Source organism: Pezoporus wallicus, unplaced genomic scaffold (genome assembly GCF_028554395.1).
Source record: "Pezoporus wallicus isolate ANWC-B61680 ecotype Strahan unplaced genomic scaffold, APGP_CSIRO_Pwel_v1 contig_7853, whole genome shotgun sequence".
Lineage (NCBI taxonomy): Eukaryota > Metazoa > Chordata > Aves > Psittaciformes > Psittacidae > Pezoporus > Pezoporus wallicus.
This window is the reverse complement of record NW_026641765.1, coordinates 743,066-814,508: the sequence shown is the minus strand read 5'-3', so window position 1 is coordinate 814,508 and position 71,443 is coordinate 743,066. Positions and strand designations below refer to the sequence as shown.

Below are 71,443 nucleotides of genomic sequence, written 5' to 3'. Positions count from 1 at the left end.
TGCTAGAAATGCCATATGCAGTATGGAGCTCCTGTTCAAACACCTGTCACCATTTTAATTTCTGCTTATTTTCCTGCAGCCTTTTCTGGGTCATCTTCAGAGCTCACAGGCATTCCCATCTTAATTCAGCACCTTACTTCCACCAGTAACCACCACTGAGTCTGAAACATGAAGCCAAGCACAGCACCCCACTGTGCCATCTCCTCTGGCCTGAGGACAGCCTGCCCAGCTGGAGGGCAGCACTGGCCAAGTCTTGCTTCCTGATCACAGCAGTTTCTCCCAAACCCAGCTTCCAGGCTGGACAAAATGCCTGCCTGCTCACCACAGAAGCCAGTCAGCTGGGGTCTTTCACTGCCTGATTCCAGGTCCAGAAGAAACAACCATTCTTTCTCACCCAACCAAGTTACACGAGTTGGCAGCAAAGAAAACACAAGAAACTCACAAAAGTTGCAGTCTGATGACATGGGAAACAGCGACTCCTGAAGAATCCTGCTGTCCAGAGAAATCAATTTTCTTCATCTCTTCCTCTGCAAAACAGGCTGAGGAATGCCCTGTCCTGGAGGGGCATCATGAGGACTGGCTGTTGAATGTTTTGAACAGCATGACACAGTCACTCAGAGTCATTGGTAGCAGGCTAAACAGCTTGTGCTCTCTCATGCTGCCATGGAGAAGGGTCCACTCCTCTTCCAGCAGACAGCTGTGTGGCTCCTAACACAACAGCCACCTTCAGAGGCCTTTGGCAATACAATCATGATTGCACACGAAAATAAACTCATCAAAGAAGTGTAAATGAGGTCATGTTTAACCCATGAGACCACACCTACCCCACTCCCCCCATCAGAGCACCAGCTACACCTGATCCGTCTGGTACTCAGAGGCTTCTGACAGGCTTTCAGAGAAGCTCAGAAAGTTCTCCTGATACTCAGAGCAAACGATTTCAAATCTGTAGTGCCTGAACTCTGCTGCGAAGGTACCAAAGAAGCACACAAGGCACATCACCAGGCCCCACTGGATCCTGGAGGCATGCATGTGAATGCCCTGTGCCATGAGGATAAAATCTGGAAGAGGAAAGTCAAGGAGAACTAATGGGAGCAGAGACACCAACTGGCATGAGAGAAAGCCAACAGGGAAGACAATCAAATCTTAACAAAGTCCCCTGGATGACAGTCAACCCATCCAGCAATCAGGAAAGCATGAACATGGAGGGCAAAGATGGAAGGGATGTCAGGTATCCAACAACACCCATGGAGAGCAGCAGCTCTCCTATACATACCAGGGCTTCCTGATCCCAATTCAGGCTGATAAACATTTACCCACTGGCTTGCTTGCACATCCAACTATCCAGTGACAGAGCCAGCAAGCTGGGGATCTGGCTGTGGACCCCTACCTGCCAGGAGCCTCCCAGCAGGAACTGGAACAGACCTCTGCACTAGAGGCAATGGGAGCACCTTTCAACCTGTGCAATCCTTCTTTCTCTTCACAGCACCTGCAAAATCATCCCTTTCTGTGAAATCTGGAAGCATCAGTCTACATTGTATGGCATGTTATGCTGACAGGAAAACCAACACTTGTCAGAGCCAGAAACTGTCCTCCAGGCTCATGTATACTTCTTGGATTGCATACTGGCTGGCATCAGGGTCTCGCTGCTTGCTGTGTCTTGGGTTGTGCTGGAGTACTCCATAAAAGCAAATCTCAGCTCCCCTGAAGCAGAGGACACCTTCCTGAGCTGGGGACCTGCTCTAGCCCAATGCTCATCTCTAAACCTACTGGCTTTCTTGTGTCAGGAGGTCCTCCACATTCCAAGAATGCAGGATCACACATCTTCACAGGTACAACAAACAAGTAAGTAAGCAGCCTCTCCCATGCTTTAACTGCACAATGCAGGTAATCGGGGACTTTTCTTCTTGGGCTTAGTGTAAGTGATGAAAGCTTTATTTCAGCAAACAGCATTCTGTGTCTGGCTTTAAGGATCTTCTGCCTTTGCTGTAGTGTAAGAGTTATGCACAAGCTGCATGGGATAGGGAGCCAGCTCCAAGCCCTTGCAAAGCCAGGGTTGGGAGGCAAGAATGGGAGCCAAGAAGGCCCAAGGCCTTCAGCACCAAGCAGGTGGCTGGGCAGGGCTGAGTGCACCCAGCATGTCAGTACAGGAGTAGCAACACCCTGGCTTACCTGGCTACTCCTGGCACAGACCTCAGAAAACGGCAGCACAGCAGAAGCCCATCTCCTAGCATGCAGCCCTGCCTACCCCAACACATGTTGGGGGAGCTATGGGCTTGGGGCAAATGAGGAGGGGAGCACCACAAGAGTCAGGCGAAGTCCCACATTATGAATACCAAAGCATGATGCTCAGATACAAATTTTTCCAAGGAAGCTTAAGAGGCGATTGATGATACATCTTCATACCCATCTGCTATTCCTATGGACACTGGCTGAAATGTTCCAAACCAACTGAGTGACTAAGGAATTGTTTTATGAATAGGCTGTTACATGAAGAGGGGGATTAGCTTATTCCTCACCATTTATTCCTGTTTTCTTGTTTAATCCCAGAGCTAACGTTGATGCAACTATGCAGTGAATGGATCCACCTTAAACAAATACCCAGAGCACATGCTGCTGGTGTGAACTGAAGGGCTGGAGTGGGGCTGACAGGCACAAGGTGGAGAGGAAGCCACGTGTACATCCAGTCTGAGTGACCCTAGACCCCACAGCCCATAATTCATAAAGCACCTAGGCTTAACCCAAGGTCCACATGACTCAGCAGCTCTAAACTGTGATAACAGTCTTAAAAAGCAGCAGAGCTGGATGCAGTACCAGGGAGCATTTCAACAAGCACATCAAAATCTTTTTGTCTTCAGAAACCTGACTTCTTCCTTCATTCCTTTGTTCTCCTGAGCATGTTTATCTCGGTATTTTGCATGATCTTAAATGCTACTGTGTAGGTAAGCAGCAGTGTTATTACATCACACAGATACTATTCAATATTGTAACCCCTTTGGATATTACTAAGAAGTTTTAGAGATCTTTATGAAGTAAGAAAGCCCACCTATGAAGCAGTGTGTCCTGGAAAAACACAAGTACCAAAATGAGCCAATCATAGGATTATGCCATAAACACAAGCTGAGCAGCATTCCTTAATTCTTTGAGATCCTAGGAAGAGATGTGAGAAGAGCCAGCACTCCCTGCTGCAGCATGTGTCAGACATGTATGACACCCAGCTTCCCAGGGAGCGGGACAAAAGGATACAGAGCACCATGCAGAGGGTGATGCTGGCTGACAGGGCGACTCGTGGAATCCCGACTTTCCGCCCCTCATTCTTCAGGTTGATCTTGAGGGTGAGGGCAGACTGGATCCAGCATGCCAAGGTCCCAAAACCAAAGGTCAGTGATGTGCCCACAAGGTGGATCTCCTCATCACTGGAAAGCTAGGAACAAATAAAACAGTGACTGTTTGGATGCAACAGGGATTATTTGCTATCTACCTTGGATTGCTGCTGGGGTGGGATAAAGGAGAGTGGGAATCACTGGGGTTTGAGACAGAGATGCTGTACCATTTCTTCTGGCAGATGTGCAAGGTGTAACATAATCAAGATGAGCTGACAGCTGTTACAGTCAAGCAGATCTTCTGCCCAAGGCCCAAGCACAGTGGAAAACACAGTTGCTTGGTGACTGTCTCCACAGCTCCCTGACAAGATTCACCAATGCAGAGCTCAGAAATAAATCCTTCCCTGGCTTGATGCAATAGCCAGGATAGGCAAGAACAACCTGCTGTGGCCTTGTACAGGTCTATGCAATGGATGCAAACTGTGAATCCAGCCTCATGGAGCAGTGCTGCCTGGAGCAAAGGGCTCCCGTGTCTCACGGGGGTCAATGACTGTGCAATACTGCAAGGCAAAGGGACAGATAGGTTCAACAAGCAAGAATCTCCAAAGAGAACCCTTGAGGCTGTAATTCCATTCAGAAAGTCCAGCATGGACAAGACTTAAGCCAAACAATTTCCTTCTTCCCTCTGCCTCAGACGCTTTTCTAGAAAGTCTGTAACTCCTCCCTGCAGCCTTGATTCCTGTTTGGTGATTCAACAAATTCCCATCAAACAAGACACAATATGCAAGGTAACAGCCCAGTTACTAAGCCTTCGCTGATCCCTTTCCTTCCTACCTCGAGTTTTTTTTTTTTTCAAAGGTATGTCCAAATCATAGCACAGGCAAAAATGGGATTGAGCTGCCCTTCCCAAGGTAGCCCACTACAAGGGACTCAGCCAACAATGTCCCTCTAACACATACAACCTGTAATTTTCTGGAAATATTATTTCATCAGAAATATGCCACATTCAGCTCAGCAGTCAGGCAGGAAAAAAACATGGACTAAGGTCTCATTACCATACACTTTCATGGCTTGGCAAAAAATATAAGCAGAGATACAGGTAACTAACAAGTAATTAGTTCAGAATTTATAACCAGATATGATTCAAAGTACCCACTTCTAAATCACAATTATTTGCTCTGAGGAATGAAAAAGGAAGGAGAGGTTGAAACTGCTTTCTAGTGCCTGCTTTGTACTAGAAATACTCTTCCCACATCTGGACAAAGCTGTTACAAAAGCCTCATAGCTCCTAGCTGGGAAGCTCTTGTTAAAAAACGACTTGTGCTGTGGAGTTAGGAAAATCAGGTCCAAAACAGTCAAATTACCTCACACCTCACTCAAAAAAAAGAAGCAACCAAACAAAAAGATGATGGCTGTAAAGGACAAAAAGTTCCTGCAATTGCTCCACGACCCAAACAGGTACTCACCCCCCACAAAACGAGTACTTTTTCTGTACTAGCAAGAGAAACAACTCCCTGCCTGCAAACCCAGGAAAGACGACAGCCTACACTGACCTATCTCTGTTCCTGCCATTTCTGGGGGTCATTACTTGCACATAATGAAAGAGACAGAGCATCAAAACAGCAAAGGGATGGGGAAATCCAAGTGACACTGCCTTGATTTTCACTGCAGAACTAACAGACACCCATGATCACAGTGGACACCCAACCCTACAGAGCAACACTGTGGCACTGGCAGCTTGTCTGTGTAACACTGCAGAACAGATCGAGAATCAGAGATACTGCATTGAGGCGCCTCTCACATTAGTAAAAGTCCCTCTCGTGGCCAGTCTGAGGACAAGCAAGAGATAGATTTAAACGTATTTCAGAGGAAGGACACACAACTATTTCCCCTGTACGGGCACCTGTGCGTCTGTTGGCACAGATGCATACATAAACTCAGTCTTTTTACCTAGGACCATCTGTGCCAACACCCAGGGCTCAAGAGTTTGAATAGGTTCTCTGTCCGGCTTTTGGCAGGTCAAGTGCAAGCATGCTGATGCAAATCCTGCCGGGAACACATGAAAAATGACTGTGGCCCTTCATCTCAGCATGCTAGTGGAGCCACAGAGGTGGCAGAGCAGCTACGAGAAGGGCTGCAGCACAGCCAGACACATGATCTTCTGAGCTCACATCACAGGTAGTTCAAAGGCCTAAGCAGATCACCTAGAAAGGCAGATCCTCACAGCAAAAGGAACCTCAGAGTACGGACACAGCAGCCCAAGCCTGGAGTGGAGTACCTGGAAGTTGCCGAGTAGGGTCATCCCAAAAGAGGCCGAGCATAATGCCACCAGGCCGCTGACATTCAGCCAAGGGTTTAGCACCTTCGGCTTCAGCTGAATGAAGCGCAGGATAGCCAAAACAAGTACTGAGAAGGAAACAGAATGCAAGGCGTGTCATTAGGTAGAACATGCAGCAATAACCCACCTGGCTGGGAACTCAAAAACCCCTCACCCTCTTCCCACCCAGGGGCAGAGCTCAGTGCACGCTAGCTAACCGAGTGCTTCTGCATGGCCCTCTCCTGCGTAGTCATGGATGAGACTAAGCACAGGAAGCATTGCTCTTGTAATCCAGTTACACCAAGCTCCCATGTTTCCTTTTCCCATGATGTTTTTTGTCTAGGATATGGGTTGCAAATTTTCTGGGGGAAAGAACACCACCTTCCTATTTGCCTGTGGAGTTCCCAGCACATAGGCTATCACATATATACCATGCAGCCACATCACAGCAGCTCGGCTTGAATCAAGTTTCACTCCACTCATGAGCTCTCTTGTGGTAGGTACATCAAACTCCACTTGCATTAGAAAATGTATGGATAACACACACATATTTCTGCAGGTTTTGCCAAAATGCCCACTGCCTCTTCTCTTCTGGACTGCGTCCCTGGTGCCATGAACATAAGCCAAAATATGGCACTAATGTTCTGGGAAAACTGGAAGAGCAGTCCTTCCAAGCTTATAATTAGCCCAAGCACTCTGATAAGTTATATGATACATGATATGACATGATATGATATAACCCCAGGAGATATTCACATCGTATATTCTTGCCCTCCCTAAGGAATGCTGCATGGAACAACACAGAAAGCCAGGCAATCATTTGGCCTTCAGATGGGATTCAAACCAGACCACTAAAAAGCAATATAGATGAACAGGGAAATTTACTGGTTGCTGCCAAACACCTTCTTATGCTTATGCTCAAACACACAGCATGCAGGTCATATTGTAAATTGCCTGTGTGAATCCCATCAGGCCCCATGGACTTGTAAACATTCAGCCGATACAGCTAGTCCATTACAATTCTAGCATCCACAAATGGAGAGTCACCATTCCTGTACTGACTCAGGGGACCATACAGCCCAAGGTCCATCAGTATTATTAAAGACTGAGGCAAAAAAAAACCAGTGAATGTCTCTGCTTTATCTTAATCTATTAGTCAGGTGACCATCTTCAACAAGTATCAGTCCCATGTTTTCTTTAGACCTCTTGCTATTAACATACTTTAAAAAGCCCCTCTTGTCATCTAACACATCATTAGCCAGTTTCAACTCTGAGTTTTCGCCTTCCGTGTCTTCCCCCTCCATATATGAACTACAGCTCTGTAATCTTCCTGCAAAGCCTGACCTTGCCTCCAGAGACCATACAATTTCTTCTTCCTCTTATGCACCACGAGGAGTTCCCTGTTCAGTAAAGCTGGTCTTCTGCTCCACTTGCTTCACTTATGACACATTGGGATTGCATGCTCCTGTGCTTCTAAAGGGTGATTCTTAAAAACTGACCAGCACTGATGGACTCCTAAACCCTCAAAAGCAGATTCCCAGGGTACTCTTCTAAACAACTCCCTGAACAGTTTAAAGTTTGCTTTCTTGAAATCCGGTGCTGCAATTCTGCTGTCCTTTTTCTCATTACAACACACTTTGAACTCAACCATTTCATGATCACTATGGCCAAGGCAGCCACCTACCAGCAAGTCTCCCACAATACATTTGCAGTCTGGAGGTTCCCTGGTTATATTTCTTCTTGTCATGGGAAGAAGCAGCAACAAAACTGTACAGTACAGCTTAGCTTCATAAAGCTTCTGTTTACCTGCCTTCTTCACACCAGCTGCTCTCCTCACACTCGTGACTGCTACCCTCATGTCCACACAATGCACATGTTGAATGATCATCAAGCCAACTCCTGACTTTTCATAACACGCTTGGACTTGCTGGGATTTGGTGCAGGTCCACAAAGGCTGCATGAACAGAGTGATCTGCAGAAATGGGGCCTTACCTGGAAGCAGCTGCAAAGGCAGGCATGTACTTACTGCTGTCAAACAGCTACATTAATGTAAGAAGCAGCATGCTATGCACATGTTGTTTTAAGTGGTTTGGGGGGCAGAAGTTTAAATCATATCATGGTAATTACATTGCACTGGGTGTCAGGCACACAAATAAGATGTGTGCAAGACCTGGCCTTAGCACAAACTGAAGCCAGAATTATTTCTACTAATTGAGACCCTGGCTCAATATGTACATCAGGATCTAAGTTTGAAATAAAGCCATACACAGAAACAAGGTGTAAGGATGCCTGAAGTCCACTCTCAAGTGATACTTGAAACAAGGAAATTCATGTAAAAGTTCATGACTAAACATTTTACCAGGTTTTACATCTGAAGCCTCATTTTCATTATGTCAGATTAAGACTGGTAAAGTATCTTACTAGTGCACATACAGGTCTGGATTAATTTCAAACTCAACTGAATTGAATTTCCCAGGTTTCTGAGAAGAAACACTGTGCCTTTCACAGGCAGCAAGGGTGGAATCCATACTTTGACAGAATAGCTCAGAGCAAACTGTAAATCACCTCATACAGGAAAAGACAAATGCAAGTATTACTAAAGAAGAGCAAATCATGGAATGAGTTATTTGCCTTTTAAGTTTGGGATAATTTGCTCAAAATACATACAGGTGAAGGTAACAAACAGTTTTAAGAACCAAAAACAGACAACTTTTTTCAAGTACTAGTCAGATATTTCTTGTCTTTATGGTGTTTCCCCTCTCACTTCCACTGCTGGAAAACGTCAGTGAACTTTCACAGATTAAGTAACAGAATTTAGGAAGGGGTGAGAGAGGACTTCAGTATGGATGCTGTTTTGCATAATCAGTTGCCTCATTTGTTGATATTCCCATGCAATTATCTCACATTTACAGATTACAACAAAGCCCCAACGTACAATGAAAAACACAGATTCAAGACCAAGGATAAATCAGAATAAATCAGAAACCAATAAAGCACAAATGCATCCAGCTTCATTCTGCCTTTCTACAAAAGAAGACAAAAATGATACCATCTTAATCAGTGGTAATTGCAGTTTAAATTATTTCACAACATCAAGAACATGTATGGGATATCACTTATGTTTCAGTGACTTCTTAAAACAAATGATGAGAGAGAAAGAGACATTTCCCTGGTGGTTCCTACCTAGAAATGCCGCCATGTTCATGACTTGGCTAAACACGCAGCTTGCAGGAGGTGCGTCACCTGCAATACTTGGGAAATACAAAGTGTGTCATGGTAACTCTAGATGGCAAAGACATAAATAACAGCCATTAGTCAGAACAGTAATTGGAAGAAAAATCATCCGCTTACCTTATATAAGGTGGTCTTTTGGAACCGGGTGTCCTAAGAGAGATAGATGCATAGGAACAAAGAGTCAAGATTTTCTTTGCTATTTAGCTTTCACTGGTTTATTATTCTAAAGAAACAAGTGACTGACCGTAAAGCCCACAACCAGTTCTTACCTATCCAGTACATTTAGTGGGATAATTTTGTTATCCTCCACTGCTATAAAGTACCTGAAAAGAAAAAAAAAAAACAAAACACAAAACAACAAAAGATGAAAACAGTGCAAGACCTCATCCTGGCTTCAATTCCAAATATCCCTCAAACAATACATTAAGTGTCTCAAAGCCCACTGGCAGGACCAGGTGGAGGCAGCCTGTGTTCCTCTGTTCAAGCAGGCAGTTTTGCTCACTTCCCAGCCTAACTATGCACCTTTCTTTGTCTTGCATGTTTTGCATGGTCAGGTAGACAAACAGGGTCATTGAATTGAGCTGCCTTAAAAATAACCAACCAGGTGAATGTTTTCATTTTTAATCTGAAGAATTTGATCCACCTGGTTTACCTTGGTGCCTCAGGAAAAAGCTGTTTTAATGCAGACAGCATGGGACAAGAAGAAGAACAAGCAACAGATCAAATAAATGGCTTAAGTTGCCCCCACTGCTGAAAAGTAACATCCACAGGACAGTCAAAGTCATATCCTACAATATAACTGCTTCTCAAGCTGAGCACAGCTGCTGATTGCACATTTATCACTCCCAAATTCATGCTGCAGTGGTCTGCCTTCATGCTTGGAGAGACCCCACCTCAGGAAAATGCATGTCTCATGGGCATTTTTGTACAAAGCCTTAAGTGAGAAAGTGAGGTGTCAGCATTAAGATGCTGGCAGGTTGCCACTGCAGTGCTGGATGCTGTAGATTTTGAGTCTGCACCCCAAAGCAGGGCCTAAGTGTTTCTCCATGAGCTTTGCCCAGTCATTTAAAGACAGCATGACGAAAGGGGATTTTTGCATTTTTGTCTGTCTCTTTTCAAGCAGCTCCCACCAGTAACATGGGCCAGGAAGAAGGCAAGGTCAGAATCTTGGCCTGGGGAGCACAGTAACTCAGCAACAAAAATATGATCCTCCAGGCCATGAACTGGTACAGACTGGTCCCTGCCCCTGTCATTTGCCTTCCCAACCCACAATAACTCAAGGACAGAGCATCCCCAAAAAACTCTCCATATGCAGCCCACACCACAGCAGTACTTCCAACTGCCCCAGCTTCATTTGCTCTCTCAAATTACCAGCAGAAGATAACTTACACTATCCATAATCCAGCTGATGTAAACACAGTAAACACAAGAGGTAAAAACATCCACACGCTGTATTTCTTGCCATCCATACCTGCTAGAAACAAAGAACAAAGTAAAAACAAAAGAAAGAGGGCAGAGTTACCCACCCATCTCACACACACACCACTTTGAAAGCAGGAAGAGCATCCACACATCCACAGGTGCTGAAGCATTCCAAGATCAAGCTCCTAACAGGCAGCAGGCGCTGCAAACATTTCATACTGTTATTACTGCCATAAGGGGTTAAGCTGCTGCACACTGGCAGCATCATCTGTGCTGTGCATAAAAACCAAGGCATAGAGCCTAGAGTTGTGGAGGGGGAGACTTTTCAGACATACCTACAGAATTTGAGTGGCTTTCTAAGTATTTTTCTCCAGCATTTTCCACAAGGTGACACTGCAAGACCCGCAGCACTAAGTCCCTGCTACTTTCCATAGGCATAAGGCAAAGCAGCCTCCTTCCCAGGATCATTACCGATTCCACACATGCTGCCTCAGCAAAGCCTGCAGCATGAAGAGAGAAGGATGCACGTGCCGTTTCCTCATGTCCACAAAGCACATGATCTGCTCCCATCCTGGTTGCAGCAGTCAGCTAAAAATAGCCTTCAGCCACATCCAGAGCAGAGCCAAGCTCAAGTGCCAGCACCCAAAGAACTGTCAGGACAAGGCGTTGCAAACAGGATCAGCTCTTGACATGTAGGCACTGTGAAATCCTGCAAGGGGCTAGGGATGCTGCATACACCACCTCCTGAGGAAGCATTTGTCCTCCAGGCAAGACTACTCAGTGAGCACCTGAGACGCAGGGGCTGTTCCTGTGACATGTGCAATTCAGAAATGCTGCTGTGTTGCTGTGCTGTGGTCAGAGTCCTGTGCCTCCCTGACAGTTCTCTGACAACAGATCAAATATTTCCTCATGCTCTGTCCTCCTCCATAAGTGTTCTTCCAGGCACTGGCATAGCCAAGAGACATAGAGAGCAAACAACGCGAGGCTCAAGGCTCCAGCACCTGCTTTAGTTTCACCACAGCAGCAGCACCTGCACCCCTGCATTCTGCAGCCTTCTCTCTCCTGCAGCCTGCTGTAGGGCAGGCATTCCCTGGGGTCACTGTGGTCCACACAGGACAGTGAGGCACCCTGGGGTGTTAAGGCAGCTCAGGCATGGTGGCCTTTCACTACAGCCTGCTTGTATTTGCAGCTCAGTTGTCTCATCCAGGTCCTTAAAGCAATGACTCTTCCATTTGCTCCAGAGAAGAAAAGAAGTTGTCCTCCTCTCAGTTCTCCAGGCCTTCCTATATCTGCTGCACGGGAACCATGGTCTCTCTGGGCTGTTACTCTGCTCTCTCCCCTCTGTGATTACCCACAGAAAAGAGTGAGCATCCTCACTGTGTCACAGCCAGCTCCCTAGCTCACCACTCCCACAAGACAGCCATGGGCTGCAAAGGCAACACTGGCCTAACACTGCTTGGGTCCCACAGAGGCAGAGACTGAAGGAACCGAGGTCAGGCTCCTCAGACCCTTCAGAAAGCAGGGCAACATCAGATTTGCCCCTACAGGTCTTCCCTGTACATCACCTGGCAGGCACACAGAAGAACACCCTTGCAGTACCCTGAGCCACACTACACTTGCAAAAAACCATGAGGCCACGGTTTGGTACTATCTGTACAGATAGCCTCAAGTGAGGCTGAACTGCAAATATTAAAAGACAGAAAAGCAATCAGATAATGTTTCCTCCCTGGCTTGGGAGCACAGAGAACTGCAGACAGGGAGCATGAAATGCTGTAAGTATTAAGTACCTCAATTTAAAAGGCAGTCAGCTCCGACATGAATCCAGATTTTTAGCACAGTGTAACAGGTCAGAGGAAATTATCAATGAGGGTGGACTCATCTCTATTTGTTTTCTCCTGCACAGGAGACACAAAGCATTTCATAGCTCTGTTCCCCATATAGCCCCTGCTGTAGCAGTTGCAATTACTCTGCAAAGTGCTGCCCCTGCACTTATGCAGCCCATCAACATGCAGCAGCATCCCTTATCCCATGGTGTTACTGTTGTTCTGGTACTGGGAGACCTGGACCAGAAATGTCCTGGACCAGGTGCTGTGTCCCTGGCAGTACAGTCCCCAAATGCCAGTACACACGGCAGCCGCAGCCATAGCCAAGTTCCCCATTCCTGTCTTGGCTGAAAGGAAGTGGACAGGTCACCTTCTGTTACAGCCCACGTTTCCTCTGCAACGTAATTGCTGCTAACCAGTGCTCAACACTCCTTTCTCTGGTGGTGGATGGACTAAGCCAAGGTAACACAATTCTTTCAGGTCAGGGGATGGCAGATCTTATGATTTATCCTTCCTCTTTGGAAAGGTATAAAGGATTCATTTACGCAATAAAAGCAAATACTAGCCGTTACACTTGTCATCATTAACCGAATGCCACAGCTCCTCCATGTTCCAGCATGCCTCCCAGACAAGAAACAGCAGCCTCTGCAAGATATTTCATCGTTGTCTGTCATGAAGAGAGGAAGGTGGCACAGGACTTTTATGGGGCTTTTCCCCCAGGCGAAGCAGCAAGTCAGCACACAGAGAGGGAGATTCCAGACCAGGATGAGGCAGAGAAATGTAAAAACGCTGTCCATTTAACCATTACTCTCTGCTGAGCTCTGCAATGGAGCAGGGGTAGGTCTGGAGCTCAGCCTCATCAAAGTCAGTGCGACATAGCCACAGACTCCCTTGGAAAACAGCCCTGTGTTCAATATTCACTATGCCATACAGAGTCCCCTTCTATTGACCACTAACAGAAAATGACATCCAAAATCACTGCATATTAATCGTCTAGCCTTGTATGGTCTTCCATCAAAGAGAAGGACACTCTTACAAAGCCTACTACCTGTGGACCTTGCCGTCACCATCCTAGCTAGCTAGGCCATGGCATTTAAACTTCAGGTGTAAAGGGTGGAGCCAGTTCTGCGCAAGCTGCGCCTCACCTAAAACATCCACTGCACAGGCCGGAAGAGCTTACTCTCACTTGTCTGCATGGGCGGGCAAGGGTCTAAACGGTAGGTGACAAAGTGCATGGGAAGCTGCAGATCCAACCTTGCATGTGGGCGGACCAGAGCATGGGTAGCTTGAGTTAGCTCAGGAGTTGACAGTTGTGGTCAGACACTTCCTGATTGCCTAAGCAGCCTTTTTCCAATCAGATTTGGATATCCCACTTGCCCTTGGTCATCGTGCTTGTAGTAAGCGTGGTTAAAGCCCTTCCCAAATCTTCACTCGCGAAGCCAAGCCATCGAATGACTATGGCAGAGCTCAGCACCCCAATAGGAAGCCAGGTCCATAGTTTGGAGCAACACATTCATTTCAACTGGTTAAAAAGAAACACCTAGAGAACACATTCCCTGCGCACCTCTCAGCATGGCTGGGCTCACACCAAAGAGGAAGGACAGCACTCCCAGGGAGTACAACAGTGACCTCTGTGGAGCCAGGTTTTCACCAGAGCTCAGCGCAGCCAGGGCTGGGATGTTTTGGAAAACAGGCACTCCACATCAGGCCAGCCAGCCATACAGGTTGCCGAGCTCTATGTAAACCTGCCTCTCACAGCAGCAACAAGAACTGACCAGGAAAGTATGCTGCCACTATGCACCCTCCTCCCACAGGCTCCACATAGAATGGGTGCAGGACAGCATGAGCAAGGACTCTCTGGCATACCCTTGGAGGAGAGCAGGCGAGCAATGACTGGACCAACAGTGTTGCTGGCCCCTGGCAGCCCACATGGGAGTGAACTGCCTGCATCTAGTGGATGAAATACCAAGAGAAGGAGAGAAGGGTCCCTTTCCCCCATGTCCCCAAATAGCAACACCTTCCAATGCTGTCTATTGACATATCCCACATGTGCTTGAAGATGTTTCAACATACCCACGTGGGCAGAGGAAGGTTTAAACCCAGGACTCAGCTCCTGCACATTTCTCATTTACTCCTTCCTGTGTTACTGGAGTGCCAAGAGCAAAGTTACATGTAACCTCACTTCCTTTCAAAGAAGCAGCCCCAAGCACATGCAAACCTGCCTACTTTTGCACTAGTGCTCAGCAGACATCATTCTCAGCAGTTCCCTTCAGATTAACCTCTCCTCTTCAGGGGTGACTCTGATGTTCTTGTCTTCAAGCTGGGAAACCTCCGTGCATGCTAAGACCAGCACCTCTAACAGCAGACAGAAATAAGAGCACAAGGAACCCAAATGACAGCCTTGCCTGCAGCACCAGGGCAGTTTAGCCAAAATAAAATGCTGAGAGCTATAGGAAAAATAACCTAAATTCTCTGTGGGAAACACAGAAACAATTTCTTTGACAGCTAATTGCTCCACAGGGATGACATAAAGCCAGCCTTGCTCTCCACAGCTCTGCTCTGCATTGCTGTCATGACCAGTGATGCCAATCTGAGCAGTCAACTCCAGCTGGCGACAACAGCCATTTTTCCTGGCCCATGTTTTCCCAAATAAACGCACTGTGCCCAGAAGGCAGTTGGTAATTGCACACACCCATTTGTCTTCCATTTTTAAGGCTTGCTCAGTAAGCTTTCAGTGACAGAAAGCCTTCGTGGTGCAATGGATCCCCAAGGCTAATAAAAATACATTTTCAGATTCATAGAACACCCCAGCTAGAGACAGCCCACCTTCCCAAAATCTACCACTGGTTTTCCAGTCTCTCTTAACTCATGGTCTCACCCCAGAATTGCAAAAAAAACAACGAGGTTCACTCCTGCTGCCAGTTATAATGGGTCAGGGTGCAGAACTGCAAAGGGTTTCACATCAGCACTGCCACAGGGTGTGTCTTGAGAATTTCTTTTAATACAGGCTTATTCCCTTATCTCTAGTCCCATTTTTATCTCTACATCTGTTCAGATTGTGTCTACTGTTTGCTCTGCTTTTATTACCATTGCCCCACTACACCCCTTCGACCAATTAAGCTCCCATTCCTCTAATGTACGCACTTCAATTACAGCAGGCAGCTCACCAAACATGTACTGCCGCTTGCTCAAGGTTCATTTAATGTTGGCATCTTAATTTCATCTGCCAAGCAAAGGTACAGGTTCTTCCTGAAGTTGCTTTCATGAAAGAACATAAATGTAGAGGACATTAACAGCATCATATGTCTTTTTTAAGACTACAGCATGCATTTCAAGGGCCCATACACTAGCTGCATAATAAGCCAGAGCAATACTCTTGCATTCCAGAGTGTGAGGCCATTGCCCCATTTCAGAGAATAGGTACAGAGACAGAAGCACTGGGAGAAGGAGGACATTGTCCAAAACTAATGGCAAGTCATTAAGGATCACTGACAGCAACAATGAAGGGGAACAAACACAATTTGTCTTTTGGAGGAGCCCACTCTAGCTCTCTGTTGCATTTAAAAGCAAAACTAACCATAGTCAAGTGATACCTAACCACTGTAACTGAGCAGATACAAACCAGCACATTACACAACCTGCCACCTACAAGTCACAAATGCCAACATAACAAAGCAGTTATTTTCAGGTATCTCATTATCTCAATGTTCCCAGCCTGAGTGCACAATGAGAGAGACAAGGCATACCAAAGACTTGTAAGTAGTAACAGGAAAATAAAACAATGGGGTAACAGGAAAAGAAGCGATCCTGTCCCTCAGCAGGGTATGATGCTCTGCTTGTTCCAGGTACCCACTTACCATCTCAAGGGTGCACAGAAAAGCCATTTTCATTCATTTACATAACAGAGGAATGGGAAAAGGTAAACACATCTCTGGGTTGTGCAGAGATGAGGAAGCAGGAAATGCTTCAGTAATTCTGCAACAATTTTGAGAGGCAATGCTTCCACCTACAAAAAGGTCCATACGTGTTTCTTGTCTCATTTCACACACCGTAAATACATTCAGCATATTAAGGAGAAAGTTGGGCCAACACAAACCTAATGGAGACAGGGGAAGTGTACCAAAAAATGGAGCCTTCTAGTCACCAAAACATGGGGACAGATTAGGCTGTATTAGCATCTGCTTGCCCATACTATCACCTGATGAAGGTGGCAAAACACTGGCAGAGGTTGCCCAGAGAGGTGTTGGATGTGCCGTCCCTGGAGACATCCAAGGCCAGGCTGGATGTGGTTCTGGACAACCTGATCTAGCTGCAAATGTCCCTGCTCATTGCAGAGGGTTTCGATTAGATGACCTTTGAAGGTACCTTCCAACCCAAACCATTCTATGATTCTACATATTCAGCCTGAAGACTTGGTAAGAAGACCATGAGACCAACAGCATGGCCTACCCAGAGATAATCCAGCATCACCCCTCTGCACTCTGTCATTCAAAGAGTGCCCTTAGTATGCTGCTTCCTTCTCCATATTGTACTTAAAGGCCACTTAGGAAACAGTGTTGAGTCTGCCCTTTCACATTTGGTGTTGTATAGACCAGGCACATCCTGCTCTAGGCTCCTGGATATTATAAAAGAAACATTAATTTGCCATAAAAAGATTATTTTGTTATAAAAGAAAATAATTTGCCACTTTAGGATGAAAGGGATGTTTTGCAAGCTTTGACAGTGATGCAGTCTGACCTGTGCAACTACATTGGCCCATGCTGACTTCCACGAGATCCCACTCATATCACGATCAGGGCTTGGGCAGTCATGGCCCTCAGCCTGCAATAGGCAAAGAAGGCAGAGGCAGGAGACAGGTAAGGCAGAATTACATACCCAGCCTAGACAGAAGGAGCTGGGTCAGTGGGCGGTGAACAGACACAGGTGCATGTGGGAACAGACACAGCTTAAAGCGAGACTTACAGTGAGCTGAGGAGCATTTGCAGGTGCTGTGTGTTTGTTTGCCCCAAGGACTCCATTCTGTTGGGAGCGCCCACTGCAAGATTCAGCCCTCAATGACCTCAGGAGCTGCAAGAGACGGGTGGCATCAGTCCCTAGCAAATCCTCATAGTGTGAGTGTGTTGCACAGCCCTTGTTCCCAGGCAGATGCCTTACTCCCTCTCCAAGAGGGGAGGTACTCAAGACTGGGGCCACTTTAGCCAGAGCTCTCCTGAGATGCAAGGGAAGCCTCTAGCAGAACCTCAATGCAGACTCAACCTCACAATCCCACACCATCACCACAAGGGTGTATTTTTAACTTGCATTATTAGCCAGCCCTTTAGTCTGGGATGCTTATGAGAATGGCACTTTGCCCAAAGTCTCATCTGAACCCCACAGTGAAGAGTTGCTAGAAAATAATGAGGGTTATTTATTTCATTGTAAACCAAAAGACAGCAAAGCTCTCCCTGCTTCAGCTATGTTGTGAGGAAAGAGTCTCTTGAAAACATCTCCTTGCCCTGCAAGTAATACACAAATGCGGGCTGATGTTGTGGCAAAGCCAACAAAATCTGAGGCACCATGCAGACAGGCTGTCCAGTAATCATCCTCCACATTAACCACCCCAATCTAATAACTGCTGCCTGAACCAGCAGCAAGCAGAACGGGTGTTTCCTCCTCCCATAAGGTACAGTGATAACAACAGTGTATTAACAGATTGATAGGGTCTGCGGAGGTGTTTTATTTCCAAAAAACATGAATGCCTTCAAGCATTTCTAATGTGCATGAGCAAGCAAAACAAAGACACGCATTACAACGGAAGGGAATAGGAAGCCTGCTGAAAGGTTTGTCCCATTATCAGGAAAACAATGTAAGTGTAGGGAGTGGTGAACACCACAGGGAAGTGAAACCTGGTGAAGAAAGAGACAGGTATGTCATGCTGACTTACAGACAGCTTTGAAGGTAAAGAAAGACAGACTAAGCTCAGAAGAGCAGACTGGACAGAGCAGTTACTCCTGGTTATATTGTCTCCTTCTCCTGTATTTTTTGGATGAGAGCGCATGCCCTAGAATGCAAGAACAGTTCCAGGTCTCACTCCCTTTGCTACCTTGCCTTGTTTCGTCCCCAGCAAACACAAAACATACACTCAAGCTACAGAGCTTCCCATGCCTAATAAGCAGGGCTCTTCTGTTCATCTCATCTTTCACTTCTCCTGCCTCTTCCACCCCTTTTTTATCTACCACTTGGAAACACAAGCTCCTTTCTTCACTGCACTTTGCAGCTCTACATTTTTGAAGATATGTGCACTGTCCTCAAAGCAGCATTTCCTTCAGCTACACAAGTCAACACCACTGGCATTTACACCAGCAGAAGTGTAAATACCAAGCAGTCTGCACTTATCAGTCATGGGGAAAACACAAGGCCTGTGAGCTTTAAGAAACAATGGCACAGCACACGGAGCAATTTTCCCTCACCAGCCTCTTCAGCCACTACTCACATGGCAAACCGAGGTCCCCTTTCTTTAGGGGGGGAGCCCAGCATAGAGGGTGTCAAGGGTATAAACTACCATGTCAGTCTTTTGGCTCCGCTGAGACCTGTGGGAGTCATTCGCCCTGAGACAAGCACAAGGTAAGCAACCATACAGAGGCGTTTCTGTGGTGTTCCTCACTGCCATGCCAGCATCTCTCATTTTCAGGAATTAGTTACATTTATTTACTGGTATTCCAGGCTGCTGCAACCATAAATTGCTGTTTGCAGGGTACCCAGGTGAGTTACAGGAGGAAGGTGACAAACAACATTTCACTTCATGCAAACCTGTTGCAAACACAATTGACAGAGGGGACCAGAGAACAGCTTCCACTCATTAATCAGGGGTCAAGCCTGCAAGCCTGCTCTGACCAGAATCTCCATCATCCAGAGCGCTTAAAACTTCTGCTGTCTTTTGAAATGTTTTCAGAGACAGACTTTTCTGTGCCGCAAGAGACAGCATTAAACCACTTCTAAGAATATTCATCTGGGCCAAGATCACACTGGGGAGACTCTCCCTGACATCAAGTCCATCACTAAGCCCTGTCACTAAAGGCCTTGGCTACACACTTTACAAACACTTCCAGGGACACTGACACCACCACTACCCTGGGCAGCCTGTTCCAATGCCTCACCACCCTTCTGGTGAAGAAATTGTTCCTAAGATCCAGGCTAAATCTCCCCTGGTGCAGCTTGAGGCTGTTACCTCTTGTCCTGTCACTTGTTACGTGGGAGGAGAGACCGACCCCATCTCACTACATACTCCTTTCAGGTAGTTGGCGATAGCGATCAGGTCCCCTCTTGAGCCTTCTCCAGACTAAAGCCCCCAGTTCCCTTAGCCGTTCCTCATCAAACTTGTGCTCCAGACCCCTCACCAGCTTCATAATCCTTCTCTGGACCTGCTCCAGCACCTCAATTTCTCTTTTGCAGTGAGAGGCCCAGAACCTAACACAGGATTTGAGGTGCGGCGTCACCAGTGCTGAGTACAGGGCCATGATCACTACACTGCTCCACTCCTCCTGACCACACTGCTTTTGTACAGGCCAGGATGCTGTTGACCTTCTTGGCTGCCTGGGTATAAGCTGCCTCATGTTCAGCTCTATCAGCACCCCCAGGTGCTTTTCCTTTGGGCAGCTTTCCAGCCACTCTTTCCCAAGCCTGCAGAGTTCCATGGGCTTGTTGTGGCCCAAGTGCAGGACCTAGTAACAGCCCTGCGGTAACAAAAATGTCTTCTTGCTCAGGCAGCCACCACTACTAATCCCAGCAGTTTGGCACAGGGAGCAGGAAATAAGACTGGGAGGGCAGAATTTCTTTTCCCAACTACCTGGATCTGCCCCACTCTGGAAATCAAAAAGAGGAATCCAGGTGCTCCCTCCACCGTTGCAGCAGACTGGCAGCAGACAGTCCCTTCCCAGGGCTCCTCATGGGAGAGGCAGTCAGACCTCTCCTACTGGCACCAGGGAGCACTTCTGCCTCCCGTCCCACCAGACCTGCCAAACGTACCCTGCTCCACACAGGAGCACAGCTCAGCAAGTGCTGGGTGCTAGGGAGGAGGCCTCTGATTGTGGCGCTGGCAAGGTGGAGGGCGGGCTTCCCTCCGGTCCTGCACACAGAAGCAGCCCTCCGTGAGGGAGGCAGGGCTGCATGCCTGCCAAAAGCAAACACTCCTCGACTAAGCGAGCAGCACTCTCACAGAGGATGCTGCTCTAGTAGGCATTTCTCCCTTGCAGGCATGACCATGCAGAAGCAACCTCAACATTAAAAATCTGCATTAAACCCCATGCAAGGTAATCTGTAGCTACTTTAACAGTTCCTTTAGCGGCTTCTGAGGCTTCATCAGTCTTCTATACCTCTCCTCCCTCTCCCCTCATTCACTGCACCCTTCTCCCTCCAATTGTTCCCAATGTGCTTTGCTTCCCTTTCACCCCTCTCATCCTGCCTTCATCACTGCACTTCAGGTGCAACCTCTGCCACCTGTAGGGATGCAAGGCCAGGGACCCAGGCACCTAGAGACCTTTACAGGTCTTCTTGAGACAGCAAAAAATACCATTATTTGTATTTTAGAAAACTGGGGTAGTGACCATGAGGTCACACAGGCAATTGGTGGCACAGAGAAGCATCCACTGAATCCTGGTCTAAGCCCTCTACTGCAACAGCAACCTCCTTATCTGCCAGCCACCCCCACCCCACCCCACCCCCCGGCCTTCACAGTTTATACTTCTCATACTCTTGCCTAGGACCATATCTCCTATTTCCCACAGACCCTCCTCTGCTTCTTTGCTCCCACTTATCCTCACAATCTCAGGCTGCCCAGAAACAGCTAGGGGAGAAGAGAAAACCATGCTAAAGAGATTTCTTCCAAGAAAAAGCAATTCGAAATGCTGGTGTTCATAGTCACACATCCCTGCTCTGCATCTGAAAAAGCAAAAACTGCAGCACAGAGAATCTTAGGCAGGGAAATGAAACAACAGCACTGACTTCCACCACCCGGGCTCAGAAAATGCCAACAGCTGGGCACAAGGAAAATAATTTGACTTTGAACAGTGAAAACAGGAGCCAGATGTTTATCAAGCAAGTATGAGTACCTGTTCTTTTTTTACCCTGTTATGCAAAGGCAGAAAGCCAGCAGGAAGAAGCCCCCTTCTTTTAGGCAGTTTTATCCATTTGAGCAAGACATAACAGGCAGTCAGTGTGCTAGGATATACCTTTCGCACCCTTCCCCCCTTCCATATTGAGTTGCTATTCATAATTAACCATGCAAGTGTACTGTTGGTTGGCGTAAGGACTGTGTGAATATCGATTAAACAGTCCTTAAGGTCACTTTCCTGAAAAGCTTTGTTAAAACAAATAATAAATAAATAAGAAGCAGAAGGGAGGGTTAGTTCAGTGTTTCTCCAACCTTTACAACCTGAAGGCTCTGACTCAAAGGTCTGGCACAAGCATGCCAGAGAAAAAGCTGACTGAGACCACAAGTGACCCCCTCAGCACCCTGGGACATTAGCACCCAGCATCGGCTTTTCCCTTTCTACCATTCATGGGCAGGATCCCACACTTCCTTCCCTAACAGACAGCACTAGGCATGAACAGCCTTGCTTGAAACCTCTTCACTCCTGCACCCCAGGCATCCCGACAGGATTTGGAGAAGGCAGGACCTTCCCACTCCACAGCCTAAACCCAGGAAATTTTCTATACAGACCCATGCGAAGAGGCCCTGGCAGATGGCCCCACCGAGCTCACCTCTCCCAACCCCGAAAGGATGCCACAGGGGCGCTCCAGGGGAAGAGGGACGCCGACACCATAATCTAGGAGCTCTCTCCCACAGCAGGCTCCTTCAGGCCCGGGGTTAAGCGGCTCTAGCCGTGTTCACCACCCTGCGCCTACACCAGCAAGCTCCGGGGCGGATAACCAGGACCGGGACTCCAGCTACTGACCGGCGCTGCGGCACCTGCCGCCGGCCCCTCAGGGAGGTGAGCGCTCGCCACCCGCAGCCCGCCTGCTCCTTCTCACCCAGACACAGCACGGCCACCGGGGAGGAGAGAAACATGCTTGCGCCAGGCAGGCCCAGGAGGGGCCGGGCTCCCAACGGCCGCTCCCAGCCGCTGCCGGACGGCTCCTACCTGCGGGCGGCTCCGCTGCCTCTGACGGCACCTCCAGCCCCGGCGGCAGCGAGCGGGGGGGAGGGGGACCCGGTAAAAGCCGCACCGCCCCGCCCCGGATAGGCGGGGACTGCAGCCAGCTCCGCGGCGGCCCTGGGGAGCCACGGGGAGGTGTGGAGGAAAATCGCGCCGCGCCCACTGTAGGGGCCCGCTGGCCTAGATCCGTGCCCGTACTGACCCACACACCCTGCCTCTCATGACTGTCCAGCCTCGGGGAAAATCTTTCGGTCCTTCTGTATCATCATCCCACCCTAGGCAAGGCCAAAACCTAACTCTGCTTAACTTTAGAGAACAGACGAAATGGTCACGCGTTAAAACACGCTCTGTATGTGTGCCAACACGGTGATCCCCATCACAATCAGCAGGCAGGTCTCAAGGGTACCTAAAGGCCATCCAAAACCTTCAGAACTCTCAAATGATGCTGTAGTCTGGTGGGGGAGCTGGGAAAATAAGGGAATGACTCCTTCATAGGTTGGTCACCTGAGGAGCTAAAAAATAAAGGTGTGTAATTGCTAAACACTCCTATTACATACCTCCCGAAGTATAGAGGTGATGACCACACTGGGAACACAAGCCAGATCAGTTCCATGATCAATGAGTCTATTGTATTACAAGTCATTACCATAAAGTACAGCGAAACAAGAACCTTAGCACAAGCCCCCCAGCCAATAAACACTAAGACAGCAAACACCAGCTGTAAGTAAGGTATGACATGCTGAAACTGTGAGATCAAGAGCAACAACTCTGAGAGCCAATAAATCAGCACTGTGACAAGTGACTATTAATCCAAAACAATGACTACTTATCATAAATATGATTAGACACACTCTGGTCAGATCTGTCGTTATCTCGACCCTTCGTGCCCCACACTGGGCACCAGAAGGAACTGTCATGGTTTAAGCCCAGCCGGTAACTAAGAACCATGCAGCTGCTCGCTCACTCCCCCCTCCCCCTGCTCCCGGAGGGATGGGGAGGAGAATCGAAATAATGTAACTCCCACGGGTTGAGATAAGAACAGTGCAGTAACTAAGGTATAACACAAATCACTACTGCTACCACCAATAATAATAATGATAAGGGAAGTAAAAAGGGAAGAGAATACAACCACTCACCACTCACTGACCAATACCCAGCCTGACCCAAGCAGCGATCTAACCCCTCTGGGCAACTGCCCCCAGTTTATATAGTGGGCATGATGTGCTGTGGTATGGAATACCTCTTTGGTTAGTTTGGGTCAGGTGTCCTGTCTCTGCTTCTTCCTGGCTTCCCCTCCTCCCTGGCAGAGCATGAGGCTCAGAAAGTCCTTGGTCAGAGTAAACATTGCTGAGCAACAACTAAAATCGGTGTTATCAGCATTGTTCCCAGGCTGAAAGTCAAAACCACAGTACTGCACCAGCTACTAAGAAGAAGAAAAATGACTGCTACTGCTGAACCCAGGACAATGCTGTTTTGAACCTCTCTGACTACCTGAGATGTCAACAAGGTAGGCTTTTCCCTCCCTAACCCTGCCAGTATAAGACTGCAGCAGCAACAGCAGCTCCAGTGGGATTTAGGGAGCTGAGATTTTGAGCTCGTTAGCAAGTTAGTTATAGGTTTGAAAACCTGAAAGCAAGTAAACATCATTCAGAAAAGGGAAAGCTCCTCCATCAGATGTCCTGTCTTGGAGCTTATGCTACCAGAATTCCTGTTTCTTTAGATGAACTTCTCCCTGTGGTGGAGTTGATCAAAAAATATCAGTTAGCTTTTACAGGAGAACTAGGTTTTTATTTCAAAGAGAATGCCTTGAATTTTGCTAAAACAAGGAACATTTTCATGCATTTCCTTTCTTGCTTAGTAGTTATGATTTTTTTGGGGGGGAGGGGCTTGGTTTGAACTTTCTGTTTGTTTTGGAAGTCATTTTGGCCATGTTCTCTAGTGTCAACTCCCCTTCCTCAAGATGTACGATCTCTGGGAGGCAGGAAGAGGGGGATCCATCTGCAGCTGCATGCAGGGACAAGGGTAAGTCATTAATCCTTGGTAAGGTGGGTATCAAAGCACGAGCTGCACTTGTTTCTGAGGGCTTTGGCACCACTCCTGTTCTTCTGGTAGTCAAGGTCCCCAGAAGGACCTCACTTTCTGAGCAGTGCAAAAGCATGGGTGGCTGGCTGTAGACTAGGCTAAGCCAAGGATATATAGAGACTGCCAAACTTTTCTATGACCTGATGGTCTGACAGTGCTTGGTCTTCCGTTTTATCTAACTCTGGTTTTGGTATGTTAAACTATCTGAAACAACTCCATGTAGGACTGCGAACGAGAGGGTTTTGTCTGTTGGTTTCCAGGCTCTCAGTTTTGGCACACAGCAGGGACTTGATCTTTTTTGCCTTTTATCCCAGAACTGGTGTGGGGCCCTTGGGAAGTGCAGTGATAGCTCAGGAGCCAGGTGCTCCTTCCACAGTAGAAACCTTGCTCAAGTTGCTTTCTACGATGAGGTGGCTCAAGAAAATGCTATGCACATTCTCTAAGGAAGGATTTCAGCTGCAGCTCACAGCATGTACTTGGCTGTGCAAACATTGATAAAATCCCATCAGGGCTGTGCACAAACACAGCCTGCAGGGTGTGGGTGTGAGGCTGAGGTTGTGATAGCTGATTATGGAGGAGCTTTCAGGCTCCGTCTATAACCCCAGCTCAGCTGCAGTTGGGTACACAGGCTGGGCTGTGTTCAGGTAATCCCCTTGAGCAAAACCTGCTGGTACTAGAGTTGGAAAAGGGGCTCTGGTGAGAGAGAGGGTGCTGGCACTGAAGTGAGAGATTGCTTGGAGGGGTGCAGGGATGCAGAGAAAGCTGCTTGAGGCATCGGGGGCAGATTCTGACTGCTGTTCCCTTGTAACCCGGGGTGGTGTCTGCAACCTTATCTCCCTCTGTGGCTTGCAAGTGCAAGGCATCTGCTGTCCTCTGGCTGGCACAGATTAATTTTCACACCCAGAAATCAGTAGCCAGTACATGGCTTTCTGGGAATAAGCCCTGCAGATGGGAAATGACTTTAGGTATCACATTGAGGAGCTGGAGTGGGAGGCTCCCAGGAAGAAAGCAAGAAGTCTTGTGAAAGGAATCATGTCCATGCAAGCCTGGGAGTCCACGCCAGGCTGGAAACATGGTGACAGAGCTATGGGCTTCGGTCAGCTGATTGTTTGGGGTATTTGCAGCTGGGAGGGCTCCCAGAAGGGGGGGGAGTTGTAGTAGCTGAGGGTTGTATCAGCTACCAGACTGTGGCCCCAAAGGCATGGCCAGGCTGGACTTGGTCTAACTTGATATTTTTGCTTCTGGACTTCTTTGTAGCTGTACCTTTATATGGAAAGGGTCTCACAGGGAGTTATGTGGCTCTTTTGACCACCTTTTGGGAATCAAGGTACAATTTCCCTTAAGATCTTTTAAAGAAGAAGAATAAAAAGAAGAACCAAAAGCAGAGCCCAGTGTGAAAAGGAGACATTTGCTAACACATGCCCATGTGCCCCACCCAGCTCCCACAGTGGCTCTGGCTCAGTGGTGCCCAGCCCGGGAGCTGAAATCTCTGGCATCCAGGGGTACGCACCTAGCAATGTAAGTCTCACTAGGCAGCAGGAGACAGGGGAAAAACCCCAAACTCCTGAAACCTAGCAAAGCACTGAGTCTGTGGAGGAGCTGGGGGGGCTCCTGCATGGGCAGAGCTGCCCAACACATGGCTTGAAGGCTTTTGCTGTTTAAATCACCCCTTGCACTTGCCAAGCTGCAGTTCTCATCTGCACACACCAGCACTTCAAGGTTTCTTCTCATTTACACAGTTTCTGAACACTTCCAGGGATGGTGACTCCACCACTTCCCTGGGCAGCCTGTTCCAACGGCTGACCACCCTTTTTGGCAAAGAAATTGCTCCTAATATCCAGTCTGAACCTCCTCAGTGCAGCTTGAGGCTGTTTCCTCTTGTTCTATCACTTGTTACTGGGTAGAAGAGACCAGCCACCTCCTGGCTCCATCCTCCTTTCAGGCAGTTGTAGAGAGTGATAAGTTTGCCCCTGAGGCTTCATATCTCCAGACTAAACCTCCCAGTTTTCTCAGCTGCTCCTCATCAGACTTGTGCTCCAGGCCCTTCACCACTTTCGTTGCCCATTTCTGGACCCACTCCAGCAGAGTTAGGACCCTTACTGTATCATGGGCAAGTCCTGTTTATCCCATGTATTTGCCATCATGGTTTTTTACTTATCTTTTTATGGGGAAAAAAAAATACTGAGTTTTTGTATCCATTTTCTCAATTTCCCTCTTACCATGTAAATGGTGTCACTTTCTTGCAGCAAGATGGGGTGGGGTACTTCAATTTGCTGCTCCAGTCCCAAATCCAGGTGAATTTTTCTCAGTTGGGTTCATGTGGGCAAGACGGGAAGAGGCACTTCATCTTGGAGGGCTGGGATCTGGGGGTATCTCTTCATGAGAGAGCAAGCATTTTTCAGGTTAGTGCCTTCCTAGCACATTCCAGAGTACACCCGTTAATGCCAGTGCCAAGATGCACATGCTCTGATGGCATCCGTTCAGCAATGCGGCATTTGGAGAAATGAAGCCTATCACAATATTTAAAAAGCTGGCTAAAGGAACAGATTGCTTTGATGAGACATCATCTGGCTAATGAAATCAGGGTTAACACTAACTGAGAAACAGTTGTTTAGGCACTGTATTTAACCCAGGGTAGAGAGCAACTCCAGTGGCTGCTGCTGCCCCATTTCACTGCCACTCACTATCCTGGGTGGGCAATGCTTCTTGCAGGCCTTGCTATGGCTTTGGAGCAGAACAGGAAAACCAGCTGGTAAATCTAATTTCACAAGACTTACAGTTCTCAGGAATGAAAGCAAACGCAAAGCACTTCCCTTTTCCATTTTTCTCACCTCTGTGTGCTTTTTGCCCTCAAAAAAACCCCAGCCGAGTAAAACTGTAGCCAGTCTTCAGTGGTAACATCATCCTGGAGAGGACTGCAGTTAGAGCAAAATGAGGTTGCTTTGTTTCTTCCTGAGCTGCGAGTGAGGTCTACAAGGAAAATTATATACTTACAAGGCCTGATCCTGCTACTTCCTGTCAGGACATGGGGGCTCAGCCTTCCCACTTCTCTGTTGCTAGAAGAAAGCAGTTGCAGAGATGGCATACAGTTCAGTCCCTGTGAAGAGCACCGATATGGTGAAATTTGGATAGAGAAAATGCACATACTGTAAGGCACTGGGGCGAGGAAATATTAATTAAAGACAGGAAAACAAAGCCATTATTTTGAACATTTGCTTGCTTTGGAGCAGGTCCTCTTTCTGGGCCAGTCCAATTGCCAGGCAGATCCCCTGTGGGCCTGAGTGGCCCAGCAGGAAAACCCAGTGAGGACTGGGGCAGAAGTCATGCACTGCTCAGAGCGTCCCAGAATTGTTGCCATGTCCGTGCATCAGCATCATTCCAATTGTGTCATGGGCTGAGCAGGGAGGAACATCAGTGTTAGCCTCCAGAAAGGCAAGCCAGGTGTAACCCCAAATGAGATGGGGAATGTACTTGTGGCTACTCATCTTTGCCAAGGTGGGGTCGGTGGAGATGTGGAAAAGGAAAGACTTCCCACAGCTCAAAAGCAGAATGCTCACATGCCCTGCTTCACTACCTTTGAACCCTTGCACCCTTTGGCAGTGGGATGCTGCAGGACAGGGCTCACGGGAAGGGGGCTGCTCCTCCCATGGTGTCCTGTGAATTAGGGATTGTAGGAGTTATCCCCATGGGCCCATGTAACACCACCCCTTGATGGCTGGTGCCTCCCTGCACCTCTGTTGTGTCCTGCACTCTGTGGGCTGTAGCTCTTTCTTGCTGTCCCCAGGCTGTGCCCTTCCTTTAAGCCATGGTTTCTTTAATTTGTGAGAGGTCTTTGATGGGCCTGTCAGAATCATGCATTTTCCACACTGGAAGGGACACCATCTGCTCAAAAAAGAGCTGTGAACAAAATGTCTCAGACACTCTGAGTTTATAAAAAATGAAATTGCTTTAAAATACCATATGCTGCATTATTTTCCTTCCAGCTTTGGCTGACGGCGGAGGTGAAGTGACTAAGGCGGTTTCTGATTAACTGCTGGGTTTTCCTTTCTGGCCAAAATCGCTGGGGCTGAGGGCTGTCACTACTTGCCTGTTTGACAGGAGATTTTCTTCAGCCTTGGCTGCTGAAAGACATATTACTGATCTCAAAGATCTCTGCTCTGTTACTTTTAAAGTGAGATTGCTTGACTTTTGCTATCACAGCAAGCCTTGCAGTCAGGGATGTGCTTAATGCATACTGCAAGCATGCTTTTTTCCAGGCACCTGATTTTGGGGCCTAGCTTAGTGGTGTGGGAGCAATAGCACCTCTTTGCCCGAGGAAAGCCATGCCCAGCAGTTGCTTATCGTGGCCTGCAGCACCTTAGTGTGGTGGTGCCATGGGGCAGCATCAGGTGCATACACAGGGAAAACATGGCCAAGATCTTCAGATTATGTGGGGTTGCAAAAAGCAAATGATTCAGGGAGCCATTTATTAGTTCAGGATAACACAAGATTTGATATACCAGAGCAGGAAGAATGTTATTTCTGCTCTAAAAATAGCTCCCTCAGCCTTTAAAACACTGAAAAGTATACACAGCAGCTACCTTTCTGTGAGAGAGGCTGTCCTCTGCCTTGGCAGTGCCGCCACCGCAGAGATGCGCCACTTCGGTAAGGGCTCAAGTGGACCTGCTGGTGCTGCACTTGCTCTGAGAAGCTGTGGTTTGAGGGGTTTGTAATCCCCAGGGGTCAAAGACATGAAATCTCTTCAGAGCATGAAGGCCAAAGGTGCAGGGTGAAGGAGTGTTACTTGGCTGCTAGTAAGACTGTATATAAAATACCAATAAACTGATGATGTATAACAGCTCGATTCTGGGATTTGGTATGGATTTAGAAAGGTGGCTGTTTGTGTCGGTTTGTAAGTGACAGCACCAGAGCAAAACTGCTGCAGGATAGGGAGGCTCTGCAGAGGGATCTGGACAGGCTGGATTGATGGGCTGTGGTCAGTGGTATGAGGTTCAGCAGGGAAAAAGGCTGGGTCCTGCAATTGGGCCACCACAGCCCCATGCAATGATACAGGCTTGGGAAAGAGTGGCTGGAAAGCTGCCCAAGGGAAAAGGACCTGGGGGTGCTGAATGACAAAGCTGAACATAAGCAGCTTGTGTCCAAGCAGCCAAGAAGGGCATCCTGGCCTGTATCAGCAATAGTGTGGCCAGCAGGGCCAGGGCAGTGATCATCCCCTGTACTGGGCACTGGTGAGGCTGCACCTTCAATGCTGTGTTCAGTTCTGGGCCCCTCACTACAAGAGAGACATTGAGGTGCTGGAGTGGGTCCAGAGAAGGGCAACAAAGATGGTAATGGGTCTGGAGGACAAGCGTGGTGAGGAACAGCTGAGGGAAGCAGGGGGGTTCAGTGTGGAAAGGAGAAGGCCGGGGGGGGGGCGCTTATCAATCTCTACAACTACTTGAAAGTAGGTTATAATCAGGTAGAGTCAGTCTCTTGCACAAGTTACAAGTGACAGGACAAGAGGTAACAGCCTCAAGCTGTGCCAGGAGACATTTAGACTGAGTAGTGGAAACAATTTCTTCACCAAAAGGGTGGTAAGGCATTGGAACAGGCTGCCCAGGGAAGCTGTGGAATCACCATCCCTGAAAGTGTTCACAAACTGTGTAGACGGGGCTTTCAGTTACACGGTTTAGTGGTGGGCTTGGCAGTGCTGGGGTAAAGGTTGGACTTGATGAGCTTAAAGGTCTTTTCCAACCTCACTGATGCTATCATTCTGCAGCTCTACACCCGAGCAGTGCTCGGTGCAAGCAATGCCGTGATCGCTCCCCACCGTGCTTTGGAACTTCACCACTGAACAAGTGCAAAATCCAGAAAAATTAATAAAACTCTTAAATGAGGTGTGTTGTCATCCTGGTCATACCAGAGAGGGACAAATAATGGCAACGTGCTGGGGCTTGGCCTATGCTTACAGAACCCTGTTCAACACTATCCGGCACCTCCAAAGGGAAAAAAATGTCACTGGATCTGATGGCAAAGCAACAGACAATGCAGCTACTCCAACTCCAAGTACAGCAACTTATACCAACCTCAGTGACAAGTACAGCAGCTACTCAAACTCTGACAGCAACAGGTAATGCAGCTACTTCGGCTCCCAAGCACAGCAGCTACACCAGCCCCAGAAACAAGTACAGCAGCTACTCAGACTCCAAAAGCAACAGACAACGCAGCTACTCCAGATCCAAGCACAGCAGCTACACCAACCTCAGTGACAAGTACAGCAGCTACTCAAACTCTGACAGCAACAGGTAATGCAGCTACTTCGGCTCCCAAGTACAGCAGCTACACCAGCCCCAGCAACAAGTACAGCAGCTACTCAAACTCCGACAGCAACAGACAACACAGCTACTCCAGCTCGAAGCACAGCAGCTACACCATCCCCAGTGACAAGTACAGCAGCTACTCTGACTACAACAGACAATGCAGCTAATCCAATTCCAAGCAGAGCAACTACACCAACCACAGTGACAAGTACAGCAGCTACCCAAACCCCAACAGCAACAGACAGCGCAGCTGCTGGTGCTACTCAAACCCCAGGCACAGCAGAGGCTGCACCAATCCTGACAGCAGATACTGCAGCCACTCCAACCACAGTGACAATCACTGCAGCTAAACCAGAGGACCAATTCGTACCAATATCGGTTGCCCCTGTACACAAGGGAAAAGCAAACAAGAGGCGCAAAGAGCAACCCTTACAGTGAAGAAAGATGAAGAACCAATGCACTTAATACACAGGACAGCATCTGAATTAGAGTTATTATATGAATCAGAGGAAGGGGAAAAAGAAGAGGTGACTTCTCAACCCTGGACCTCAACCAAGCTAAGGAATACGCAAAAAGATTTTACCCGTCAACCAGGGGAGCACATCATCACCTGGTTGCTCCGATTCTGGGACAATGGGGCCGATGGTCACAAACTAGAACGTAGGGAAGCCAAGCAGCTGGGATCGCTTGCTAGGGAAGGGGGAACTGACAAAGAAATTGCAAAAGAGAAACAGTCCCTCAGCCTTTGGAAATGGCTCTTGGCAGCTGTGAAATAAAGGTTTCCATACAAGGACGATGTTATGAGTCGTTTGGCCAAGTGGACTACACTAGAGAAAGGCATCCAGTCTCTGAAGGAGTCAGCCACTGTAGAGATGATCTATCACATCAAGCTGAATAACGGGGGTATACCCATAGATCCAGATGAAGTCTCATGTACACGACCCATGTGGCAGAAATTTATACAGAGTGCACCATCATCATATACCCACTTATTGGCAGCAATAACCTGGAATGATGTAGCACCACCACCAGTGGATGAAATGATTCATCAGCTCCAAGAGTTCAAAGACAATCTCACCCCTTCCATCATTTCAGCTGTGGAAAAACTGTCTCAGGAGTTCAAATATTTGAAGCAATCTGTCCAGCTCTCCGCGTGTACCAACCCACGTCTCAGCTGTTAACAAAAGGTGTCCTACTGCTCAAGAGAGAAGATATAGGAGGTATATGCCATGGGCCACCCTATGGTTTTACCTGCGGGATCACAGAGAAGACATGAGGAAGTGGGATGGAAAACCTACCTCAGCTTTGAAGGAATGGGTGCATGAACTGAAGAGGAGAACAAAGGTCAAGGATGATCATCACATGAAAGCTGCAGCTTCAGTCTCTGGTGAGCAGGTTCCCAGATGGAGTGGAAGAGGTGATTTTACTCCAGCTCCTGTGATAACAAAGAATAATCCCTGTCTACAAGACATAAGTGACCAACGTTGTGATTACTACTAGAGGGGCCCTGCCTCCAGCCATGTGGAGGTAGGGAACAATTGGATTTACTGGACTGTGTGGATCAGATGGCCTGGCACATCAGTCCCACAGAAGTATAAGGCTCTAGTAGATACCGGTGCACAGTGTACCCTGATGCCATCAAGCTGTCGAGGGGTGGAACCCATTTATATTTCTGGAGTGACAGGAGGATCCCAAGAGTTGACTGTACTGGAGGCTGAAATCAGCCTGACTGGGAGGAAATGGCAAAAGCACCCCATTGTGACTGGTCCAGAGGCTCCATGCATCCTTGGCATAGACTACCTCAAGAGAGGGTACTTCAAAGACCCAAAAGGGTACCGATGGGCTTTTGGCATTGCTGCTTTGGAGAGAGAGGAAATTGAGCAGCTGTCCACCTTGCCTGGTCTCTCAGAGGATCCTTCTGTTGTGGGGTTGCTGAAAGTTGAAGAACAACAAGTGCCAATCGTGACCGTAACTGTGCACCGCCATCAATATCGCACCAACCGAGACTCCCTGATTCCCATCCATCAGCTGATCCATAGACTGGAGAGTCAGGGAGTGATCAGCAGGACCCGCTCACCCTTCAATAGCCCCATATGGCCAGTGTGAAAGTCTAATGGAGAATGGAGACTAACAGTAGACTATCGTGGCCTGAATGAAGTCACACCACCATTGAGTGCTGCCGTACCGGACATGCTAGAACTTCAGTATGAACTAGAGTCAAAGGCAGCCAAGTGGTATGCCACGATTGATATTGCCAATGCATTTTTCTCATTTCCTTTGGCAGCAGAGTGCAGGCCACAGTTTGCTTTTACTTGGAGAGGTGTCCAGTTCACTTGGAACCGACTGCCCCAGGGGTGGAAACACAGCCCTACCATTTGCCACGGACTGATCCAGACTGCACTGGAACAGGGGCAAGCTCCAGAACACCTGCAATACATTGATGACATTATTGTGTGGGGCGATACAGCGGAAGAAGTCTTTGAGAAAGGGAGGAAAATAATCCAGATCCTGCTGAAAGCCGGTTTTGCCATAAAACGGAGTAAGGTCAAGGGACCTGCACAGGAGATTCAATTTTTGGGAATAAAATGGCAAGATGGATGTAGACAGATCCCCACAGATGTGATCAAGAAGATAACAGCAGTGTCCACCAACGAATAAGAAAGAAACGCAAGCTTTCTTGGGTGCAGTGGGGTTCTGGAGAATGCACATCCCAAACTACAGTTCGATTGTAAGCCCTCTCTATCATGTGACCCGGAAGAAGAATGATTTTAAATGGGGCCTTGAGCAACAACAAGCCTTTGAGCAAATTAAACGCGAGATAGTTCACGCAGTAGCCCTTGGACCAGTCCGGACCGGGCCAGATGTAAAAAATGTGCTCTACACCACAGCCGGAGAGAATGGTCCTACCTGGAGCCTCTGGCAGAAAGCTCCAGGGGAGACTCGAGGTTGACCCCTCGGCTTTTGGAGTCGGGGATACAAAGGATCTGAGGCCAGCTATGCCCCAACTGAGAAAGAGATACTGGCAGCCTATGAAGGGGTTCGAGCTGCTTCGGAAGTGATTGGCACTGAAGCACAGCTCCTCCTGGCACCCCAGTTGCCCGTGCTGGGCTGGATGTTCAAAGGCAGGGTCTCCTCTACGCATCATGCAACCGATGCTACATGGAGTAAATGGGCTGCACTAATTACACAATGAGCTCGAATAGGAAATCTCAGTCGTGCAGGCATTCTAGAAGTCATCATGGACTGGCCAGAGGGCAAAGATTTCGGAATGTCACCAGAGGAGGAGGTGGTGCGCGCTGAAGAGGCCCCACCATATAATAAACTGTCAGAAAGTGAAAAGCAGTATGCCTTGTTTACTGATGGCTCTTGCCGTATTGTGGGAAAGCATCGGAGATGGAAGGCAGCTGTATGGAGTCCTGGACGACAAGTTGCAGAAACTGCTGAAGGAGAAGGTAAATTGAGTCACTTTGTCGAGGTGAAAGCCATCCAGCTGGCCCTGGACATTGCTGAATGAGAAAAGTGGCCAGTACTTTATACTGACTCATGGATGGTGGCAAATGCCCTGTGGGGGTGGTTGCAGCAATGGAAACAGAGCAACTGGCAATGCAGAGGTAAACCCATCTGAGCTGCTGCACTGTGGCAAGATACCGCTGCCTGGGTGCAGAACCTGGTGGTGAAGGTACGCCATGTAGCTGCTCATGTATCCAAGAGTTGGGCCACTGAAGAACATCAGAACAACCAACAAGTGAATAAAGCTGCTAAGATTGAAGTGGCTCAGATTGGCAACATAAGGGTGAATTATTTTTGGCCCTGTGGGCCCATGACACTTCAGGCCATCAGGGCAGAAATGCAACATACAGATGGGCTTGTGATCAAGGGGTGGACTTAACAATTGACACTATTGCCCAGGTTATTCATGAGTGTGAAACATGTGCTGCAATTAAGCAAGCGAAACGGTTAAAGCCTCTTTGGTACGGAGGATGATGGCTGAAGTACAAATATGGGGAGGCCTGGCAGATTGACTATATCACACTCTCGCTCCTGCTCTGAAAGACTGTTACAAGATATGGAGCCCGACATCATGGACCAGATGAACTCAGCAGCGTTATAGGGATTGGTCCATGCACTAAGGAATGATCTCTCTCTCTCTCTCTGTGTGAATGGGTGTATATATATATGCATATATATAAGACAAGAGTGAGGGTATATTGAAAAATGTGGGATCTGAGCATGACATGAATGGTATGGAATAAGGGGTGGATACTGTCCTGGGTTCAGCAGTAGCAGTCATTTCTCTTGTTCTTAGTAGCTGGGGCAGTGCTGTGGTTTTGACTTTCAGCCTGGGAACAGCACTGATAACACCGATGTTTTTAGTTGTTGCCAAGTAATGTTTAGTCTGACCAAGGACTTTGTGAGTCTCATGCTCTGCCAGGGAGGAGGGGAAGGTGGGAGGAAGCAAAGACAGGATGCCTGACCCAGACTAGCCAAAGAGGTATTCCATACCACAGCACATCATACCCAGTATATAAACTGGGGGGGAGTTACCCAGAAGGGCTAGATCGCTGTTCAGGTCAGGCTGGGTATCAGTCGGCAGGTGGTGCGTGGTTGTATTTTCTTCCCTTGTTATTCCCCTTATCATTATTATTATTGGTGGTAGCAGTAGTGGTTTGTATTATACCTTAGTTACTGCACTGTTCTTATCTCAACCTGTGGGAGTTACATTCTTTCGATTCTCCTCCCCAGCCCTTCCTACTGAGTGAGGGGAGGAAGGCTGGGGGAATGAGGGAGCGGCTGCATGGTTCTTAGTTACCAGCTGGGCTTAAACCACAAGAAGCATGTACCTCTTTGAAGGGCCAGTTATTCTTCTTTCATCATGCACATGACAGAAATTGGCTTAAGGAAGTTCAAGTAATAGCAGTATAAAAGAAGAAGAGAAAAATAAAGGATCTAAAGCATGATAAAGATCAACAGGAAGATGTGTATCTAAGTGCCTTTAAAGTACACTCACTGCAGTTCTTCAGCTAGGAAACTGCACAAATGAAATGATGGGAGCACCAATAAAATCAGGCATTTTTACATATTCCCAGCTTCATCCTACATTCAAACATCAAGTCCAAAGCCATCACCTGAATCGATTTTTTCCCTCTCCAACTTCCCATCAACCATGCAAAGAAGGAAGCAACTGTGCTATTTTTGTAACCAGGAGGTTAGGAAAGTCCCAGCTCTGGGAGCTGTGTCCAGCCCCTCCTGCAGGCACTGTAGGAGATGGTGGGGAAATGTCTCCTGCTTGCCTGTGTGTGTGTCTGTCAAATGGCCCTGGCTCCAGATGAATGCACAACAAGACACTTGTGGCACACCCAGGTTTTCAAGCACATCTCAGCCGAAACAGGGACAAAAGCCCAGAAAAATCGAAACAAAACGCTTCATTTTTATTGCCAAAGCACTGTCCTGCAGCCACACTGAGCTGATATTTTGCTACTGAAGTGGGATTTTCATATGTAAGAAGTTGCCATAGTCTCTTTTCAACCTTATGTCAGCTTGAAGTTTCTTTCCCCGCCACTACCAGCTTGGCTGCTAAGCCCAAACTAATCAAATGTCTTGGTGCCCTTCTGTTTGACAACACTCCTCTTTCACTAATGAGGAAACCAGAAACGCCAAGGGGGTGTGTGTTTGGGAAAGGCTGCAGCAAATGAATAGCTGGAAATGCCAAGTGAAACAATTCTGTAATTCTGACGTGTGGTGCACAAAGCCCTTTCGCTTTGTGAGACATCTCCAAATAAATCACAGAGGCCAGGGTAAGTCATAACTGTTTATTGTAAATCACTCAAGAGTTTACACATCATTAATGGCAAAGTAACACTGTTAAAACACCTGCTGGATGAAATACAGACTAAAGACAATTCTTCCATATTATATGGCATCATTTAAAAAACAAGAAACAGAACAGAAAAGAAACCATTTTAGGTTTGTTTTTTCTTCTTCCTCCAGTTCTACATCTTTCCTGAAAATATCCAGCCTGAGTCTCAGTTATCTCGACATCCCTGCCTTGCCCAGGGCATGGGGCTGTGCAGCTGGGACACAGGCACTCCCTCCCCAGGGGGCAAGGCAGTGACCTTCTTTATAAATGAAAATCATGCCCTCCATCTTCAAAAGTGCTCCAGCAGTCCAGTGCTGACAGTACAAAGCCTCTCTCCTGCACTGGCTAACATCTAACACAAAGGGCTACAAGTCCCATTAATTCCACATGCCTTTTTTTTCTTTTTTTTCTATATTTTTTCCTTTTTTTTTCCCCTTTTTTATTTTGTTTGTTAAACAAGGCAACTGTTAAAATCCAGAAGCTACATAACTGTCTTTATATTTTGCTCAGAAATCAATGGATGTTGCATGCAGCTGAAATATTAGTAGAGACGAAGACTTAGATAAAGGTCAGTCTTCTAAGACGCGCTAGTCAAAGGCAGAAAAAGAAATGAAGAGGCCTCTTGTGCAAAAGGAGCTAAAATATGCATGCATTGATGGCCATGACCGATTAGAATATAACTCAGATCTCCCAACATTGAAACTGAAGCTTTATTTGGCTTAAGACATGGTTGAGCTCTATTACCTTTACAAATTACAATGCATATGCAACAACAAAGGAATCATCTCAACATAGCGTCAGTTGGTATTTTGGCCTGTATAGACTAATCTTCAACACAAAAGCCTGCTCAGCAATAAATGGGTTTCATATTTAGCAAAGACAGCAGTGCACTGGGCTGGCTAACAGGGCTAACAGAAAGAAGAAAGCAGGTTTTCCAACTAACATCTAACTAAATTTAGGCTGATTTTTCCCCTTGGACATCCTGTTTTTCATTGGTGCTGTTACTGTCTTTTCCATCAGTCTGTAGCTGAAACAGCACATTGGGCCCTGATCCATTCCCTCCAAGAGATGCATCTCAAAAGCTTATCTGATTAATAGTAGAAACAAAAATTTCCCTTAGGTGCGCTTGGAAAGGAAAGTTAGTTCCTCCACCATGCCAATGTTTACCATGAACAAGCAAATTACAAGGTATTTCAGACCTGAACTACAGTGACTAAAATCAAATCTCTCTCCTGTTTAACTATAATATTAAATAATATATAACATTTTTACACTTAATAGCCTGAAGTTTGGACATAAGACAGTTAATAAGGAAAAAAAGCTGGGGCTGAATCTATCCTTGGGGAATTAATTCAGCCCAACTGAAACAAACTAATTTTACCCAGAGGAAAAGAAATCCACCACAGGCACAGGGATGCACACACCCCAACCAACATGTATGACAGTGCTGGCACAGCGAAGCATTGCTTTTCAAGCACTGCCATCTCCAGTCCTTTCCTTACGAGCCTGGATCATCTCCTTCGGAGCCTGCTTGCGGTCAGTGACCAACCCCAACCAAAACATGAAGTCAATAAACCAGGTGGTGGGGTTGAACTTCAGGCCCAACTCACTGGCTGAGTAGTCAAATGGGAAGGTGTGGTGGTAATTGTGGAAACCCTCACCTGAAAAACAGAGAGGGAGTTTAAAGACCACATCGCTGGGACATTTATGAGCTTAGCAAGATGCCCCAGTGGGACATCCCAATGCCTATTTCCCAAGTCCTGAATCCACTGCAGGTTATGTTCCACCTCTGGCTATGGGAGAGCTCTGGTGCAGACCCGCACCAGACTATTTCAGTGCTTTGGGCTTTCCTCCTCAGAAGGAAGGGGGATGTCCCACCCCTTACATTCAAGGAAGAAAGCCGTAAGTGCTTCAAGAGAGGCAACCACAACTGAGTAAAAAGCAGAGTCACTGCTGCTCTGCTGTCCCCAGCTGACTGCTGAGAAGAGAGGATTGCTACTGTGAATCTTTGCCCAGAGACTTCCTTGTATGTGGGCACATTACTTCAGTGTATGTGGGCATCATCAGTAGAAACAAGGGCACCTTCCTCTAGGATGTGCAAGCTCCAGCCTCCTCCAAGCTCTGGCTCCAAGAGGTGTTCAGCTGCAGACGGCCAAAGGCCCAGGCAGGGTGAAACAGGACGGGGTGTCACTTAGTTCACATGCAGGGCTGCAGCACTTACCAATAGCTCCCAGAGTGACAAAGGTGTTCTGCCTGGGGTTGATGTACTTGTCGTAAGGGCGGTTGCCATACATGTGGGCAGCACTGTTGACCAGCCAGGTGACGTTGAGGGAGATGGTGTAGCGGAGGATGGAGGCAAGGAAGTAGGCATTCCACAGACTCTCGCCCCAGAGGTACCATGGTACAAAGGTAGGGATCACAAAACACATCAGCACAACCGAACTCTTGTAATACCTGTGTGGAAGGAAAAGGACACCATTACTGTGGTGGGAATGATAGCTGGGGTGAAGTAGGGTTGAATCTCTGGAGATATGGCTCTGCCTGAAACCCCTGGCATAACCTGGACTGGCCCCATAGTTTGGGCAGCAAGGAACATTTTGGACATCCACAGTCATGACATAATTTTTCTAAGAGCAAATCAAAATACCAAGACAACCCAAACCCCTGAAACGACCCAAAATACTGGAGCTGAACAGCTGAGACCCAGTCCAAGAGCAAGCCTCCCACGCTGAGTACCTTTAAACCTGGGGAAGCACACAGTTGGCTTCACAGCCTGTGCCTGGAGTCCAGATCTGGGGCTGGGAAAGCCCAGGGCTTAGAGTGGCATCAGCAGAGCTCTGTCAGAAACACTGTCACTGCTAAAAGTCCACAAAGACTTAGTGTGTGCTCAGATCATATGGGAACCTCCAGCACAGCACAGCAGCAGCTCCTTTCTATACCCCTGCTGCTGCGTGAGCCCCAACAGCAGCAGCACACCCAAAGCAGGTGCCAAAGCAGCCACAGGGACCCCACCAAGGGTGAGGAGAAAGATCCATCTTGGCCTGGGCCCAGGTTATTGCTGCTTTCCTGGCCCAATGGCTGGCACAAGCCCTGTCACTCCTGCATGTGTCGGACAAAGCAATCAGTGTGCAGTGCAAAATGGGGACTGAGGAAGCTGAACAGTCTGAGTACAAAGAGGGAAGCTTTATAGTACAGCTAAAGCCATATGCCTAGGCTAGGCAGGGAAGAGAGTAAAGGATGCAGGGAACACAGAGGTGAAGAGTAGAGATCATAGCAGGAGACACAAAGTAAAATCATGCTGGGGGAAAATTCAAGGCAAGTGGAGAAAGGGAGTATTAGCTCAGCATAAAGTGAGGAGGCAAAGCCAAAAGCAAGATAGGAAATAAATAACTCTAAATGGAGAAAGGGCTAACACTGCTCAGAAGCAGAGTGCGGCGAGACAGCACAGCTTGGGAGCCACTTACAGGGTGCCCCAGCTCAAGAAGAAATAAGGCCTTGTCTTCCCACTGAGCCCTTCCACCTCCCTGGAGCCCAGATTTACTACAGCCCACAGTGATCCCAGGGTATCATCATCAAAGCAAGCTGCCACATAAAACTGGAGCAGCAGGCTGAGGTGACAGATTTTGAATGGTACAGAAAGAAAAGAAACACCAAGACCCATCTTAGTTGTGCCCATATGACAGGTTTAAAATAGACCCCTGCTTTTGTTGAGTATTCTGGAAGGGATGAAGAAGAACAGAATTTGGATTTATTAAATAGTTATTAAAAATTTCCATTTGCTGCAAGTTTTTCAGATAGGAAGAACTGTCAGTTTGGTTTGACAAAAACAAACAGTTTTCAATTAAAACGCACAGAAGATTGGAAAAATGTTAATATTAGCAGTATTTCTGGAAGGAAGTCAGTTTCCATGAGCACAGTTCTCATCTATAACACACCAGCTAGTTTTCATCATCTTTTATATGAAGTAAATTAAGCTCTTGCCCTGCAAGCTCTTTGTTTCATTCCTTTGGTTGGTTGTTTTGTTATTGTTTGGAGGTTGTGCCTCACATGCTGGGCTCCAAAAGGAGATCTGCAGCTCTCCAGCAACACCAGCCATGGTGAAAAGACAGCGTCTCCTCAGCTCTCTCACAGAGCTCGATGTTCATTTACCTGAGCTCTCCATAGGAAACACTCCCCATTCTTCACTCCCACAAAGACAACAGATTTTCTCACACATCTGACTGACTTTTGGCCAAGGCTGTGGATAAAGTTTGCAAACCTCATCAACTCAAGGCCAGGATTTAAGTCAAGCTGGAGGAGAAAAGTATTTCCCAGTCCAGAAAACTCCTTCAAAGCCTCTCCCATTCCAGGAAAATGTATTTACAATATGAAAACCGCTTATCAGGTACCAATTAAAACCATTCTGTGACATGAAACAAGCTCAGACTGAAGTCTTTGATGAAGATGTGAAATCTCACATTGGAAGGAGCACCCAGCAACCTTTTCTTGGTCTCCCTTTGAAATATCCACCCTGGAATAAGAAACCTCCTTTACCTGGGGTTCCAGGGAAACAATGCCTCAATACACGCTTGAGGAATGTGTATCGGGGAACACTGCACTCACCATGTGAAAACTTTGTCATGAAGACATTTCACCTGCAAGCCTCTCTTTCACATCACATGCAGGATTATTGATCTGTTATTCACAGAAGGTAAATTTTGCTGTCAGTCATGCCTGGAGCAGTACTGTGATTTGAGCTGAAGTGATGTGGTTTTAAACTCACTGGGTGGTACCTCATCCACAGTTCACCAGAATCATTAAATTCAGCGAAATGAACAATCTATCCTTAAAACAAAATGTGACAAGGGTTTAGTATGATTCTTACTGACCTGCCAGATTTTCCATGCTATAAAAAAAAAACCCAAACAACCAAAACCAAACAACACTTAAACCTTACAGAAAAGAGAAACCTGAATTTTTCTTCCCGGATAAAAGAAGGTAAACTTCAAAGTCCTAAATTCAAATCCAGAGATGAGACATTTGCTAAGGCATGACTTCCCTGAAGAAAACATACTTCTTCACTACACAGCATGTGCAGCATAACCAAAGCAGTAGAGCCTGCTTCTTGTGGGATGCTGTTATCTTGGTAAAGATAACAATGCGACCAAGAGGAGCTGCAGCAAACTGCAAGGGAGCCTTTGCAAACAAGCTGAACTAGTAAAAGCAACAATATGTGGAGAGCAGTGATTTCCTCACCCCTGGAGCATTTTCAGTGTAGGGTAATTCTGTGCATGGATTTCTCTAATGCAAAAAGAAACAGATTTCTGAGCTCAACTAACTGCTCCCCTCACCCATAAAACACTCAGAAGTAACCTCATGTTGTTTCCCGAAGTACCTTGCTTGCAGGCCAAGACAGTCTTCTTGTGCCTAAAATACAGGGACTCACACAGAGGACAAAGCATGTTTCAATTCGCTACTCTTGCAGAGTGTGCAGCAAATTGAACCACCTCTGTGCTAATTCTCAAGGCAGATAATTAATCCTGTGGAATGACAGTTTTGGGAGAGGAAGTGCTTGGTGTGCACTGGCCCACAGCTGCCAAAGATGAGTTTGCAGACTGAAATGCGCACTCCTGCTTTAAGGCAGTTACTGATTACAGCATTCGTTCTAGTGATCAAAGGGGAAAGACAAGATCCCAGCAACTTCTGCTGTGGCTGTTTTCACCAGCAGCCCTGGCTTTCTGGAAAAGCAGAGGGACAAGGACGGGGCTCACTGCCTGTGCGGTGGAGCCTGCAAGGACAGTCAGCAAGCATCAGCCATAGCAGTCAATAGCTGCGGCTAAAGGCACGGAAGTCCTAATGCCTGCAATAAAGGTGGCAGGGATATCTTGGGGGAGAACAGGGAAAGATAAAAGTAAGGAATGAGCCACAACTAGACAACCTCACTTGAGGGCCCAGCACTCCCACTTACTTTCTTTGGAACCTAACGACAGGGTCATCCAGTAGATCAGTGAAATCCAGTTTCCTCCCCTTCTCTATGACATCCCGGTGCTTGCGCACGAACAGCCAGCCAACGTGGGAGAAGAAGAAACCACGCCGGGCGTTGTGCGGGTCTGCATCCGTCTCCGAGTACTTGTGGTGCACACGGTGGTCTCGGCTCCACTCGTAGATGTCATTCTGCATGGCAGGGTGAGAGTATAGAGCCTGGGTGCTGTTCTAGCACACCACCTCCAGCTCCTTCCCCACACAGTAACAGCAACAAGCCCCTCTCTGATGCTACTCTAAAAATGTCACTGACTAAAGATATCCTAGGTGACCCCAGCTTTGCAGCCAGCCAGCCCATCACACTGCTCCTGTCAGTGCCCACACAGAGTGGGACCTGCTCTGGGAACTGGTGACACAGATGGGGCACATCCCAGGACTGGAAGCCAATGGCCTCTTGGGAGTTACCATCATCAGTCTGCTCTGGTCCTGCATTCTCCCTGGATGTTCATTGTCTAAGGATGGGCACTGGGCTGGAGGGACCAGGTACATATATGTTTACATTATTATTTTAAGATCTTGCCACATGCAGCTTGCATGCTTATTTTCAGGGCACTACTGTGCAGGGCCACCCAGTTCTCGCATCCTTTTTCTAAGCTGGTTGTGGCTGGTTACTACTGACACCCTCTAGGCACAAAAGCAGTGCTGAAAGCGGGACAGAGGTTGTGGAATGCTACATGTGCCTTTCCTGACCTGAACAGGAAGGACCTGAACTTGCTCAGCCTTTGGAGGGATTCATCTTCCACGACAAAACCAACACCTCCACTTAAATTACTGCTCTGTCTGCAGGGACGTATGCAAGAGCACAACCTTCCAGTACTTAAAACGGAGCCCACAGGAACCAGAGTTCTTTGTCAGGGAGTGTAGTGATGAGGGATAATGGTTTTAAACTGAGAGAGGGAAGATTTAGATTAGGTATTAGGCAGAAATTCTTCCCTGTGAGGGTGGTGAGGCACTGGCACAGGTTGCCCAGAGAAGCTGTAGCTGCCCCATCCCTGGCAGTGTTCAAGGCCAGGTTGGATGGGGCTTGGAGCAACCTGGTTGGACTCGGATGGTCTTTAAGGTCCCTTCCAACCCAAAGCATTCAACGATTAAGATACCAAGTGAGATATGCTTGATTTATGGGAAATCAAGTCTTGCATTTGCAGCCAGTCTGGAATAAAAGTCTCACACCCGTAACATCAGCTCAGCATTGGATCCAGAGCAGATACGAGGCAAATTCAGTCCTGTCTCTGCTCAAGCTGTCAGCAGCCGTGGGTCACTGAAATGCCCTATAGCTGTAAATGGGATTATGTATATTGCAGTTTCACACTTGGACCCATGAAGTGAGAGTTTGAGTTTAGTCAGCTGAAGGGATTTCAGCTTCCCAGTTTGCTCTGCAGGATACACTGGCTATTGGACTGAACTGGTGGGTTTTACAGTGCTGCCCAGCTGTTAGTGCAAGGCACTGTAAGCATGGACAGCAGTTGCAAAACTCAGGTCACACTCTCATCTATGAACTGAATTGTCCAATACCGCACCAAAACAGCAAAATGTTAGTTAATGCCCAGATCCACAACAGTGTGAACTTTAATCAGAGAATGCTCAGTGGAGTGTGCTTTCCTATGCTATTTCCATCTTGGCACAGCCATGGACTTACCCAAGCAGTAATACCCAAAGGAATGCCTTGGGTTACTTTTAGGAATGGCAGTAGCACCCACAACACCCAACTGCTTTGACCCCAGCAGAGCTGAGCAAACCATTTGTGGTGCCTGTGAAGTAAGTGCAGCACAGCAGCCACGATGGTGCTGCAGGACACTGTAAGCCCAGGCTAATGACAACTGTGTGTATTTTGTCAGACAAAAGCCCTGTGCTGAAAGCATCACAGAAATTATTGCTGCCAACACTGAGAGAAAGCACTGAGGCCACCTGTGCTGCTGAGGGGACCCCAGGAACAGCTATAAAGAGCAGCTAAAGAATTCAGCTCAACTGCCTGTGCCCATTTCAGCCTTGCAAAGATGCTCTGCCTGCAAAAGTCCACAAAGGACAAGCAAAGGACAAAAGCCCATTGCACTCAGTAGTGCTCAGCCTTCTACTGTTGTCACGTCATGGCTCGGAGTGGGCTGGGGATGAGAGGAATGTATTTCTGCAGCACTGACTCATTGAGAGGAAGGCAGCCCCTTACCAGTGCTCTGGTATGTTGTGCCTTAATTGCCCAGTTGCAGAAGAAAACAAAGTAAACTAAGTGAAGCAAAGGAAGTGACCAAATCCCTCAGTGAGATCTCCAAGGGGAGATCTTTACCTTGCTGCCATCTTATTTTTTTCCTGCAGAGATATCAAAGGGAATTAAAGCCTCTGCACTGCTTCAAGTGGCTTCAGTGGGAGTATCCAGAAGACTGGAAAATGCCAAGATTAAGTAATTTAAAAAGAAAGCTGGGTTATGCAAGAGGCACACCTAGGAGAGGTCCTCCTTATTAGCCAGAAATTTCTGGGGGTTTCTTTGAGTGAGACTATCAATCAGTTTGCCACAAGAGCACTTGAATTCTTTGTGGGACAGCAAATAACCGGGTCAAAGCAATGACACTGAGAAATTAACTTGGTCTTTTACACCACAGCATCATGCTGTTGACAGTGATGGAGACATGAGGTTTCATTAGCAGGTCCCTTAATACACCTGCAGACTGTAACATAACAGCAAACTCGGCTATAGAACAACTTTAGTGTGCTGACACAAATTTCCATACAATCACTGATGCTGTGTGCATCACTCACAGCACAACCTCAGCTGAACAACACAGCTGGTTTCAGAGATGGCCAGGAGCAACAGTACAACAGAGTTAGCAGAGGAGACACCAGCACGCCCCAAATGAGATGCTGAAACTTACATACTAGAAGATCAAGCAGACATAAGCCAGGTATTACTTGTCTGAAGCAAGAAGCAGAGTCTTTCAAAACTGTGAGAGATTCACACTAGGTGAAGTAACACAGTTCATCTGGAGGTATTTCAGAGGAAGCACAGCATGTCACAGTCCATGCAGCATCCAGTTAAAACTCCTGAGTAGAGTTTCACCTGCAATTCAAGAAGTCTGAATATTTCCTCAATTTTCAGCATCCAGGGATGCTACAAGTATTCCAATGCTGCCTCTTCCTCCCAGAGTAGGATGGACCTGAAAACTCATTCACTATCTGCTTGTGGTGATGAAAACAGCCTTTAACAGACAATGGATGTCATGGTGATTAGGAGCAGGCTTCAGACTACTTAAAACACTGAGTGGGTAATCTAGCCTTTTATTTTCTCTCCACTATGAAGGGCACAAAGTTAGTTTGAAGCTACTTCGAAGTACTTCTGTGCCTCAGAATCACACCAAGTCCTCAGCCAAAAGCAGTGATGAAGCCAATGCAGCCGAGAGCAAAATCCATAGCAACAGGGGAGCAGAACGCAAAGAAATCCCAATGTGCAGACTCACTGCAATCATTGATTGCTCCACACATTCATTTAAATTACTTATGAAAGATCAGATAGCTGTAAAACAGGAGGACAGAACCAGGGGCTTCTCAAAACAAGTGTCTGACATGCTGAGCAAAGGACTTGTAAAGCTGTGCAAGGAACCGAGCAGCACAAAGCAGCTGAAATATGGCTCAGAATATGGGTCAGAAAGGTACTGTCAAAATGTACACTTTCCCATATTTAAGCAAAGGCGCTGTGATCCTTGCAATGTCTAAAGCAAATAACTAGATCAATTCTTTCCATCTTAAAAGAAAAAAGGGATGATAAATGAACAGTACAGAAGTGGATCAAAGGACTCTTTTAATCTTCTGTCAAGGTATGTGAACAAGTCAACCAAACAGACGGAAGGGAAAAGAATCTGGAAACTCAAGGCACAACATACATGGGCTACTTGGTGCCACAAGGGGCTATAGCAGTCAAGCTTGATAAGTTTAAAGTTAGTACAGGTTCATATCTCTAATCTCAGCCAAAGGAGTAACTAAATTCACACCAAGAAGATCCTGGTTCTGGGCTAGCTCCTACCACCAGCTGGGTGTTACACAAACATTTTTGAAGTCTAAGACTGCCTATCAGCAAGTCCAGAGCTAGTAACACACTTCTTTGCAAACATATTTGAATTTTACTGGTGAAAAACACTGCATAAAACAGAGATAATTAAGACCGTGGGAGGATGCCTGCTCTCCTTTCTGGGCACATCAAAATCAACTGTCTGGATGGACAAACAGACTTGATTACACAGACATATTTTTGTATGAAGTTGGCCCTTATAAAAGTTTCCATGTGGACCTGTGATGTGTGGGCCTGACCTGTGCCACAGATTGACTGCTGAGGCGCTGAGCCCCTGAGTGGATATGTTCAACTTGGTCCTTAAGTAATTATGGCTCCTGGACTGTCCAATGCATACATGGCTGTCTCTACTGCACGGGAGAGAAAGTTGCCTGGAGGCCAAGAATCTGCATGGGCAACCACAACCCCACCTGGAAAGCCATGGAGTTTGCAGCAGCCAGGAAGATCCGCAAAGGCAACTTAGCTTTGTAGGATCGGTGGCTCCACAGGCGATGCGCACCAGCTGTCACGCCCAGGGCTGTCATCAGGAAACAGAAGTATGCTGAAAGACACAAAAAGAAAACACAGGATGTGCCAGGGGAAAACAGACATTATTTTTTCTTTTTTTGATGTAAAGGTGATCCTTGCCCCTGCCTGCCAGTACCTGCATGGTCACTCAGAAGCTAAGGCTGGGTAGACAGGAGGTGATGTTCTCAGCCCACCTTTGCTCACCCAGCCCCAGGGACACTTAGTTTCACTTCCCACCCCTCCCCATTTAGCCAGTGCCTTGTTCAGGGGGGTTTGGCAACGCTGAAGCACCATGCTGTGACGTGTTTATACCGTCTGCCCTTGCCAAGTACAGTGGTGTGAGAGTTCATTGTTCATGTCAGAAGAGTAGCAACAACTTTCCTAAGAGGGCACTGTCAGCCTCTTCCAGACAGGTCTTTGCTTGAGTCCAATGTGTCAGCTAATTTAACAGCACCATGTCCCACCTCTAAAGATATGAGCTGCGTCACGACTTCCCACAATAAAAAACTTATCAGGAGCTCATGATTTGGTAATAAAAAAGCACCAGGAAGCAGAGCATTCACCACCTCCCTTAGTCTCAGGAACTGATTTTCCTTCCCTCAGTTAAAATACTGCCCAAATAAACTTGCTTTGAGCATTTTTCAAATGGCCAACACAGCATGGCAGCACGTCTGTTCCCTACCACATTGCCTCCAGGCTAGACACACAGCCCAAAGACATGGCCCATGGTGTACCCCCCATGCTACAAATAATACCTCCACTGACAACCACTGCAGAACTGGTCGATGAGAAACTGACCGTGTGCCAGCAGTGTGTGCTCGCAGCCCAGAAACCAACCGTGTGCTGGGCTGCATCAAAAGTGGTATCAAAGGAGGTGATCCTGCCCCTCTACTTTGCTCTCGTGAGACCTCACCTGGAGTATTGTGGGCAGTTCTGGTGTCCTCAACATCAAAAGGACATGGAACTTTTGGAACAAGTCCAGAGGAGGGCCACGAGGATGATCAGGGGACTGGAGCACCTCCTGTATGAAGACAGGCTGAGGAAGTTGGGGCTGTTCAGCCTGGAGAAGAGAAGGCTGCGTGGAGACCTCATAGCAGCCTTCCAGTATCTGGAGGGGGCCTATAGGGATGCTGGGGAGGGAACTCTTCATTAGGGACTGTAGTGATAGGACGAGGGGTAACGGGTTAAAAAATTAAACAGGGGAAGTTTAGATTGGATATAAGGAAGAAGTTCTTTCCTGTGAGGGTGGTGAGGCACTGGGATGGGTTGCCCAGAGCAGTGGTAAACGCTCCACCCCTGGCAGTGTTCAAGGCCAGGCTGGACAGAGCCTTGAGCAACCTGGTCTAGCCTGAGGTGTCCCTGCCCATGGCAGGGTGGTTGGAACTTGATGTTCTTAAGGTCCTTTCCAACCCTGACTAGTCTGTGATTCTAATTGGTACTTCTCTGGTTCTCCTTTAGCAGGCGCATTGCTTACACATGCTTCGGCTGGTTAACCTTGCATTTCCAAGGCAGGGGGAATAAACGGCTGTGGCAGCAGAATGAGACAGTGGACCACCTGCTCTAGCCTTGCATCTGTGCATTGATTGCCTCTCCTTTGACATGCTGGCTGGTTTTATCTCTAGTGACTTTGAATTCCTGTGTGATGGACGATCCACAGCCTGAGTTGTTTTGACTTGCAACCAAAGAGGAAACTATGGCAAACAGCTGGAAGAACAGTGCATTAGAGCTGCTCCAACTTTTGGTGAGATGCTGATGGGAAAATGGGAACAGCTAGGAAGAAAGTGTTATGTAAGTCCTAATTAAACTGGACCACTTAAAACTACTCACATTCAAGACACCCAGCTGTCATGATATATAGACTTTTAAGTCTCTATTCCATAGGCGTTTATTTCTCATACTGTGCCTAAGGAGAACAGGCTCATTTTCCAGGTGTAAAATTAAAACAATAGCAGATTCAAACAATAAGAATATTACAAGACAATCTCAAATGAATTTGCATGGTCTGAAGTGACATGCTGTTTAGCCAGGACTCCCTGCCACCCTACACACACAGGCATGTTTTAGTTAAAACAGCCTACTTCAAATACACTAATAGAGTTACTGGAATGAAAAGGGAAAACCCCACCACCAAAAGGGGACTTCTGCTTGTGTTTGCACAAGTCTGTCCACAAGGGAACCCTGTTAAACATGCAGTAGCTAGAAAGGATTTCACAATCAGCTTTTCCCAGAACGTAATGGAAAACATCTGTTAAAAAAACTCATAAAACCAAACTAATCCAAAACCAGTATATGTAGGTGAGTGTCTACTGTGTTCCTCCATCAACTCCCAACTCACAGTGCTTGAAATTACAGCATCTAAGGGAAAATAGAATAGAAAACTGTTTGGTAAAATAACAGTAACCATATTTCATGTTAATTGTCATCCCTGCAGACTGAAGGAGTAAATGGACCTTACCCGCTCCTCTGGTGGATGCATCAAAAACAGATTTACCCAAACTGTGTCACATCATGTACCCTGCCCAACATTTGTCATACAGCAAACCAAAACCTTTCTTATAAAATGCAACAGACAAATGGAGTCAGAACGGTGTCAGTAAAGATGATGAATTTCTAAAACCCACTTTGGACACCATCACCAAAGATGCAATTCCCCTTTTCAGCAGGCTGCAGTGCTAGAGCTACTCCCAGAAAAGGCTCCCCTCTACACATACGTCCAGTGCGCTGAAGCCTGTCACCCAATTGGGACTTCTGCCTGCTTCCTGAAGGGAGGTGCAGAAACAAACTGAAAACCATGCATTCTCTCCGCATGTTATTTACAGAGCTTGTTGCATTTCCAGATTACTCTTAAGCAGTAAAAATGCCAAAGCACAACACACTCCAGCCTCCACTAGGGTCTTGCAGTTCTTGCACATGACTTCTCACTGCAAGCACTCAGACTTCTATGAAATAGGGAGAAACTATCCTGTCATTTTTTGTACCTGATGCTGAGCTGTGCAGAAACATCGCTAAATAAGGCATTCCAAATAGCTCAAATGACTGTAATTGTGGGAACAGATCTGTGACACACGGAAACCTGACATTATCCAGCTAACATAAAAGTATTAAGGTTATAGTCCTGAATCATTACTAGAACATATTGTCTGTGGGCTTTATAACTGCTTAACCTCATGGTAGTCACAGGGGCTGAAATCTCTCGTCTTCAGCAGTTTCTCTGCTTCTTTAAAGCACAGAGAGAGGCTTTTCTCCCATTTCAGAGCAATAGATCGTTTAGTTGAGCAAGTGCTTCTCAAAGCATCCATCCATCTTGATCATGATCAATTGTTTAAAAGCAGAGTTAAAGATTAGTGGATAGAATGAGACACCACAACATTAAGGTTGATTTCACTTTCCTTCTCTGTCCAGTCCAAGAAAAGTGGCTGAATAAGGTAACATACAGACTGCATAGCTGCACTGAATAAAAGGGATTTATGCCACTTGATAAGTTGAGCTCTGTAAGAGCTGAATCAACAGAGACCCTTTCATTCAGTGCACTCGCCACCACTGCAGTGGAATGGACAAGAGTATTTTGGGAGTCTAATGGGTGCCCCAAGGTCTGCATGCCACCCACCCTGTGTCCATACCTTTGGTCAGCACCTCCCAGCATCACTTCCCTGGGCTCCAAATGGGAGAAGGATTTACTTGAAACATTTCTGCAGGAGCCCATCCACCACAAGCAGGCAAGCTCAGCTGTGCTTCAGGACAGGGACTGACTGGTGGAGTGCCCAGCAAAAGGAGAGGGACACCTGTTTCATGCGGGCAGCTGGCACACCAGGCTCTCCCAACAGCCAGGGTCGGAACCAGCCTGCTCTTGCCTGAGGCAAGCAGAGGCAGAAAGACAACAGAGAACAAGCACTAGAGTGAAATGGCCTCAGAGCCTCCCAGAAACATGCTGCCCTGATTAAATAGGGCTTTCCCAGGGCTTCCCTGGGCCACAGCCACAAGCTCCATCCTCCTGCTCTCTGTAGTCTGCCAGGGCTAGCCCCAGCCACTACAGCAGTGATCAAGCTAAAACGGCTGGGGCTTATACTCATGCAAAATGCCTACTTTCTGGCTTTGCAGAGGAGGAATCATAAGAGCAGGAATTTTTCTAATATAAATCCTGAAGGATGAAACATTCACAGAAATAAACAAAATTAATCAACAGTTTGGTGACCAGACAAATGCACTGTACACTGATACCAGATTTCTGTGGTTCCTACAGGAATTAGGGTGACTGCAAATATTACCCAGCCAGTAATTCCCAGTGCACAAACATCAAAGATGACAAGTATTTGCTGTGTAAAGATAGGTCTCAAGCTTTCCTTTGCAGAATAAATTGTGAACTTAAGCCAAAAATCAGACTATCAATCAACCATGTGATTTTACATTAATCATGCACAGCTACTGTAACTGCATGAGAGGAGAGCCGCTACTCACCTACCTGGCTTATTTTGGGGGGGATAAGGAATACATGTGGGAGGTGAGCATCACCATGAAACACAAAAGGATTACACTGTGAAGCAAAGCAGCTCAGTTAATAGCAACTTCCCCTCTTAGACCTGTAACTAAACAGGTCTCCTAAGTAATAAAGAGTAAAAACCACAGTTATTGCAGAAAAGGGGGGGAAATGAACACCAAAAGTACCAATAAACAACCTGGAATTCAAACAGTTAATGATACAGTTCTTCTTAATTTAGTGAGGTACTTAACGTACAAAGAGAAAGATGCTAAAACAGCCAGATTAGTCTTCTGCATGTTTTAGTGAGCTAACTCTGCAACTGGGCTGACTTACGAAAACAAAAATCACACTCACAAGGATTTGGCAGTATTTCAAACTCAACCTATAGACTGAAGACTGAGCTGTGCAATATGTATCTATTGGCTTCACACACGAACACAGGCCACCACAGGTACCAGAGAATTCAGAGCAGAGATGACCATCTTGTTGAGGAGGAATAATATGCTACTTTTCCTCCCCTCAACTGGTACTGCAGGGCTGGCAAGAGCTCAGCTTGGGAGAGGGCTGTGTTGAAGCATGGCAGAGGAGGTTGTCAGCAGCCACTGACGATGGATGTGAAGGAAGAACAGCAAGCTGGCAGCATCCCTACCTCCCCAAGATGCCCTGCTATGAGGGAAAGAGGCATTTCCACAAGGCTGTCCTCAGTGGGAAGCCAAGCACTGACTGCACAGAGAGAACTGCTTATGAAACAAGAGCTGCCTGAGGAAAAAGGAAGATGGAGCTAGAAAAGGGCTGGGTGAGGACTCACTAGCCACAAGCCTGGGGACAGAGCACACAGAGCTGCCAGGCAGGCAGGGCCAGCATCTAAGAGAGTTCTGGCAACAGTACATCAGCCTAAAGAGGAGGTCTGAAGCCACCTGACAAAAGGTGGTCTCACACTAATACCAAAGTAAAAGAAGGGGTAGGGGGTGAATATTAAAAGAAAAAATAGTGGAATGAGACTTCAAGAGGTAAAAAATGAAAAAGCAAAAGGTAACACAGCAAAAATAGCTGTCTGGAGAGACCTGGGATGAGAGAGAAAATACAGCAGCCAGTTAACAGATGTGTGAAAGACAGTGGATTTAAGGCTGGCTTTTTGAAAAAACAGGAGTACAAGGTAGAGCTGTGCAGCTCAGTTTCACACTAAAGCCAGAGGGGGAAGCGGAGATCCTTTCAAGCCATTGTCTGATGGTTTATTCTGTTCTGTCTCACTCGTGGCCTGAAGGCAGTGTAGAGCATCTGCTGTGCAGAAGCCGTCAGCCTCGCACGGAGCTGAAGCGTGCCACTGGGCTGAGAACACATCCCAGCACTGACACCATGCCGCTGTGGTCCACCTTACACCTGCACTAGGGTTCTCCTACCACATGCAGGCTCAAAATCAGCTCCTCCTTAGCATCAGCTCCCTGTTACCATGTTCAGTATGTGAGTTCAGATCTACTCTGTTAATGCAGATACCAGTATTATTAGGCAGGTGTTATCCTCACACATCTGCACCTTCTGGATACTGTGGCATTGCACAGCAAGGAGCTTCACAGGTCCGCAGGGCCCTTTTGGGCCTTTACTCCTGCTTCTGCTACTGTAAAATTGTTTATTTTGAAATTTTACTTGGAACAAGAGCTGAATTACCTTCCCTGCTCCACAGGATGGTGTGCATGCCTGCTGTTCCCCAAAGCAATAGCTAGCTTGGCCTGGAGAGGTAGTGGAGCCCAAGTTTACATCGTTTTAGAGGATTTCAGCTGGCTAAGGCTTGCTTTGGATCTCTGTCTGCTCAAAGCAAGGGTTACAGGACCTTAGCTTTGGTCAAGCCCACTTTCCTCCCATTTATCTGAACATGCTGGCTTCAAAACAATTCCCTAGAAACATGGCCTGTGGACCTTCTTTTACAGTAATGGTCACAGGCATGCCCACAGTCATCCCCAGCTATGCCCATCACACCTGGGAGGGTGCCCACAGCTCTGCAGAGAGATCTAGGAGGTAGCTCTGATCTCATCACTCCATCAACTGGATCCTCAAGCACAGGCAGCTGGGCTGCAGCACCAGCCACAGCTCTACGCTCAGCACACACAAACAATGTCCCCAGACAACAACTCTAACAGCCATTCTAACGATGACCCCAAAACTCTGCAGGGAGGTTTAGGGCTTGCTGCAGGTCTGGGAGAGACCTGGGTACAAGTACCTGAAACAGCAGAGCTTATACCAAGAGCTATGTGCTCCATAAGTCAAGACACCAAGCCCAGAGCTACCTTTGACTGGATGCTACATCAGGATCTGTTTCAAAGAAGGATGATCTAATCCCGCAGAGGTTTTAAGTGCGTTCCTCGTTTGTCCCCACTCTTTCTCAAGAGTTCAAGGCAGAATTACTCTCAAACATGGGAATTCTACTTCTTCCATTGTCTCAAACACCCTCCCTGTAAGCTCTGTAATACAGAGCTTGAACACCAGTAAGCTGGTGTTCAACACTTCCAGGGTGAGTAGGACCCCACACATCACTCCCCGAGGCAGGTAGCATGCTCACCTCCCTGGAGCCCTGCAGAAGCATAAGGTCTGATTAGCATTTCCAGCCATGAGCTCACTCTGTAGAGCACAGCACAAGCAAACCGATTCTAAACTGCAGCAGTGGGAGAAGCATTCAAGGGAAGGAACAAAGCAAAAGAGAAGAATGAGAAAACAAGGAAGCCTGTGCAAAAGGACAAAAGAGAAAACCAGTGCACAGGGACCAGGAGAGGATGCAAGAGAGACAAGATACATGAGGTTAAACTACTGTGCCAATGGGGAGCTTGCGGGTTGCTAGGCTTCCAAGTACACTGTGCCTGTGCACAGATGCTATTTATGGGAACATGCCAGACTCAATAGGCAGAAGATTTTTATTCAACATCCTTATTAATGACCTGAAACAAAGGCAAACAGCATATTAATTACAACTGCAGATGATGCTAAATTTCGAGTAGCAGTGAGAGAGCTAAGAAACACAAGAGGATCCATGCAGAATCAGGGAAAGTAAGGATCAAAATAAAGATCTGCCTGGATAGAATAAGCAAAGTAATGTAGTTCAGGGGGTGAGAACTGCAGACAGGGATCTGCAACAAGGACGAGATGCCTGGGGAAACTGATGCTTGCAAGGAGGATCAGCAACAGCTCATAAAATATTCCTAGTGTGCAACATGATAAGGCAACAAGACATCAGTATGATTTTGAACAGCAGGCACACAGGTATCATCTCACTGCCAGAGAGAAGCAACGAAAACCATACCAGGCAAATTGTTTAAAAATGGATGGGATGGGAGATCAACAGCATAAAACATTTGAGCTATCTTTTTCAGAACAGCTCTTTATCCCCACGGCTGGGCTTCCAGAAAACCTTTATTATGCCCACTGCCAAACTCTCCTGAAAACCTGAGTATCCTGAGGACTGACCTCTTATGAAGGAGAAGATATTGCCACAGTCTGTGGCTACTTCAGAGGCCTCAGGAAATCATCCTCTGCTCTAAGTGGTTATTTAAATTGGAGCAGATCTCTCCTGCCAAAAAATCCAACTTGGTTGTAGGATGAATATAAAAATTGGAACCTCTTTCATTTCTGAAACCTTGACTAATTAGAAACATGGTACGTATTTACTGGTTGTGAATCCAGTAGATTCCAGGTTACTTTTGACTTTTACCTGTGCATAAAAAAAACCCACACAAATCGACTAAACCAAGAAGCCCAGCAAGCACTGGGTTCACTCAGCCATCTGAACACACAATGCTGGCTCCTGAAAGAGATGAGATGACTGGACATCCTTCTTAGGCTCAGATTACAAGGAGACACTGTACTGGGTAAGAACTATCTGCATGTTACTGATGTCAAACATAACCTCGTTCCAATGAGCAAATTGCACTTTTCTCTGAGGGACAAAACACCAGACATAAATCCAGTAGTGGTGAAACCAGATCAATGGCACATTCACAGTGGTGCTACTGTCAACATATAAAACATCTTTAAAATACAGAATGACTGTTTTCATGGAGCAGTGACACACACAGCCTGGCACCAATCAGTGTCTGCAATCCCTGCCTGCACAGGGGCTGTGAGGAGGGAACACAGGGCAGCAACAGGGAAGGGAATCGGTCCTTGCCAGTCCCACTGCTGACTTCTCCCTCACACGTAGCTAAAAACCTCACAGTCCCTTGCACAAATAATAGACCTGGACACTACATTCAACCAGAGCAAGGTGACTACTCTGAACCTAACACAAGTCTGGAGAGCCATCCTCCTCGCAGCTTGGTTTAGGTGAGTTGTACCAAATACAGACCCCCACAACAGCCTCATTTTCCAGAGACACCTTGTGGTTAGGCAAGTTTTGTGAACATTTGAGCTTTTTCACAGGTTGCAAAATGCCACAAACGCTTTTCTGAACCTGAGATAGCAAATCGCTGACTCAGTTTTAAGTCAAGTGATTACAAATCTTAGGTCAGTCAGCATGGGGATGTTCTACAAGTGCCAGGAACTCCCAGACTACCTCTGTTTCACCTGGTTTCACCAGGACCAACATGTCAGGGAAAGAGCTGGCCACTCCAAACAAGACAGATTACATACCTTACAAGGTCAGAAAAGTGGCTCACCTAGCCCAGTACGCTTTGCCAAGGGGGGTAAAAGGACCTGCTATCCAGAGGACACAAAAGAAAAAAGAAATAAATAAAAAAGGGGAAAAAAGACCACACAGGCCAGATATTGTTGCAGGAACAGTACCTGCACACTGGTAGACTTCAAGATGTGGCATTTTGCACAGAGTATGTGGAAAGTAATTACCGAGGCTGCCCCAGAGTTGTTATCACACTCACTCTTACCAGGAGGCTGACAGATCTTGGATCAAGACAGCCTTCAAGGGTCAGGCCCTTCATTTTATGTCTTGTTCAGAGGATATGAGCCCCATTTACTCCTGTGCTGGTACAGCACCCAATGCAGACAGCTGGGAAAAAGCTGTACAAACACTGCTCTCTGCTAGGATGGGCCACTCTCACTGACAGATACAGCCCTAACAGATTTTGGCAGCTGCTGTTCCCATGGCCTCGAGTGAGCAGGTAGGGGACTCCCAGCTGGGACCATCAGATCCCTCTTCAGATTGCTGAGCACTTACTCTGTCACTCCATGGTATCCCACTCAGCGGGGGCTACGGCAGATGGAAAGATCACAAGCCAGCAAAGAAAGGCAGGAGCACCAACAATGAAACATGAACCAGATAAACATCCAGCGTGCTCATTGTGGAGACAAACAGGATAGGAGAAATCTGCATGCTTCAGCCACGCAAAACACATGCTGTTTGAACCTCCTGCTGAAGACCATCTGGTTTCTGGATGAGGTTGCCTTTCTCCTAAGCATTATGTTGCAGCCGCCTCCTGCCCAGCCCCCTGATGTAAAGCACCACTCATAACCAACCTACAGCATTATTTTGTATCTGCTCAGGGAACTGTTCTTTGAGTGGTGTTTACGGCTTTCAGCTGCTATCATGGAATACCATTAGCTCTCCTACTGCCATCCTTTGACTACAGCTTCAGAACCATGGAGCACCCTGTTCTGCTGGAGGTCTCACTGCCGGGTAATGACATTCTGTTTAGCCTACAAGATCTGATGGGTTCCCAGCCCCAGATGGGAGTACTTGAAATTATACTCAGCAAAGGTTTATAGGCTTTTACACACAGTGCCTCTAGCAGTTCACGGATCGGGTGGCAAGATCCAGTGGATACAGGAGGGAGTATTTCTTAAGACAATGTGAATTCTAGTGACATGACCGAGAAAGCACATCTTTTGCTTGGGGAAGAAAATAAATACAAAGGCTGTGCTTCACCTGTAGACATCTGTTACCTCTTCAACAATAGGGCAGCTAAAAATAACTGACCTTAAAAAGGCTGTTGCATGATGAAGACACCTTGTGCCATGACACCATTTGGTGCAAATACTCTCTCCACAGCTGCAGTAGCCAGCAAAGTCTCAGGAAAACCTTCATGTGACAAAGCCTGGCAATAAATTTTCATCTTTTTTTCCATCCCTGTATATAAAGGGATGACTTATTTGTATAGATAACTATTTGAGGATTACAAATAATAGGGATGGACATCCATTTCCACACCAGCATTCTACCTCTGCTTATTCAACCAGATCAAAATGGCTTGCTAGGGAATGTTAATAACTGAATACATAAAACTTGAGGTCTTCCATCAGGCTACAAGAACAGCACAAGCAATACAAACAGCAAGCTGCTCAAGTACAAAGTGAACATCACAAAGCTGACTGATCGCCATAAACACGCAGCACTTCTGTATCTTACGGTGAGCATTTTTTCTTTTCTAAAAATCAAATTACAGCTGCGTACCCTGCATCTGCCTTCTCCTCACTTGCAGGTTTTTGCTGTTATTCAGTGGCAGGTTTAGGGCTAATGAACCACATCAGCTAACCCAACCAAACCATTGAAAGCACTTCCACTAGTGTTGTGCCATCCATTTCAGTAGCTGCACCGCACTTGGGCTCTCCTGAACACTTCAGAGACCCGTTGCTTCACTACACATATAAACAGCAGTAGAAAATTCTCTGCCGATTCAACACAAGGGATCAGACCAGAAATGCAGACAATTTCACGGTGCCTGGTAACACAATGCTTTTTTCTGCTATCATTAACCAGGTAATACAAATTTTGGGATATATTTTCTTAAAATGCCGTATCTGCCCTCAGAAATGAAAGCTTTCCTACGCCAATTAAACCAACACTTGGTCTATCCAAACATCTAGTTTACAAATGTCAGCTGATGTCATGCACTGCACTAGTGAGAGGGCCAGGTCCAACATGCATTATTATTAGGTCTATAGTAGATATCAAGTCTTCAGTACAGATCTGTCACCCTCCAGGACAACCTTGGAGATCTCTTCTTCCGTAGCAGAGAGATGAGAGGAGCAGTAACACGGCACTTAATATGCATCATCCTACCAAAAAAGCCTCATTTCCTGACCTGGAACTACATTTGCTAGGGAGCGAGAAATTTTCCACCTCAGTCCCTAAATTGCTGCCAAGAAGAAATGCTGAATTAGTGCTCTGGCTCTGGGAAGGAAACACTTCTCTGATAGCAGACTGAGTAAATTGGCCAACCCACTGCTCGCTGAGCCCTGCTAACTATCAAAGGCTGGCATCAAAAGCACCTTGGGCTGGATTCAAACTAGCAACAGAGAGATAAAAAGCACCAACATGCAGCAGCACCAATTCTCCGAGTCCTCCACCGTGCAGTGCATGCCAGCTCTCATGGGGAGCTTTGCATTCCTGCGCAGACCAAATGTGTGAAATCTCAGGCCAGAAGCAGGTTCATCTATAATTAGATGTGCTTATTCTCTGAACTACTCTAAACTGATCCAAGAGAGAAGGAGATAAAAGGAAGCACATCAAAGACGGAGGGAAAGCAGAGCTTTAGAGCCACACAGGAGTTCAGATGAGGCCCTTCTCCTGCCCCTCTGTATCCCAGTGGAGGAGCTCCAGGAGAAGCCATCTGTTGCATCCTCTTGGCCCTGCCATCACCAGCTCATGAAATCCAGGCCATCTCTGCTTGGATACATATGCCTGTTACGCATTTTCAGGAACATTCTCCAGAGCCAGCCCTTTTGGCTGAGTATACAAAAGACTTTATTCCGGTTGGAATAGCAGAAACGTTCACATTGACAACTGCAGCCAATGTGACATAAATAAAGCCAATAAAGCAATGGAAATCACGGTTGACAGCAAGTATTCCATCTAATCCTAAAATTCCCCTAGGAAGAAAATACAGATTCTCTGAACTCCCCAGCAACTGAAGATTGCCTTAAGATGCTGAACATTTTATATATATTTTTAGATCAAAAGAGGAGGCCGGAAGATGCTCTGGTTTCTCTGAAATTTTTGATGATACTTATGTGTAGCCTCTCTCAGCTTATTTGAGTCCTGCGTCATCACTAAACCACAGGCAGATTTCACTTCTCTCCCAGTGACCTCACGGCTGTCCTCAATCTGGCTAGGGCTCTGGTGGTTTTAAAATGCTCTATAAATGCCAAGGAAGAATTAATGCCAATTTTGTCTTTTTTCAAGGACAAAGCAAAGAAATAGTGCCGTTAGCATGGCGCTCAAGAGCCATGCGTTCAGCACACAGCTCTGCCTCAAGGAAGAGGGATCAGATATTTAGCACTCCTGCCCATCACTGGCCAAAGCTAGGTGATGGCAGGGGAATGGCTCCATCCTACTGCTCACACTGTGCATGCTGGCAAGACCACTCAAAGCAGAGTCAGGGAGCAGCAGATTCTGGGCTATTAGAAAAAAAGATGAGGCGTACTACATACTTGTGATTTGAGGAAGCTGAAAGCTTCCACCTTTTACGATCTCTAGTCATGGGGCATAGGAAAGGAGCAGGGCTTATCAGGGAGCGATCCCCTTCCAAACTGCCAGGCCTCCAGGGGCAATTCCCTGGGGAGGCAGCAGCACTTTTGCCCCAGCTCCCTGTTAACAGGATTCATTGCACAGAACAGACCCTGCTCCAACCTCCCAGGCCAGCCATTGGCTGCTGAAGCAGAGCTCTCCTGGTTTTGACTTCTCAAGACTTCAGACTCTGGATGATGTAGCTGCTCATCTGTATCACTACATCTTGTCCAGATGCTTTGTGCCTGCTTCACTTGTATGCTGACAGCTCCTAAACCTTTTCCTCCACTTTCCAAAACCAACCAGAGCTCATACAAAAGGATGTTGCAAAAAAATGGCCTCTCCCATTTGAGCCTCAGAGCTGAGCTGCAAGTGCTACACCCCATAAAAATCAGAAGGCACAAGCCTCTTGCATCCAGCAGAACATGTAGCAGGCAGGTCAGTTACCCAGGGCCACCAGGTTAGAGGAAGGTGCTAGATGAATGACTGGTCCCTGTGCCCCTCCAGCCCAGCTCTGGTCCTGCAGAGAGCTCTAGCACAGGGAGAAGGCCCACACACCGAGTCTCTACCTTCAGCTACTCAGCAAGATGTTTTTCATGTCACCTACTTTCCCACCACCATCTGTGTATACACTGCATAAGGAGGCCAGCTTTCATCTGCCTGCTGATGGCCAGGCAGTTTTCAGCCAACTCAAGCACACAAGTCTACCCCTCTGCATCAAAGGCAGGAGCCAAATGCAGCGGAAAACAAGAAGAGCCTTGCTATGGCTCCTTCAAGGACGTCTGACTGCACTTGTATTTCTGCCTCACCGCAGCCGAGTCCAACCGAGTACACCAAGGGAGGGAAGGAGCAGCTAAGAGTGAAAATTGTCATCTACGACCACCATTACAACTCATTGCTTCAGTTGACCATAAAGGTCCTATTTTCCACACCAACAGCCAAATGTATTCTGGAAATAAGTTATAACCTCACGGTTAACTACTGGCCAAAAGAATTATTAAAAGGCAAACCCCTTTCTTATACCCTCAATCCCCCATAAAATACTGAGTTTCTGACATTTTCAGACATGCTGCCATTTCCAATGTATGTGCTGTCACCCAGAACCCATACCCTTCTCTAGTGCCATGGTAATGGCCTTGCCTGAAGGATCACCCAAAGGGAGCAACAGGCACCAAGCAGGAGCTCAGGACTTCTCTCCCTCCACCTCATGTGCTGCCAGAGCTCAGATAATCCATTTCCAGTTCTTTCCCATCAGGACCTGCTTTTGCTGCTCAGCCCAAGCACTTCGCTACATGAGCTGCATCCTTCTGCATCAACTCCTCCCACTCCATTTATAAAGAACATGCAGTAAGCCTCACAAACACCTTGTCTCACTCTGGCCTCCAGCTTCTCTCCAACCTCTTGCATGTCCAGAAGGACACAGGGAGCTTGTCTGTACACCCCACCCCTGGACTGCAGCAACTGCTGGTTAGAGCAGCACAAACCCCTTCCAGATGCCTTCTCCCTTTCTTCTGAAATGCCACCTAAGGTCTGGGCAGAAGTCCCTTCACAGATCCAGCTATGTGGGAATGATAGGAATCATCCTGTGCACCACTCCAGATGCAAAAGGCAGGGTAGGAGCAGCCAAACTGCAACCCCTTCCAGTAACAGCAGGATCTCACAGGCACAGAAGGCACTACAGTGAGGCCTAGTTGAGGAAGACATGAAGCACTCAAAAACACAAACTCAAAGAACAGAGCCAAAGAACCAGACAAAGAACAGAGTCCAATTAAGAAGAGTTCCTCCATTTGCCAAGGCCAGGTTATTTTATTCTAAGCCACTCAGAACATCATCTGAGAAGCCAGTGGCCAAAAATGGGTTGAGAAAGATTCTAATTTCAGACTCCCTCCAGAAATCCCCATCCTCCTGGTGCTGAGGTCCCTGCACAAGAGCGATGGCGTGCAGGATTCCTGATGACAGCATCTGACAAACAACCCTCCCCTCTTTTTCATATCAGCCTTGCTTAACTTAGCACAGTAATTGTTAATGTTGCAGCTCTCTGGTGGGGCAGCATATTTTATTGTTAGCCTAGATGGTAAAAATAAAATCTGATTGCAAGAAATTGCTTGGCTTCAATTATAACATCAGTGTTAATTACAAGTGCAACTGTAATTGCAGGGAGGGAAGGCGGAGCAGCAGCACGGAGGATGCATACATTCTGGTTGGCAAGCCGACATTTTCCAACCCAGCTCTCCCAAGGGAGAGAGCAAAGCTTTTGCCTCCTCGACAACAGTTGCAGCAATCCCAGACAAGTAGGTCTGAATGGCTCCCACTGTTCTGCCTGATGGCATCTCCTGGAGAAGAAGCATCTTATCTGCTCCCAGACCCTTGAGACTTTCTCTGATGCCAACACAATTCTGACCAATGCATTCTCTCTACTTGAAGAGACTCAAGCATGGAAACTCCTCAGAGCCTGTGTACTGCCTTCCCCACCTCCACTTCCTTTGTCTTTTGTAGCCAAAGACAACAAGCTAGAGCCACAAATCTCTGTTGCCTCACCAGAGGCTGCCTGGGGAGCTAGTGGGCTAGGGCTAGAAGAGGCATCTCACACTTCTGCAGCCCTTGGCTGGGCTTCTGTATATGACACAGGCTGGGGATACCAACAAACCTCCCCTGCTCTTTCCTTCATGGGGCTGCTTCAGGGGGGGTGCTTCTCCCAACCCCCCTCAATGCCAGGGAGCAGTCTGCTGTCCAGTTCAGCAGGTATAGAGGCAGGGATTATTACCTTTACTGGATCCAGCTCTCATCTCTGTCCGCATCACACAGGTCAAAGGGAGAATACATTTGAGGTTCTTCTAGTTTTTCTGGAGCATGACTCAGAGCAGCCAAGGGCCCAGCAGTGCATTGTGTCAGTGAGCATCCCACTGTCTAAACACCAACAGCTTCGCTACTCACCCATTCACGCTGCCCAACTGCAAGAAGCGGTTAGGATTGCCTTGAACCCACCTTCTGAGAACAACAGGACCAAAGGGCCATCACATACATCCGTGCAAGCTCTGTGCCCACAGAGATTTTTTTCCCCATTTCTTTATCATGTTCACAGTGACCACGTGACATACAGCATGGGAAACAGAGGGAAACAAGACAGAGCGCCACCAACGCACTGGGGATGAAATTAAGACGGGGAACAAAAATACCTACTTAAAGCTGAACATCGTGAACTTCACAGACAAAACCTTAAGGAATCACTTCCAGCAATAGTTAAAACAAGAACACTGGGGAAAGGAAAACACCTGGTGGGTGTGAGTGTTCTCTACAGTACAGCATCTAAGGGTGAGATCTGGAACAGGCCCAGGACCACTCTCATGTCTTGTGCACTGCTAGGTGGAGAGCATGTTCTGCTCTACAGTGGACACATTGCCCAGACTGTTCCCAGATGCAAAAGCCTAGGGAACAGCATGTTACAGCCACCCCCAGGACACTTGTCACTTCTAAGGAAAGAAGTACCATTTGGGAAAAGACACCGTTCCTGTCACAGATGATGGAAGTTCAGCTCTTGATGCTAGGGGGGAAGGAACAAACCAAGAACTTGATTAAGAGAGACAGCTGTAAAACCATGTTTTCCAGTGGGCTAGGGGAGGAAAAGGTAGTCCAAACTAGCTCTGGAGATAAGCAGGGCTATTCCCCAGTGCTGGTATACACCTTATATATATATATATATATATATATATATATATATATATATATATATATATATGGATGGATGGATGCTATTCTTATTCTTAAGGTCCACCTCTTCTCAGCTCATCTAGTGGACCAGCTGCTGTCCTGAACTGCTGAAAGCACTGGAGAGCTGGGGTCTGATAGAAAACAAGGCTGACTTGCTGTATGCCACAGAAACCTCCCAGCGCTGCTCCCTGCTGGCACTATGAGCCAGCAGACAGCTCCTGGGAATAAGGTGAGGTAAGGCCCTCCTGTTCATTGAGCCCCCACCCACTAAGGTGGTCACAGGCACCTCTACAGAGGTACCTCGGAGGAAAAGCATTTGCTAGTTGTTTCCAGACCCAAAACCTTGCCTACAGAATGACTTGTGCATAACCATTTTGCAGAGCCTGGGGGATGCTCCTGCCACAGCAGCAGAAGGAAGTGCAACCGTAATAGAAGTTTTAATCAAAGGCCTCCATTTCAGGTCTGTGAAACAGAGACATATTTCCACTCCCCTTCATCTACAGAGATACTGAGTGGAACTTCCTTGAAGCTAGGATGTTTTTGTTTACAGCCACCTGTGCAGAGCTCCTAATGCTGTACAAAGAAATGGGTAATGACTAAACCCAGTTAATAACCAAAAAGCCTGTAGGTGGCACTCCAGAATACGCAAGAAATGTGCAAGACCAATAGAACTTGCATCTGCAGTGCACAACAGCAACATGTGCCTCCTAACATACCAGAAGGGCTGAGAAAGAGGTGATGATCTCCGTGGCACCCTCCAGGCACCACAGTAATCCAAAGTGCTAAAACCACAATTGCTTTAATCTCCCCAGGATCCATCCAGGCAGCAGGATTGGATCCAGACCGGAGCCTGGGAGCAGCTTGCATTTTGGCAGGCGTGCAGCTGGTCAGCACCGCCGCTCCGTCTGCAATCTCAGCTCAAGCACAGGGGAAAGCTGCGGGTAAGCATGGCACAGGGCCCACCACAGCGGAACATGATCAATCTGGCATTGTCAAGAGCACTAAAATGTCTCCTAAATGATGCTAAAACAACAGAAACAAGCCTCCCCTCCCATATGAGCACCATTAGAGCAAGGCCATCCATCCTCCTCTCCTATCCCAGACTCTGGCAAGGTGCACCCATGTGTGAACCAACATCCGCTCGGCTATCAGGCAGCTCTGCAAGACATGTCTGAATGATGCAGGGTTTCTGGATGGCCATGCCTATACCAGTGTTTAAAGTTGCTAGTACTAGTAATGCTCAACAACCTAAAAGGAAAGGTTTTTAAGCAGGTAAACAGCTTAATCTTTTGCAGGTTTTTCATGTTTCCTGTAATGCACTTAACTACTCCCACTGCTTCCTCACAAGCCCCCTGTGAAGGCTAAAAAGGACCTTTTTCCAGCAAAATCTGAGCCCCTTACACATCATGTATTCCCCCAGAATGGTGTCTTTAAGACAAAGCTACCATGAGCCCATCAAAAGAAACTGTTAGCAGCAGAACCATTGGGCCCCACAGTGAAACATGCTGGTAATTTTCTCTGTACAGAGATCTCAGAGGTTTTTTGCTTTGCTTTCCTAACCCAAACAGACAGCCTTGCTGGGACTGCAAGAGGACGGCGCTGGATGGAACAAAGAGGATCCTGGTCAAAAAGCATAATTTAATGGCACATTACAAACTTAGGGGAAAAGCTGTGCACAGGTTCCTAACAAGTGGCCTGTGGAAGGAAGTTCAGCATGTCTAGTCCAAAAGAGGCCACCGGCAAACCAAAGACACATCCACAGCCCCAGCTGGCCACAAGGACCCCTGTGCACAAGTTCATTCCTGGGGAAGCTGCAAGATGACCCATCATGCCATCCCTGATTTCTGGCCCCACTGACAGTGAGGTGCTCCCACCTTGCTTCAGGTCCTGATGTGAGTCTGCCAGGAATGGTCACCCCTCCCCTTCATACCTCTCTACAGTGGGTGCTAAGCATCAGGAGCCCAAAGTCCTGCACAAGCAAATGGACAGAGAGACATGAAGGGGAAGGTCCATGTGCCAGCTACCTGGGGTTGCACCATGCCTGGGCTTTGCAGGATGGCTGGTGAAAAAGGTACATTTCCTCAACAGCTCCCACCCCTTTCCAAGCCTGGAAACCCAGAGTGCAGGGATTCCCCCGAGCAGCAGCTGTCAGCTATGAAACAGCACAGACACAGACAGCAAAACACCAAGAGGAAGGAAGGACCAGTTAACATAAGCTGCCTGGCTCTGGATCAGGAAGGAAAGAGGAAGGCAACAGGGTCTTCTCCACATGCTGCTGTCCCCAACCACATCAGGTTGGTAAAGAGAGAGCTCCCAGTGGGCATGGTCAGGCTCGCAGAGCAGGGGACATTACAAATACGCAGTGACAGTGGGATTTGCCAGGATAGCTACATGGCTGTCCCATGGCACAGCCCAGAGCTGCTTGATGCCTTGCGCATATAATCTGCTGCCTTTTGGGTCAAGGCAGTTCCCAGCTTGTGGAAAATTTTGACATGAGCAATTTTATTTGTTTTGCTCAGCTTGGACTGAAACCAAATTCCAGAGGCACTGTGAAGGCCCTGAAAGCCTATGTTTTAATCAGTTCATCTGTACATCACTTGAAAGACAATTCCGAGTACCCCTTGGGTGAGGTGGCTGCACCACCCAGAACACTGCTTGGGATCCCTTGTGCAACTCTGGCTCCATGTGAGGTGCAGGAAGCTTTTACACAGGCTTCAAGGCATTAGTGCAGGAGACTATGGGAACAGGGAAGCACAGCTAATTCTGAGTAAACAGCCAGCCGAGCCTTTGCTTGGCAGCATTTTTTCATTGTCTATTATATACAGCTGGATGAATGTCAATAAATTACCAATGGAAATGAGCCCTGCTGAGCAGGCAGTTTGGCTTGAACAGCTGTTTTCTAGGTGGCACAGTGGCATTTCAGCTCCATTTAGCAAGCAGTGGTGAACTGGGGATTACCAACTGCCTTCAGGGGTGGGAAGAAGGAAAGTAAACCCTGCACAGAGAAAGGGAAGCACCAGGTCTACTCGAGCCCCACAGCTGAGAACTCAAAGACTTAGATGCCTTAGGGGAGGAGAAAATAAAAAGCCAAATGGGCAACGGTGAGTCACGGGAAGCTGCATTCCTGAGGTCATACTGAGCACCTGCAAACCACTTTGCACACTTCTTCCTGCAGCTTCCCCATGGAGGAGCAGTGGTGGGGAGCACTGCACAGAGCAAAGCAAGGGCTTGCCCAAGATCACTGGGAAGCTCCCCTCCCAGGTCACAGGCAAGCTCAGGAAGAGAAAACTACGGATGGATGCAACCAGGGCTGCAGCTCTTCCATCTACACCCTTCAGCATACGCTCATCTCTGCACTTACCTGACACTCCAGCATTACCCAACCTCTCCGTGCCCTGCTCCCAAGTCTGGCTGGCAGCTTCACAGCCAGTGTGCACAGGGAAGATGTTCAGAACTGGGACGTGTGTGATTGACACTTCTTCCTTCTGACACATTGCTGGTTGGCTCCTTCCAGAGTGCAGTGAGGTGGGTTTAACTTAAACAGCAACCCTGGTTTTATCTATCCTGTGAGAGTCCCTCAGAGTGACCTTGGACACAGGTCTACAGCATGACAGCAAGCTACTTTTGTCTGACATGTTCTGCAGGAGATCCTGTGCTTTCACCTTGACCTGGGATGGAGACAGACCTCACAGCATCCAGCTGCAAGAAGGGAACGCAGTGTCCTGCAGGCTGGAGGCAGTGCACTCCCTCCATGCTGCAGAGCCCCTATAAATACCACCAGTCAAACCCGCGTAAAAACTTTGTGGTCTGCTTGAGGGTGGCTGTTAAAAATAATGATGTTGAGAAATGGGAGGCTCTCACTTTCAGAAAGAAAGGCATTAAGTTGCAAAGTCGCTGAGACCTGTTTATTATTTAGCATCTGTTTAACTTCAACTAGGAAAAACTACCTTGGAGGACGGAGGGCTGAATTGGTAATACAATCCTTTGGCTCCAGCCTGAGTGAGTCTTGTAATTAAGACACAGTGAAATCAGACATTATTTCATCTCGTCTTCTTGGAAAGGCAAAAACAGATGAAAAGAAAGCTCACCTCCCCACACGCTATGAGTCCTGAAAGGCTGAAAGCAGCCCACAGGCTGCGTGTTCTGGCCACGCAGCTCCCGCAGGCTCTCCTGGTCTCCCCAGCCATCAAGCTATGGCCAAGGTAAACAATGAAATCAGCCTGAACACAACCAGGAATAGGGAGGGGAGAGGCGTAGCATTCACAGAAGGAAACTAAAGCAAAACACAGCCACCCCCCACCCCCCCCCCCAATCTTTTCTGGTTGTGAGTGAGCCAGGTAACAGTACAAACCAGGCAGCCAGTCAAAAACCAGGTCCCCACAAGGGACCCAGAAACAGTTTCCCAATTAAGAACTTGTCAGAGGATGGTAATTGACAGAAGGGTTCATTTTCCAGCTGCAAATAGCAATGGTGTCTGTGTCTTAAGGGTTTAAGACAGAGTATCAAAAGCTGAACCACTGAAAAAGAGATTCAGGAATTCCTCAAACAGAAGAAATAAACCTGATTTCTAATGCATTTGGCTGGGGCTTTTTGATTTTTATGTCAAAACTACTTGATGGCACCTTAACAACCTGAATTCCCTGTCTGTGAGTTCCTGGCAGCAGAGACCCTTCTTTCCTCATTTTGCATAGAAGAGTCCCAGATCATTACATTCTCCATCCACTCAAAAGCTCCCCAAAGTGGGTCTTTCACCCAAGGAATTTCACCAGATGGAAGCAGTATTTAATCTGTTATCCTCTTGGCCACCCTCGTGCACACGACCCAATATGCAGTTCTGCCCAGCAAAGGATGATGCTGACATCCATCATCTATTAGCCTCACAAACCCTGAGAAACCTTGCATGGTACTGCAGTGCTTCTATGTAGCTCTTCTCCCAGCATCATTCTTCTGGGGAGAAAGGAGGACCTCACTGTAGGATGGAAGTAAAGACACTGTACTTCATATTCTCTTTTCCAGACCAAATCCTCAGCTAGCAGGAAGAGCACAGCTAGCTTTATTTTCTCCTTACCAGTGTGTTACAGAAGAAAGTACACGGCCTTTTAAATCTGACCTAATGAGATGCATTCCTCACCTTCCCCAAGAGACAGAAGGATGGGGTGATTTTCTGCTCGCGACTGGAGCAGAGAGATGTGGGTGTTCATAAAGTAACAAGAAGCAGCAGCAAATGGAAGACAAACGCCGTTCTCTGTCAGACCTTAAACCTAATATCGGCTGCTTATCTCTATAGTTAAAAAACCCGAAACGACATCCCACTAACAACCAGAACCACCACAAACCGCTCACTATAACCGGAAGGAGAGTGCCTCCCGTTTCTACAGCAACCGCGGGCCCGGCGCGGCGCTGGCAATGGCATCCCGGCAGCGGCCGTGGGGGGTACGGGAACAAAAGCGGCGGAGGCCGCGGGGTGTGTCCGCGCCCCGCCACGCCGAACGCCGCGGAACGAGCGCACCAACGCACGGAGGTGAAGACACAGAGAACAAGCCGCGGCTTGTCCCCCACACATCCCCCCCATCACCCGGACCCGGCCGGGGCCGCACTGGGGTTCCATTCGTCCGCTCCCCCCCAACCTGTGGCGCGGCGCAGCCTCTGTCCGTCCCCGCACTCACCCCAGAGGAGGGTGAGGAGCTGCGCCCGCGGCACCAGGCTGAGCGCGTAGACGGCGCCCAGGTGCAGCAGCCCCATCAGCACCACGTTGCGCCAGACGATGGCCTGCCCGCAGCCCGCCGTGCCCGCCTCGCCGCCGGCCGCCCGCCGGGACCCGGCCATCTCGCCCGCGGCGCGCTAGGGTCGGCGGACCCCGCGCAGCGCGGCCGGGAAGCGGCTAGGGGCGGCCGGGCTGTCCCGCATCTGTTGCTGCTACCGCTGCCTCCATAGAGCTCCCGCGCCGCCGGCTGCGCCCCGCACCGCGGCGGAGGAACGGGGGAGGGCGGGCGGCCGCCGGCCCTGCATAGCGACAGCCAATGGCGGCCGCGGACGGCCCCGCCCCGCTGAGGGGCCTCCTCACGGGGAGCCCCAATGGCTGTGCTGGTGTTGCTGGAGGGGGAGCACGGATGGTGGCTGGCGGCGTCTGGGGGTCCGCGCTCGGTGGACGAGAGGAGCAGGCCTCTGCCCACCGTGCCTGCGCCTTTCTAGACGGCTGTCCCCGGAGGGCGGCAGGCACCCCTCCCGCCGGCTGCCTGAGGGAGTGAGGGGCCAAACGCTGTGCGGGAGAAGCAGATTTGAAAGACGTCTGGTTTTGGAAGCCTGTGGAACCTGAGTAAAAGATGGCACCGGTCCTAGGGAGGAGCAGATTCACGAGCTAGCTAATAAGGTTCATCTGGCTGCTGATGCCGAATTGAACAAGTGTTTCATGGTGCATACATACATAGCCATGGACAAGGCTGCAAGGATTCTCATGAAAAGAAAAACATGCAACAAAAAGACCAGATGTCTTTTTTCACGTCATAGAATGATTAGGGTCTTAAGACCATCTAATTGATGACCTTAAGTTTTAAGATCATCTAGTTCCAATGCCTCACCCTAGACCATGTCACCCAAGGCTCTGTCAAACCTGGCTTTGAACACTGTCAGGGATAGAACATTCACAGCTTCCTTGGGCAGCTCATCCCAGTGCCTCACACTCACGCAGTAGAGGACTTCTTTCTTATATCCAGCCTGAATCTCCCCTGATTAAGTTTGAACCCGTTGCCCCTTGTCCTATCACTACAGTCCCTAATGAAGAGTCCCTCCACAGCATCCCTATAGGCCCCCTTCAGATACTGGAAGGCTGCTATGAGGTCTCCACGCAGCCTTCTCTTCTCCAGACTGAACAGCCCCAACTTTCTCAGCCTGTCTTCATACAGGAGGTGCTCCAGTCCCCTGATCATCCTCGTGGCCCTCCTCTGGACTTGTTCCAACAGTTCCATGTCCTTTTTATGTTGAGGACACCAGAACTGCACACAATACTCCAGGTGAGGTCTCACGAGAGCAGAGTAGAGGGGCAGGATCACCTCCTTCAACCTGCTGGTCACGCTCCTCTTGATGCAGCCCAGGATACGGTTGGCTTTCTGGGATGTGAGCACACACTGAGGCTGGCTCATGTTCAGTGTGGGCCTTCCTCCTGTCGACAAGGCCTGAGAAATGGGTGAACAGCTGCAAAAGAAAACGGCTCAAGGAGCCTCTCGGGGTTGTAAATGAACCCAAACAAGAACATTTAATTAATTGGCAAGACTAAACATGGTTTCCAATGTCCTAAACTAACGGATTTCCATGAAACAGTAAAATGAGCAGGGTTATTTCTCCCCAGATGACCACCACAACCCCCAGAGACCACTACCCAAATTCTCAGCGCCTGCACCGCACCTTAGCTACCCAAATTACCATATGTGATGGGTAACGAGAATTGGCTGGGTGCTTCACGGAATTATAATGTATATATATAATAGTGGTATATAAGCTGTAAACTGTCTCTTCTTTGGCCTGTGTTATAGGCTGTGCAATCCCCCATGAACCCGTACTGTAATAAAGTAATGTTGGCTTTCTAACCTGTCATTCTGTTTAGGGAATTTATTTCCTGGATTTGGGTGACATTGGGAGTAACAACGTGGGCACTGAAAGCCAAATAACAGCAAGATTTTTACCACCGGTGTCTACCCAAATGAAGAGTATGCCACACTTCTTCTTTAATCTGCCCCACCACAGACTGAGGTT

The 71,443-nt window shown here is 47.6% G+C and overlaps 2 protein-coding genes across 3 annotated transcripts; both read right to left on the bottom strand.

The window, feature by feature from the left end:
• Nucleotides 1-780: 780 nt before the first annotated feature.
• Nucleotides 781-22,280, bottom strand: TMEM150C (transmembrane protein 150C). 2 transcript variants are annotated; one of them, XM_057425266.1, is made up of 8 exons: nt 22,235-22,280; nt 10,261-10,342; nt 9,141-9,194; nt 8,989-9,021; nt 8,821-8,888; nt 5,599-5,726; nt 3,244-3,421; nt 781-1,058 (listed from the first exon to the last, which is right to left on the bottom strand). In XM_057425266.1, exons 2-8 carry the CDS (start codon nt 10,338-10,340, stop codon nt 850-852), a joined length of 750 nt encoding a protein of 249 aa, XP_057281249.1. In that variant the 5' UTR covers nt 10,341-10,342; nt 22,235-22,280; the 3' UTR covers nt 781-849. The 2 variants fall into 2 exon arrangements, with proteins under 2 accessions (XP_057281249.1, XP_057281250.1); XM_057425267.1 differs by having other exon boundaries at nt 10,261-10,345; nt 22,235-22,274.
• Nucleotides 22,281-36,426: 14,146 nt separating this feature from the next.
• On the bottom strand, nt 36,427-69,594 carry SCD5 (stearoyl-CoA desaturase 5). The gene is made up of 5 exons (XM_057425310.1): nt 69,361-69,594; nt 46,970-47,100; nt 42,435-42,640; nt 38,709-38,941; nt 36,427-38,148 (listed from the first exon to the last, which is right to left on the bottom strand). The coding sequence occupies exons 1-5, from the start codon at nt 69,518-69,520 to the stop codon at nt 37,958-37,960; spliced, it is 921 nt and encodes a 306-aa protein (XP_057281293.1). The 5' UTR covers nt 69,521-69,594; the 3' UTR covers nt 36,427-37,957.
• Between the last annotated feature and the right edge of the window lie 1,849 nt (nt 69,595-71,443).

Excerpts from the sequence above, each read along its gene's own strand:
- SCD5 (XM_057425310.1), bottom strand. The coding sequence starts at position 69,520 with ATGGCCGGGTCCCGGCGGGCGGCCGGCGGCGAGGCGGGCACGGCGGGC. Across the intron at positions 38,942-42,434 it reads GTCGTTAGGTTCCAAAGAAA|GTATTACAAGAGTTCGGTTG; the intron begins GTAAGTGGGAGT and ends CCTTCCACACAG. Across the intron at positions 38,149-38,708 it reads TGTCACTCTGGGAGCTATTG|GTGAGGGTTTCCACAATTAC; the intron begins GTAAGTGCTGCA and ends TCTGTTTTTCAG.
- TMEM150C (XM_057425266.1), bottom strand. The coding sequence starts at position 10,340 with ATGGATGGCAAGAAATACAGCGTGTGGATGTTTTTACCTCTTGTGTTT. Across the intron at positions 8,889-8,988 it reads AAAAGACCACCTTATATAAG|TATTGCAGGTGACGCACCTC; the intron begins GTAAGCGGATGA and ends GTATTTCCCAAG. Across the intron at positions 5,727-8,820 it reads GAACATGGCGGCATTTCTAG|TACTTGTTTTGGCTATCCTG; the intron begins GTAGGAACCACC and ends TTTCCTTCTCAG.